At 38.7% G+C, this 72,089-nt stretch overlaps 1 protein-coding gene across 1 annotated transcript; it reads left to right on the top strand.

The window, feature by feature from the left end:
• Positions 1-30,047: 30,047 nt before the first annotated feature.
• LOC133880348 (phosphatidate cytidylyltransferase 4, chloroplastic) lies at positions 30,048-53,921 on the top strand. The gene is made up of 7 exons (XM_062319304.1): positions 30,048-30,422; positions 31,030-31,331; positions 36,420-36,610; positions 39,944-40,068; positions 48,125-48,258; positions 49,169-49,284; positions 53,241-53,921. Exons 1-7 carry the CDS (start codon positions 30,159-30,161, stop codon positions 53,330-53,332), a joined length of 1,224 nt encoding a protein of 407 aa, XP_062175288.1. The 5' UTR covers positions 30,048-30,158; the 3' UTR covers positions 53,333-53,921.
• Positions 53,922-72,089: the final 18,168 nt, after the last annotated feature.

The following is a 72,089-nucleotide window of genomic DNA, read 5'->3' as shown; positions in this document are numbered from 1 at the left end:
CTCTGAACCTGAGGGCTTCAAAAACACAGTTCTGGAAGTAGAAGCAATGTTGGAGGAATCAATAGCTACATACCTGAGACCAGTTTTGTCAGATGAGCACTTTTGACCTGTCAACATCTGAGCTATCTTGTTGTCTGAGAACTTCTCCAACTGTAACTGTGCATCCATCAGTTTATCTTCCAAGTCCGTGATCTTTTGAAGTAATGTGTCTCTTTCTGTCTTCATTGTGTTCAGCTTTATCACCTTCTTCTGATTGGACTCTCTCAGCTTCATGAGTTCCATGTACATGGCACAATATTCCTCTTTTAGTTCTTCTTGACCATGCTCAAAGTAGTAAAGATCGTGTAACACCCCGCTTTTACAAAATGCGTAAGTGAAAATTTTTCGAATTTCCACAAGACATTACTAACTTATCTGAGGTAATTATTGGCAACGGAATAAATGTAATATAAATTGGGAATAGGTTGACACCTCAGAGCTACTACTGAAATACCTCAAAATATATAATAAGCCAGTCAGCATAATTATACAAACAGTAATACCAGTCATGCCTCACAGGGCTAGATAATTATACAAGCCAAATATCTACATATAACTAGAGAATTATAAGTACTGTCTTAAGTTAGGCTAATGAACTACAACAGGGTAGTCCCAAAAGGTAGGCTATCCAGCTTTACAAAAACTGAACTAGGAACCATCTATGTGTCGGGATAGTCCTGATAATCCTCTTCTTCTTCATAGCCTGAACCATTACAAATACCATACAAAGAGAAGAAAACAACATAAACACTAAAGTGAGTCCGCTATTTCCAATAATAATATGAGTGCTGATTTATTTAATTAATGCAACACAATGCAATGGCCATATAATCACATGTATATACAAAATATAATCTATGATCGCGAATCATAAACATAAAGTGAACATAAACATAATCATAAGGCAATGACAGTTTTAAGTGTAGAGTTTTAGGTATTTCCCTTTTTCCACTACTCTGTTGGCCTTGGCACGGTTAGCGTGTTATTTGAAACCCTGGTTTCCTCACTTAACTTTTAATTATAATCTTTGGGAGCCTTGGCTCCTGGAAACCTTCGTTTCCCTGGTGACCTTGGTACACCAGTTTTTGTATTTATTATTCTTTTCAGGTACCTCCTCATTCACTGAGAACCTTGGAACTCATGTGAAGCCTCGCATACCCACCGTAGATCTTGATCCAACAGCTTGTTATTAGACAGGTTATTAAAAATAATAAAATATGCAAAATCACATGCGCAAACAAGTAAATAAAACAGTAAACATAATATTATAGGAAAAGTCAACCAGCTTCGTCCTCAGTAAGTATAGAGATACTTACTAGTTTCTGCCCCAAAGGTCTTTCTCTATAACTGCATAATTCCAATCATATAGTAATACTAAATTAGTGAAAAGATGCTACAATATGTTTACTATATTTACCTTAAAGTATCATTTTAACCGTTGTCCTAATACTTCCGTTTTTGGTTCTCTTAATCAAGATATTGAATGCCATCTTAGGTTATTAAATAATGAAACTAAGACATCCTCTTTTACTAGCCATTAACTCCAACTAGTATGTTGATATATAACTCCCATTCATACCCATATGTAGCCAAAATAATACTTTCTACACACACACACATTAGCCATATACCCATATACACTTACTTACTAATTTTATACTTTAATATTCTCATTCATGCAGGGAATTCCAGCATACAACACAGACACACATTCTCTTCACACATTCCTTTTCATTAATCAAAACTCCTATATTTCAGCAACTCATTCCCACACAAAAGTATTAAAGCAAAGCTACTATCTTGCTTGTTTAAAGCTTCATGAGTGTAATTCTTTTAAGAGGAAAAACTACCCATGATCCTAGGGAACACATACTGAATTTTTGAAAGTAGAAAGGAAGATTTACTTACCAAAATTTGCACCCAACAGGTTGGATAGAAGGAAGGGGTCTAACTCCAAAACAAAGTGCTTGAAATGAGTTGGAAGTTGCTGGTTTTTGAGCTAGAATCAGAGAGAGATTTCAGATGTTGATTTCTAGTGTTTTGTTGAGAAACAAGAGGAGATTTAAGGCTTCATTTCTGGCTATAAGTGCTGGCTTTCACAGAAGAATGAGAGACATTTTCCATGGGAGATTCAGCACCAAAACAGTGAAGGGAAGAGGAGCTTACGTGAGTGGTATGGGGAGAGCTTAGGCTGGTTTTTGATGTCCCATGCATGTTATATATAACAACTTCGAATGGCTGAGATCAATCCAGCACAAATTCTTCCAATGGTCGGATCTTTGACAGCAAGAGAGAGAAATATCCATGCAAGATCTTCTAATATCCAAGATTAGATTTTCTTCCATATCTAGTGTCATGATTAAATTGTACCACCATATCTAGTTCAATTTCAACCAAACTAAGCTAACTTAGGCTAACTAAATAAGTTTCAATCATTTGGAGCCGTCCATAAGCAATGGGTTCAAAATCAAAGGTAGAAAATCACTTCTCTGCTGTTTACCCGTAAGCTGCGTCGCAATGGATAAAATCGCTCGATCGAAACTTATTCGTTCGATCGACATCGACCTATAATCGCTCGATCGATTTCAACTTTACTGATCTATTTCTTTACATGCATAAATACATAATTTTTATTAGACTATATAGCAATTCTTAAGCCTTGTACTCATGCACATATCTTAATAACTTAAGTAGGGTGTCTTTCCCGGGTATTACAGATCGTCCTGGTTTTCAAGTAGAGCCACACGTGTTAAACACTTCTCAAGAGATTCTTCTTCTTTCTTAGACTCATTGCTGATAGTTGCAATGTAGCCCTTCCCCTTAGCCTGCTTAAGATTTGCACATTCTGTTCTCATGTGCCCAAAGCCGGAGCATTCACAACATCTCTGACCTCTTGGATCTTCTTCTGGCTCAGCTTCACTAGGAGTTTCCCTCAATCCTTCGATGAATTTATCAATCTTCATCAATTTATTGATCCTATTGGCGATCAGGGCTAATTCTTCTTCATTGTCCGAATCTTCCTCTGATGAGACTTTGCTTTTAATTGCCTTGAAGGTCATCCCCTTTGCTTTCTTGACTGGGGGTAGGGAATACTTATTAGTTTGAAGAGATCCCACCAACTCTTCAATCTTCATAGAGTCTAAATCCTTGCTTTCTTCAATGGAAGTCACTTTAATCCTGAAACGCTCTAGAAAAGACCTTAGAATCTTTTTGATGAGTTTTGCATCAGAGACCTTCTTCCTGAGACTCACCATCAAGTTTTTCAAGTCATTGATCCTGGTGTAAAACTCACCGAATGTCTCATTCTCTAACATCTTAATTTCTTCAAATCTAGAAAATCAACATCTGGAGCTTGGCAGATTTAACAAGTTTGGTGCCCTCATACATTGTTTCTAAGATTTACCATACTTCTTTAGTGGATTCACAATTTGAAATTCTTGCGAATTCAGATGGGGAAAGCGCTTGACATAGAGCTTGGAGGGCTTTATCATTGGAAAGTCGTGCACTATTTTGAGCAACAGATAATTCGGCAGTTATAGCCTATGTTTTAATCCAACCAGTTTCTATAATTTGCCAAACATCAATAGATTTTAAAAATAAGCACATACGAGCTTTCCAATACCCATAATTTGTGCCATTAAATGCAGGAATGCAATGAAGAGATTGAGACATTATATACAAAAAATTGAAGTCAAAAAGATTACACTCAAGAAATAAATCTTAAATAGAGTGTACCGAGTTCTGATACCAATTGTTAAAAATTATTGACTTCTAAACAACCTAAGTGTGTGTTTGTGTGCAACAAATATCTTAAATGCAGAATTTAAAGAAGACAAGATATTTGTTACGAAGTGGAAACTCTGTGAAGAGAAAAACCACTCCGAGGTAGCCAAACCTAGGAAATCCACTATCCAAAAACAAAGCTAGTTGCAAGACACTCGTACTCACACACCCTTATGCAGTAGTCATACCTCTACTCTGACACAAAGCCTATCGTGAACGCTTCCCAACCAGATCTTCCACCTAAAGGAGTTTTTGAGGGATTACTTTACCTTAGGGCCGACCCCTAAGATAGATTTCACACGAACAAGGAGTACACATGGGAAACGGCTTGAGAGCTAGTGGATCTTTGATTCTCCCTAAACACCCTCTCAAAGCACTATGGAATTCACTGTCGAATTCTATACAAAACACAAGCCTAGGGCCCTCTATTTATAGGCTTACAAGAAACCTAAAACTGCTGAGATTCGAGCTCTGGTTGGCAAGCGTCCGGACGGAAGTTAGCCACGTCTGGACGGTTTTTTATGATATCCTTTCAGAAACAGCGTAATTTTATCTTTATCAGGTTCACGTCCGGACGGCTTGACTGTGCGTCCGGACGGTCTTCGTTAAAATCCTTTCCACTTTCGAATGGAACTCTGGTGTTAGTTTTTGTGTTGGCTGCATTCTGTTGGACAAAATCACTTCTTTGTAAAGATGCTTTCTAACAGGGATTCCGCTATTCAGAAGTTCTTCCAGAAGATTCCGCACAATATGCAAGTCAGAAAATTCGGTTCCCTGCCAGCCGTCATCATCCGTCCGGACGACGAGAACTTTCTGTCCGAACGTCCATCAGTGTCTAGAAGCTTTGAACAGTTCAAGTTTGCATCCGTCCGGACGTAATGGCAAATCGTCCGGACGCTCTTCAGAGTTCGAGAAGATCCCAGTGTTCCAGTACATCCGTCCGGACGACGTGGCTATACCGTCCAGACCCCATTCAATGTTTGACAAGCATTAGGGTTTCTGACTCAAGACACAATTATGGGAAGACGAATGCAACCGTCCGAATGATATGTGATCCTGTCTGGACGCGCTTCTCCTTAAGTCAAGAATCACAATTCAAATTCAACCGTCTGGACGCCAGTCTGCCATCGTCCGGACCCCTGGCATCTGATATGAAAATTGTGGATTTAACTTCAACCTTCCAGACGCCTGCCTATCATGGTCCGGACGCGTGCACCACAGATATGGAAATTGCGTGTTGAAGATCAACCGTCCGGACGGCCATCCCCCTTGGTCCGGACGCGCGAAAGCCTTATATGGAAATTACTTGCAGCGGACATGCGACCTTCCGGACGATAGTGTCTCACCGTCTGGACGCGGCTCTCAAACAAGAAAGATTTTCAGCGAAAATCTCAAAAATTCTGGTCACACAGTTGTCCGTCCGGACGGTGTCTGTACATATTACTGCAATCGCCCATTTGAACCCTCAGCCTATAAATAGAGGCCCCTGGGCATTGAGAACTGCAAGAATTCGGTATTGAATTCCTCCAGAGCTCATAGAGTATTTTGTGAAGATTATTGGTGATGATTCGCCCTCTCTGAAGCCATTGCAAGTGTGCTGTTGCTGCACTAAAACTGAAGTCTATCTTAGGGGTTGGCCCTAAGGTAAAGGATTCCATTGAAGACCCTTCAGGTAGGAGACCTGGTTGGGAAGCGTTCCTGTTGGGTTACATGTTAGAGAGCAAGGTGCGACCACTGCATCAGGGGTATGTGAGTGTTTCTGCTTTGTATCTAGCTTTGTCTTCTGAATAGTGGATATCCTGGGTTTGGCTACCCCGGAGTTATTTTTCTCATCTTGAGTTTCCAGTTCGTTAACAAAAATTCTTGTGTTGTTTATTTTTTGCGTTGTTATTTTTGTTAACACTTTTAGCACACACTTGCCTTTTATTTTTAAAATTCAATTTCATTTTTCATCTGGAATATTCTGAAATATTGGACATTGTCCGGACGTGTTGCCAAATCGTTCGGACGGCTTACAGAGACTTCCCAAACAGTGTCGACTTCTGAAATCCAACTCCTTGTTGAATACTGATTGACCTAGCATCCGGACAGTGTTGCTTTGACGTTCGGATGTCTTCATCGTTATTTGTAAGACACTAAGGGGCATCTCGATGCCTTCAAAGGCTTGTCCGGACTGTTGCACAGGAACAGACTGTTTTGTCTTGGATTTTGCAAGGACTCTTCATGGACATCTTCTTAGAAGTTTGTGATCAGATACTTTCTTTGATTTGAACATTGTCTGAATACATGAAGATTCTGAATTGAAAACCGACCATCCTGTTAATTTGCAACCATTACATAAAGTGTTTTTGTTTATCCAAAATGTAGCCAATTAAAATACTAACACAAACATAAAGAATGCCACACCTCCCTCAAATATAGGCTCGGCCTCGCTCTCCATCACGGCCGTCAACTCCAAGGCAGCGGTCAAGGCTGCCTCGGGCAGGGCCGCAGTGGTGTAGTAATCATCGTCATCGTCGTCGTCCAAATCAGCCCACGACTTCACCGTCAGCATCGCCAGCGCACAAAATACCTCATTCTCCTTCTCCGAATCCTTCTCGGATGCCGAGCCTTTGCGGCTCTTCTTCTTCTTCTTCAAGCTACCTAGCACCACGAACATGTTCGTGTTGTTTATCACCGCTGAGATGGAGAAAGGAAGGAGGGAAAGATTGGGGGTAAAATCTTTTGGGGAAGAAAGAAAATGGCTAAAGCATTTCATTCATGCTGAATTTAATTTGAGTGAATTTGCATAAGGTTTGGACCAAACAGTTTGGAAATTTACCTTTCCAGACGGTTTGTCCCAAACCGTCAACAAATTTCATGATTGTTTTAAAAGAAAGCGTCATGATTTCTTTTTTTATTGACAGTTTTCAAAAAATCATCTATAAATTTTTTAATTCCTGACGCTTTTTAGAAAAGCCTCATTAAAAAATTTAATTCTAGATGGTTTTTAAAACCGTCTAGAAAAAAACCGTCAAGAATTGATTCTTTTTTGTAGTGACAATGAGCCAACCATTCTATTCTACCATATGTTTACAATAACGGCTACTTATGGATTGATAGTTTTACGAAAAATGGTAGCCGATAAAGTAAACCATGGGATTTGGTTCACAAATCTAATAGTCTACATCATACACATCAATACATACATATATCTGACGGTGGCAGTAGTCTTGCAACAGCAGGGGAATAAATCAGTTTTTTTATGTTGTCTTTTATGTTGGGTCTTTTATTACTTACGTGAACTTTAGCTTGATGTTTTATTTTAGTAATGGGCTTAAGCCCATAAGTTTGCACCCCAAGTTTAGGGTTGTTTTTGAGTATTTAAACATAAGTTTGTACTTCAGAAGTTTTCAGTTTTTGAATAACAATTTGGTTGTTTGAGTTGAAACGTATCACCCCAAGGGTGATCCGTTACCATATTCTGCCTTGTGATTGAAGTATTCTTAGTGGGTATCAGAGCATAAAGGATCCTATGTTTTTGTTGTTCTTTCTTGTTCAAGATGCAGACCTGGAGCGGCAAGACGTATGGAGAGCAATGATACACTCAATAGCAACGTGACGATGCTTCATTTGATCTGATTGAGAGGTTTGGCACTATGTCTCAGCACCTAGACTTTATGTGGGAGTAGATGTTTACCAAAACTGAAGGATCGACTGATCGTGGGAAGGCTGTGAAGGGTGAAGATGAAGCCAAGAAATCTACTGATGGTAATTCTGAGACCCACAGAGCTGAAACAGAGCAACCTATCAACCCTATACTACATAACTCAACTCGATACAATCCCTATACTCATGTATGGGATTATCATCCTCCACCCCGGTTTGAACATGTACCTTTCCCCGGTCATCACCCAGCTCATTACTATCGTGGCGATGACATTACCAAGTGAGTTCGCGTTGATGTGTCGAATTTCCATGGCAAAACCCCTATGCATTCCAAGATTGGCTAATTGCCTCGGAGGATTATTTCGACTAGTTCGGTCTCTCTCCAGATCGCAAGGTACATTTTGTGAAAATGAAACTTAAAGGGCAAGCACGTGTATGGTGACATAGCGTGGAGGAATATTTGCATCATCTTTGATTACCACCCATAACCGATTGGGAAGAGATGATGCTCAAACTACAGGAAAAGTATTTACCTTTGGATTATGAAGACTTGGTCTTTGTTGATTTGTTGGCACACAAATAAGGGAATACGACAATGGATGAATACACCCATCGTTTTCACGAGTTGACTATCCGTAGCCGCCTCACCGAAACCGAACGTCAAACTCTTACCCATTACAAAGCTGGCTTGGGGGAAGACATTAGCAGAGAGTTGATTACTATTTGGGTCACAAGCTTTGATGAAGTGTATCAATTGGCATTAAGGCTGGAACAACAAGCCAAGCTCACGAGTGCACTACGCTCGTCGTCCAGTTGGAATCATGGCTCCCCTCATGGGAACTTCCCTGCAACCAGTAGGCTACCTCAAGGAGACAGAACATCTTCTAAAGTTCCCATACCAACTGAGCGATTCCCTACTGATCAAGGTGAACGGTGTGGTCAATCCATGGGCGAAGGTAAGAATGATAGGTGAAGTGGGGAATGTTACAATTGTGGTGGTCATGGTCATTATACTTTTATGTGTCCCACATGTGAGCCACGCCCAAATTTATATTGCAAGGAGCATCCTCCGGAAGAAGAGACTGAGACACAGCTCTCTGGACCCAACCTTGCCCCTGAGATGGAAGTCACTAAAGAAGCCTTAGAATATTCTAATTTGCCCTTATGTGTTATAAGAAGAATCCTCACCGGCAAGCGAGTGGAGGAGGATGAAGGCGATGATTGGTTAAGGACATATATTTTTGATACTCAAGTTGGGCACAATTGCAAAGCTTTGAATATGGTCATCAACAATGGAAGCGGTATGAATGTCATCTCTCTTGAAGCTATCCATAAACTGAAGCTAGCTCCACGTTGAGAAGCATTGAAGCCTTACTATGGCAGTTGGGTGGACGACACCTCCATCCCTGTGAAGCAGCGATGTTTGGTGAATTTTTCGCTTGGAAATATCTACAAGGAAGCCATGTGGTGTGATATTATCCCCATGTGCGGGTGCCACATTCTTCTCTGCCGATCGTGGCTTTTTTATCACAAGGTGCAATACGATGGCTATGGGAATACATACTCCTTGTATCAAAGGAAAAAGATGGTGTTGAAGCCTATGAAAGTGCAAGAGTTTGAGCAACCAGTAGGGGGAAATCACACAGTCGAAGGCCGCGTGTTGACATTACGCAAGTTCACTACAGCTTGCATGGAACAGAGGTTGTTCATTGCCTTAGTAGCACGGCCAAGCACTCCAGCTCCTATCTGGCACTCACTCCCCATTGAAATTGGGGCCCTTTTGCAGGAATTCCATGATGTTATGCCCAATGAGTTGCCTCGCGCATTACCTCCGATGAGGAATATCCAGCATGTTATTGACTTATTTCCTAGCGCGTCACTGCCTAATCTCCCATCATATCGGATAAGCCCAACTGAACACCAGGAACTCCAACATCAAGTGCAGGAATTGCTTGATCGTGGCTTCCTACGCGAGAGCATGAGTCTGTGTGCCATGCCGGCGTTGTTAATCCCCAAGAAAGATGGGAGTTGGCGGATGTGTGTCGACAGCCGAGCCATCAACAAAATCACAGTGAAGTACCGTTTTCCCATCCCACGCCTTGATGACATGCTTGATGTGCTACATGGTGTTACCATCTTCTCCAAGATTGACCTTCGCAGCGGCTACCACCAGATACGTATCCCGCCTTGGAGACGAGTGGAAGACCGTGTTCAAGACACGCAATGGACTTTTTGAATGGCTTGTCATGCCATTCGGGCTCACCAACGCCCCTAGTACTTTCATGCAGGTTATGAATCAAGTGCTTAAGCCTTTCATTGATAAGTTTGTTGTCGTTTACTTTGACGACATCCTTATTTTCAGCAGGAGTTTAGCCAATCATGCTGATCACTTTCGCCAGGTACTTCAAACACTCCGTTTTGAGAGTTTCTTTGTTAATCTAAAAAAGTTTTCCTTTGCGCTAAACAACTTTATCTTTCTCGAATCCATTGTATCCTCTCAAGGAGTCATCACTGATCCCGAGAAGGTTCGGGCTATTATGGATTGGCCTACCCCTAATAATGTCCATAAGGTGCGCATTCCATGAACTTACTTCTTTCTATAGGAGATTCGTGCCTAGATTTAGCTTCGTGATGGTACCCATTATCAAATGAACCAAGAAGGGTTCTTTCCTCTCGACAAATGCTGCCTAGCAAGCTTTCAAGGCCATCAAGAGGCTACTTACGGAGGCACTTGTGCTTCGACTTCCCAATTTTGAGGCGCCCTTCAAGATCTCTTGTGATGCATCACATTCTGGCAGCGATGGCATTCTCAGTCAAGGGGGCATCCTATTGCCTATTTTAGTGAGAAGTTGAATGATGCACGCAATTGGTATTCCACCTATGATTTGGAGCTCTATGCCCTTGTGCAAACTATCAAACATTGGCGACATTATCTCATTCATCAAGAATTCTTATTGTTCACCAATCATGATTCTCAGCGACACCTAAATGATCAAAAGAAACACAATGCACGACATGCTCGTTGGGTAAACTATCTCCAACAGTTTACTTTTGTCCTTCGGCATAAGGCGGGAGTGGACAATACTGTGGCTTACACTCTTAGTCGTAAGTCCCTCATTCTCTCTCAATTGTCTACTGATATCACTTGTTTTGAGGCCATAAAAGAAGCATATTCCACCGATCCAGATTTTGGTACATGCTATAAGACCTTGTTGAATTCCCCTAGTCGAATTGATGGGCATTACTCTCTTTTTAATGGTTATCTCTTTAAGGGAACTCAATTTTGTCTTCCCCATACATGCTGGAGGTCTCACCGGGCACTTTGGTCGTGATAAAACTATTGCCCTTGTTGAAGATAGATTCTATTGGCTTCATCTCAAGTGTGATGTCTTCACTGTACTCAAGAGATGTCGTACATGCCAATTATCTAAGGGTACAAAAATGAATGCTGGCTTGTACAGCCCATTCCGGATCAACCATGGCGTGATATTAGTATGGATTTCGTTCTCTGGCTTCCTCAAACGGTGTGTGGTCATGATTCCATCTTTGTTGTGGTAGATCGTTTCTCGAAGATGGCACACTTTCTACTTTGTGCACAAACGTATGATGCTTCCAAAGTAGCAGCCCTTTTCTTTCTTAGAGTTGTCCGCCTCCATGGTTTGCCTAAAACTATTGTCTCTGATCGAGATGCCAAGTTTGTTAGTTATTTTTAGAAGACTTTATGAGCTAAAATGGGCACTGAGTTGCAATTTTCTAGTGCTTTCCACCCCCAAACGAATTACCAAACCGAAGCTGTCAACCGGAGTTTAGGTAACCTCTTACATTGCTTGGTGACAGACCATCAAACTGCTTGGGACTTGCTGCTCCCTCAAGCAGACTTTGCTTACAATAGCTTTGTCAATTGGAGTACTAGCCTCTCCCCTTTTGAAGTCTTGACAAGTACTAGTGTGGCAGCTGATGATTTTTCTCAACATATCCAGTTGTTGCACGCCGAAGTCCGACGTAAGCTTACACTGAGTGCATAATCCTACAAAGTTGCCGCTGACCTACAAAAACGGCATGTTGATTTTTGGGTTGATGACCTCGTCATTGTCCGTATTCATTCTGAACGGTTTCCTCAGGGAGCTATTCATAAGCTTCATCACCGTTCTGTTGGTCCTTTTAAGATCCTTCACTGATTGGGGCCTAACGCCTATCATATAGAGCTCCCTTCTAATCTTCATAGCAGCCCCATTTTTAATGTCAAGGACCTTACGGCATATACTCCACATTCTGCTGATGATAGTGTTCCTGTTCCACCGTTGAATATGCCCAAACGAGTCAAAACTCATGATGAGATTGAAGCTATCCTTGAGGATTAAATTGTGTCTACTCGCCGAGGGGGTTACCAGAAGTTTTTGGTTCAGTGGAAGAACCGACCTCTTTCAAATTGTTCTTGGTTGCAGACTGAATAAGTACAACGTCTCCACCCTGATCTCTATGAAGCTTACCTTGCTACCAACTCGTCGAAGTCGAGTTCTTTTCCGCTGGGAGGAAATTGACAGTGGCAGTAGTCTTGCAGCGGCAGGGGAATAAATCAATTTTTTTATGTTGTCTTTTATGTTGGGTCTTTTATTACTTACGTGAACTTTAGCATGATGTTTTATTTTAGTAATGGGCTTAAGCCCGCCAGTTTGCACCCTAGGTTTAGGGTTGTTTTTGAGTATTTAAACATAAGTTTGTACGTCAAAAGTTTTCAGTTTTTGAATAACAATTTGGTTGTTTGAGTTGAGACGTATCACCCCAAGGGTGATCCGTTACCATATTCTGCCTTGTGATTGAAGTATTCTTAGTGTTCTATTCTTGTGAAGCCTTACCCTGCGTCAATATCTTGTTACTCTTGAAAATTGAAATTGACTTCTAAATAAAAGACAAGTGTGTGCACCAAGTGTCAACAAAAATAAGCACAGCGGAAAGTAAAAGACACAGAGATTTTTGTTGACGAAGTGGAAACTCAATCAAGAGAAAAACCACTTCGGGGCAGCCAAACCCAGGAATTCCACTATTTAGAAGACAAAGCTAGATACAAGATAGTAACACTCACATATACCCGATGCAGTGGTCGTACCTTGCTCTCTGACGTGTAACCCAACACGAACGCTTCCCAACCAGGTCTCCTACCTGAAGGGGTCTTCAATGAAATCCTTTACCTTAGGGCTAACCCCTAAGATAGACTTCAGATGTAGCGCAGTAACAGCACATTTGCAATGGCTTTAGAGGAAAAATCACGTCTCTGAGCAGTTGTAGAATTCAATACCGAATTCTTGCAGTTCTCAATGCCCATGGGCCTCTATTTATAGGCTGGGGGCTCAAATGAGCGTCAGGCAAAATATAACTGGGCGTCGTCGGGACGGTGGACATGGGCCGTCCGGACGGACAACTGTGCGACAAGATTTTTCGAAAATTTCGCTGAGAAATCTTTCCTGTTTAAGAGCTGCGTCCGGACGGGATGGCACATCGTCCGGACGGTCGCACGTCCGCTGCAAGTAATTTCCTTATAAGGCTTCGCGTGTCCGGACCATGGGGGATGAGCATCCGGACGACTAAACTTCAACACGCAATTTCCATATCTGCTATGCGCGCGTTCGGACCGTGAGAGGTAGTCGTCCGGACAGTTGAAGTCGAATCGGCAATTTCCATAATAGTTGCACTCGCGTCCGGACCAAGGCTGATAGACGTCTAGACGGGGATATTTGAATTGGGATTCTTGCCTTAAGGAGACGCGCGTCCGGACGGTTGAACGATCTTTCCTTTATCGGAACTTGGAAAGAATCTGAGACTAGTCGAGTACCGAGAGGCATCCGAACGGGCTGCTGAGACGTCCGGACGGATGCAAGTTGGATAGAAACTTCTCAACTCAGTGGAGGGTCCAGACGGAAGTGCACGTCGTCCGGACGGATGATGCTTGGTCTGACTGGCGTCCGGACGGTATGGCACGTCGTCCGGATGGATGGAACAGTGGTCAGATGTGCGTCCGGACGGGATGGCTCGATCGTTTGGACGGCTGACAGGGAATCGAAATCTTCGCAGTGCAAAGTTTTCTGAGAGTGCTCTGAATAGTGAAATCCTTGTTTACAACATCTTTACATACACAAGTGATTTTTTCCAAACACAGAATGAGGCCAAAATACTAACAAACTCCCCATTTGGCCATTATGGGACAAAAATCACTTGACCGGTTTGGAAATACATTCCCGGTCCAAACACAAAAATTACTCCCCATTTTTGTCACAAAGGGACAAAGGGTAAAAGAGAGTAACAAAAACCAAGTGTAATACAAATTACTCCCCCTAACGGTCTCAGAAGGACCCGGGAAACAGAGTAATATAAGTCAAAAAGTTTAACATAAGTCAAAAGTTTTAAACAAAAAGACAACAAAACAAAACAGAGAATCAAAATCACACATCCCCAGGTAAGGGTACAGTCCTCTCTGCATCATCCTCATCATCACTGCTGCTAGGATGATGAAACTTCAGGCACTCCTGAAGGTCCAGCTAGTTTTACACGCAGGTTGATGGAGTGTATCTCCTGCTGCATGGAGGACATAGTCACCTGCATACTGCTCATCCCCCCTTGAATGGCAGCAAGGGCCTCTATAATCTGGGAATAGTTGACCTCCGGCTCAGATGGTGGGACAATCTGGGAGGATGAAGCCATCTCTGGAAATCCAACAGGCATGGTAACAGCTATGGGCACCTCATCATCTGAGTCATCTCTCTGCAGCTGTGCATTGGACTTCATCAGTGTCTACTTGCTGATGGGCTGCTGGATCTTCATCTTCGGTTCGCCAGTGACATTGACTCCCGACTGAAGGATAATCTGAGTGAGTAGGCAGCCAAACGGGAGACCGACATTTCCCTCATCACGGGCCTCCAACATAACACCCAGAATATGCTTGCACAGGCAGAAAGGCAAGCGAAGGTGAACAGTATAGACAAACTGGGCCTGTTTCAGGATCAGATCACTGCGTCGAGCAACAGGCCAGATGTTCTGCTGAATGATCTTGGCCAGTATGCGGTGGGAGGGGGACAAGGAACCAATCCTGAAGGAGGTAGAGCGCTCCTCTCCTTGGGGAATGGCATGGAAGAATTCCCTGAGATCATCCAGGGAAAGAGGAAGCACCACCTCATTGTATGGGCTGGCAGAAATCTTGAGCACTGGGACTCGAATGATGTGACTGATGACTTGAGGATCAACAGTGATGATATGGCCTGCAACGGTGGACTGAAGCACCAATCCACGATCATCGTTCTACACCACTTCTAGGTTGGAGTACAAGAGCTTTACCAGTCTGGTGTACACCACACAGGCACAGCTATGTAGATATCCCCAATTGTACATCTGGATAATGGCATGAATGCTGTCTAGCGGTGGCACCATGATGTCAGACCGGATGACGTTCTGCTCAGCAATGACTATGCGGTCCATAGTCTTGGCCTGGATTGCAGCCCTATCTTCCATAGTCCCCTGACGGACCCTGCGCGGTGGACTACCTGCAGACATGATCCTGCACAGAAAAACAACAAGATTTGCAGCAAAAATCCAAAATGACAGTCTTGTTAGGTTTTGAAAAATATTGGGCAGAATAACAGCAGTAAAAAGGACTTTTGCAAAAATATAGGCAGAGTGTACCACAATTTTAGTCCTAAAAACATCATCACAAATAATCCCAATATGATAGATATGCATCACAAAATTTCAACCTCATTCCAAAATTAAATCTCTAACAGTTTAAAATAAATAAACTGAAAAAGAAAAAGACTAGACAAATACATGGAATGGGGTGAGAATGCACAAAAAGACAAGTAGAGATGAAATTACTCCAAGACACCAAAAACAATCACTCACAAAATGCCAAAGAGGAGATTTAGTGGGGTATGGTGGAGAGAGCGGCGAGTCTGGGGTATATATAGCCTCTGTGGGGTCCCCGTCCAGACGGTGCATTAACGTCGTCCGGACGCGCGCTGCATTGGGAACAAGCAGACAGGTCGCGCGTGTCCGAACGGTTTTTCTAACCGTCTGCCCAGAGGTTGCCGCGCGCGTTTGGACGCAAGCAGGTCCCGTCTGGATGATTGGGCTCCATTCCCGTCCGGACTCCAAGAGAGTACTGTTCGGACCACTTATCCGTCCGGACCACTTATCTGTCCGGACGCCAATAGAGACCGTCTGGACGCTGCACACTGAAGCATCAGAAAACTAAGGAAAATTCACAGAAATCAAATTTTTCCTGGTCAGTTTCAGAACACGCATGTATAAACCACTGATAACACAATCAGAGAGCATCTTAATACTAAACAGAGATATAAAAGGGAGTTGAGAAATCAAATAGCACAAATAAGTTCCTAAACATGTAAAATTCAACCAGCCAACTCAACTCATGCAATGCGTGTGTGTGTGAAGACAGAAACCATCAAGGTAAGACTTTCGATGACATGACAAAGAGTAACCAAATTTCCTAGACAAGAGAGAAAATAAATGGAAGATAAGCCAAAAGTCAAACCTTATACCTTACTAGGGCCTAGCCATCCCCATCTGATACACTCCCCCTGAGATGCAGCATCTAAATGATTTACTTGTACCATGAAGGACAACGTAAATGTTTTACTTGCATGTCGAGGGCAATGCATAAAGCAAATGTAGCACATAAGCAATGAATATACACTTAAAAACACAAAAATCATACGATTAACTGCTTGTTTCTTACAGTGCTGCAAACTAAAAGGAATGCCAGAGTTTATAGGTGCTAGGTTCAACTAGCATGTGGTCAATTTGGTCATCTTATCAAAAATTTCTTCTCTTATCCAGAATTTCTAGAAACAAAAAGTCAGAGAAGGAAAGATGTACCTTATAGGGGAGCCATGGATAGTACACATTTTTCATCGCATAAGAAAAGAAGCTATCCAAATTTTTGCATATACAGGAAAACACTTGGCAAATTATAGTAAAAAACTCTCAATTATATCTAAGCAAAGTAAATTAATACCCAAAGAATTGAGATATCAGGAGAAAATACATGCAATTATCTGATAAGCCAAGAGAAAAAAAATATCCTGCAAATTCTCCCCAGATTTTTTTTTTTTTTATTAAAAAAAATTCAATATGAAAAAAAATCATATGCAAGGCAAGATCAAACCTGATGATGCCAATACAGAAAAACAGTCGCTTGACCTGCTTTTTTCGTCTTCCCCAATAAACACCTGCAAAGATCTCCAAAATATAGGGGGCAAAAACAAAGTACCACTAGTTCCTAGATTGCTAATAAAATGTAACAGCAAAATAAGCAATCAAACCTGATGCCATAGGATTAGGAACCAAATCCTAGGCATGAACACCCGAACCTGCTAGGTGCGTCTGTTCCCCCTCATGGGGTAACGGTCCTTCTTGATTCAAGCCTGCCTTCCTGTGGGTGGTTGCTGGTATGACATCATCATCCACTCCATCATATTCTGCATCCAGATAGGTGGCTCATTGTGGTGTTGATCTGCTTCCACTTTCTGTGGCCTTCTAAGGTGCTTGGCCGGTGCAAACTGTTGCTAAAGCCACTGATGCTGAGATGCCTGGACCCAAGGAGCATGAGACCAAGGTGCTTGATATTGATGAGCTTGATGCCTTGGTGCTTGTCTCCATGGTGCTTGATAATGTGCCTGATGCCATGGAGTCTGATGCTGGGCCGTAGGTCTAGTGCCATGATGAGCTTGTCTGGGCACTTCTTTCTTGGCTTTGGCCTTTTGTGCTTTAAGGAGGGAGGATTGAGGATGAACATGCCCACTTAAACCGTAGTGGTGGCATATAGGAGGTCTTTTGATGGAATGAGGCTCCTAAGTTCCTGGAACATCATCGTTGACCTTGTCCTTCCCTTTATCTTCGACAGTGGGAGGAGGCTCTGAGACTGTAGGTTCACAAACACAGTTTTTGAGGAAGAAGGAGCATCAGAAGAGGAAGCTACATACCCGGGACCATTTTTGTCAGTTGGGTTCTTCTGGATAGACAGCATACGAGTCAGCTTTTCATCAGTGACTCTCTCTAGCTGGAGCTGTGTCTCTAGTAGTTTTTCCTCGAGCTCTTGTATTATAAGCAGCAATGAACTCTTTTCAGTTTGCAGGCTATTCATATCATAGAGGTGCTACTTACGGCCTTCCCTCAGCTTCTCATACTTTAGGTAGAGTGTCTTGTAGGCTTCCTTGAGCTCTTCCCCATTATCACTATGCTCCGAGTAATACGAGTCTTCTTCTTCAACATGTGGGGCTACAAAGGCCTGAAATTTTTCAAACTCTGGAGCGTCTTCTTCTGACTCATCACAGAGAGTCACGTTGTATGCCTTCCCCTTGCCCTTCTTAAGATTCCCACAATCAGCCCGGATATGCCCAAAGCATGAGCATTCAAAACATCGGGGTCCTTTGGGGTCTTTCTTCTCTTCTTCCTCAGGTTCAACTTCTTTGGGAGGTTTCTTTATTCTTTCAGAAAACTTCTTCTTGAACCGATCATCTTTCATTAGTCTTCTGAAATTCTTGGTTAACATAGCCACAGCTTTTTCTTCATCCTCAGAGTCATCTTCAGATGAGGCTTCTACCTTCTTCTTGGAAGCCTTTAGGGAAATGGTCTTCAACTTCTTGACCGGGGGTAAAGACAGCTCATACGTTTGAAGAGATCCTACCAGCTCTTCAATCTTCATTTCCTCAAGATCCTTGCTTTCCTCAACGGTGGTCACCTTGATCCTGAAACGCTCAAGCAAAGATCTTAGAATTTTTCGGATGAGTTTTACATCCGAGATAGGTTTCCCAAGACTTACCATGGAGTTCCTCAGGTCACTAATCTTGGAGTAAAACTCTCCAAACGTCTCTTCTTCCAACATCTTAATTTCTTCAAATCTCGAAATCAACATTTGAAGTTTGGCAGATTTAACAAGTTTCGTGCCTTCATATGTTGTTTCCAAGATTTGCCGTGCTTCTTTGGTTGATTCACAATTTGAAATTTTTGTGAATTCAGATGGAGAAAGTGCCTGGCATAGAGCATGGAGGGCTTTATCATTTGAAAGGCGTGCGTTCTTCTGAGGGGCTAGTTCAGGTGTTGCATCCTCTGGTTTAGTCCAACCAGTTTCAACAATACCCCAACAGTCAATAGATTTCAAAAAGAAACACATACGTGCCTTCCAGTAGCCATAGTTCGTACCATCAAAGGCAGGAACAGAATTAAGAGTTTGAGACATAATATAGAAGTAAAAAAAAAAATAACTCTCAAGAATTAAATCTACACAGAGTGTACCAAGCTCTGATACCAATTGACAATTGAAATTGACTTCTAAAAACGACAAGTGTATGCGCAAAGTGTCAACAAAAATAAGCACTTCGGAAAGTAAAAGACACAGAGATTTTTGTTGACGAAGTGGAAACTTAATCAAGAGAAAAACCACTCCGGGGAGCCAAACCCAGGAATTCCACTATTCAGAAGACAAAGTTAGATACAAGATAGTAACACTCACATATACCCGATGCAGTGGTCGTACCTTGCTCTCTAACGTGTAACCCAACTCGAACGCTTCCCAACCAGGTCTCCTACCTGAATGGGTCTTCAATGGAATCATTTACCTTAGGGCCAACCCCTAAGATAGACTTTAGATGTAGCGCAGCAACAACACACTTGCAATGGCTTCAGAGGAAAAATCACGTTTCTGAGCAGCTGTAGAATTCAATACCGAATTCTTGCAGTTCTCAATGCCCATGGGCCTCTATTTATAGGCTGGGGGCTCAAATGAGCGTTAGGCAAAATATAGCTAGGCGTCGTCCTGACGGTGGACATGGGCCGTTCGGACGGGATGGCACATCATCCAGACGGTCACACGTCCGCTGCAAGTAATTCCCTTATAAGGCTTCGCGTGTCCAAACCATGGGGGATGAGCATCCGGACAGCTGAACTTCAACACGCAATTTTCATATCTGCTATGTGCGCGTCCGGACCATGAGAGGTAGTCGTCCGGACGGTTGAAGTCAAATCGGCAATTTCCATAATAGTTGCACGCGCGTCCGGACCAAGGCTGACAAACGTCCGGACGGGGATATTTGAATTGTGATTCTTGCCTTAAGGAGACACGCGTCCGGATGGGATACTACATCGTCCGGACGGTTGAACGATCTTTCCTTTATCGAAACTTGGAAAGAATTTGAGACTGGTAGAGTACCGAGAGGCGTCCGGACGGGCTGCTGAGACGTCCGGACGGATGCAAGCTAGATAGAAACTTCTCGACTCAGTGGAGGGTCCGGACGGAAGTGCACGTCTTCCGAACGGATGATGCTTGGTCTGATTGGCGTCCGGACGGTATGGCATGTCATCCAGACGGATGGAACAGTGGTCAGATGTGCGTCCGGACGGGATGGCTCGATCGTCCGAACGGCTGACAGGGAACCGAAATCTTCGCAATGCAAAGTTTTTCGAGAGTGCTCTAAATAATGAAATCCATGTTTACAGCATCTTTACATACACAAGTGATTTTGTCCAAACACAAAATGAGGCCAAAATACTAACAACTCTGATATTCTCATATACAAGCTTCTGAACCTTTGGGGAAATACATGCATACAAGGATATCTAAGGAATAATTGACACTATGTCTCGACCTTGTGTGCACACGAGTCGTTTGAACCTTTGGGGAATCCCAACATACGCACACTCCCAAACACGATATCATAAAAAAAATTTGACGTAATATCTCAGCTATATATGTATGCATTTCTTCCAAACCTTTAAGGAATACATGCATATGTACACTCCAAAACTTTACATCACATTAAATCAAAACTTCATTATAACATGGCCGCACATGCATATAAGACATTCCGAACCTTTGGGGAATTCTAATATACTTGCTCTCCAAATATACAACATTCCAACCAATTCAATCAATGTCATATCTCGATCGTACATGCATACATTGTTGTGCAAATTATAATACTCGCAAGTGCACGAATCGTATGCAATATAGCGTTTTGCAAGTGCGAGGTCGATCCCACAAGGAATTTTGTTGCAAAGATTAATCTCTATTCAAACTAATCCTATTTTAACCTAGTTCCAAATTTAGAGATTTTTAACAAAAGAAAACATAGACAAAATTAATGAAAATAAAGAGGTCTAGGGTTTTGGAATCCACACCCACCAAATCACAACAACATAGTCTCATGCTCATCACACATATTTCGAATTCTCTCATACAAATCTTAGGTATGCTCTACTTTGCTTTAAAAGTTGTTTAAATCATTCGATGAATCCATACTTGCACAAATCACAAAAGATATCTAGTTTTGACTAAATCATCAAATGTATCCATGGAATGAAACACAACGAATATCCAACATTTTGATAAATGAAAACCCAAGCCATCAATTTAATGAAACTATATCAAATCATCACTTGTATCCGGAAATCACAAGAGATATCCAACAATAATCTCAACAATTGAAGTAGAACAATGAGAAATCAAAACTCATAAACTCAAATAGCATAAACAAGCATGGAAACTCAGTTTCTCTTCAATGGTGAGGTTTCATCCTCAACCCTAGACAAAATTTCAGCTACACATAACTAAAGAAAGCATAAATAAACAACAATAATCCATTAAAATGAAAGAAACTTACAAAGGATTGAAGTTATAGGTCAAAATCAAACCAAAAACCCTAAACTACAGTGAGAACGGCGCCTAGGGCGCTCCCAAGCGGCCTCCTCTCTCAAAAATGAGAAAAGAATGGTATTTATAAAGTTAGCTAGGGTTTCTGAAATTCTAACTCCGCATAAATTCGATCGATCGATTATAAAATCGATCGATCGACATCGGGCAATTTTCGATCGATCGACTTCCCAGCAATTCTGAATTTTCAGCTTTTTATGTATTTTCACTTGAAAATTACCATTTTTTTCTTAATGTCCTGCAAAAACGCAAAAACACAAAAACTAACCAAAACATCAGAAAATAACAAAGCTAAAGGTTTAACTAATGTAAATTAAGGGGTCCAAATATACACTTTTTGGCACTCATCATACATGACGCTCTGAAACTTTGGGGAACTCATGTATTACAAGCACCCCAAGTACATGTCATCTCATGAAATCTACTCAATGTCATTATTCGGTCACGTATGCATACATGACATTCAAAACCTTTAGGGAATTCATGTATTACATACACTACAAATACATGCCATCTCATAGGCAATGCAAACTAGTCGAATATCAATATACATATGCTTTCTGTCCCATACTAGAAAATATATGCATACTAATTTGTCTAGCATGAAATCCTTTTTCAAATCATGCCACAAATCACCAAGTTATGTATGCTCTTGTTCTGATTTCTTGTTTCTTTGCTTGCAAGGCTACAACCCGAGGATTTGTTTTTTATGCTAGGAGCTACAACTTTTTGGACTTCCACATGCTCTGCCTGCAAGGCTCTAACCCTAGGACTTGTTCAGCGTTCATGATTTTGTTATGCTAGTGCTTCAACACTATTTGTGTTCATGCTATCATACATGCAACTCATCTCATCCCATGCTCCTTTCACAAACTTTTATCAAAACATGCATCACATAAAATACTTCACAATCCACATGTTCTTAACATAACATAAAAGCTCATGAATCTCATCAAAACATCATTTTAACATAATCAAAGTAATTCACATGCATATATCATATGAAAATACAATTGGCTCAAGATTATCAAATCATAACATTTCTTTGCATAAAACACCATAAAGTTCTTAGTGAGTAAAATACTCACTTTGGCTGCTTGGTTTACGGCTTAATAGTGAATCTTCAATGAAGGCCTTGTATCATACAGCTACAATATAAATTGCATGATACATTAATACTTTTTAACTCTTAAATAGCTCTTGAATTACTCAAGGGCTAAACCCATGGAAAACCCATAGAATTTCTAGGGTTCCATTGACAAATCCAACAACAAATAACACTAACCCATAAGATAATCTTATGGTTAGGCATTTAAAATCACAACTTAACACTTAAACTAAAAGTTAGGGTTTAGGGATTTACCTTGATTTCTCACCAAGTTAGAACCCGATGCTTGGAAATGGCTAGAATACCTCAAGAACACCAAATGCCTAAAGAACATTGAGATATTAAGTTCAATCATTTAAAGATCTACACAAAATCTAAGGGAACTAGAATTTTCAGATTTACCTCAAATCAAATGGTGAAAATGTAAATCCTGCTTCATAGATCACATTTCTGGAGTCGAATTCGAGTTTGGAGGCTTAGATCTTCAAGAAATAGGGGTTTTAGATGAAAACCCTAAGTGAAAATGAGAGAGAGACGTGTGAAGGGTGGAATTTTTGGAGAAAATGAGCCAAAATGCATTTTAAAACGCATCCTGTCCAGACACGTAAGTGCCTTGTCTGGACATGCATTTAGGTAGTCGCAAAATTGAAGGTTCTAGAAGCTGTTTCTGGACACAGAGTGTGGTCCGGACATAACCCACAGACAATCATTTTTGACTCTCTAATCAACCCGTCTTGACATAGGTTTTGGCCCGTCAGGACCTGACACCCAGAAAGTCAATTTTGAACATTTTCTAGGTCTTTTCTTTCCATTTTACTAACTCTTTTACTTAATTAGTTTAATCATGTTCTTAACGTCTAATTAACTTCTCAGACATTACAAAATCTTTCAGCTTTGGTTTGCTCATCAGGGATGAGGTGTGGAGCATACCTTGATAGTTTTAGAAACTTAGCTGAATACTACTTGATTGACATGTTCTCTTGCTTGAGGTCTTGGAATTCTCGATCACATTGTTGTCAATGTGCTTAAAGGAAGAATTGATAGTTGAATTCCGTCTTGAACCTATCCCAAGTGATTGGGACACCATGGCCTATTTCTTCCTCTAAAAGAACTTTAGTGGCCTTCCACCATTAGCTGGCTTTCCTATCCAACTTAAGTCATGCGTAGTTGACCTTTTGACTACTAGTGCATTAACAAGGTCCTGGAAGTTTGAAATGCAGTTTTCAGTTGCTAAAGGCCTTGCACTTCCATCAAACACGAGTGAATTGTGCCTGAAGAGGTTGGCCAATGAGCAACCAACAATTTCATGGCGTTCACCATGTCGAGGCATGGCAGCCATCATGGTCATCATGTAATTGGGTAGCATTAGGCCCAAACTGAGCCATATCAGGCATGTTGAAAGGTGGAGGCAGAGAAGGTGGAGGTGGTGGAGGTGGACTACCACCATCCCCATCATTCACCGATTCCTCGTCCTCATGTCGCAAAAGTGGTCTTTGTCTAGGCAGCATAGCTCTACGCAATCACATTAAAGTTAGCCTACCAATGTGAGTGTGGAAGAGGTGCCACATAAACAAGCAGAAGTCAAAACAATGCACTACAATGAACATGCAATGTGTACCACAAAATCCTATTAAAGTTTTCATGTCTTAAGTCTTTGTTTAAGCTTTTAGAATCCTAAGGCTTTGGTGTCTCACATAGACTCTAACACAATTCTAGACTTTACTTTCCTAACAACCCTCAAAGCTAACTGCTCTGATACCATAAGTTGTGATGACCCATTTTTTTTTTAGACAAAACAGAATCATCGCAGTGGCATGCTGATTAGTTGTCATTAAGCCAACGTCAACCTAATACATATCATAACATATGCATAATATATCAGAGATAAACACACTACAATATCATATCCATTTAACTGTCTATTTGTTTAAAGCTTAATCAAATAATATTTACATCAAAAGAATGGCTATACAAAATAAGTGTCACATGCAACACAAGCCATATATAACATGTCTCTAAAAAAGATGGACTATCCATAGTCCGACCCATATACAACTAATGCAATAAGCCTCAGTCATAGTATCCCAAATATAACGCCACTTGGTCCTCTTCGACGTCTATGGTACCTATAGCCAAAGCATCAGCATCTACACATTTGTGGTGGTAGCCACGTCCGTATAGATGGAAATATGAGTCCACAAACTCAACAGTATAAAACTTACTAAGTTTTCACAATGACCTAAATCTTTTCTTTTCTACCTTACATTTACTATAATAGCTACTAATAGTGAGAATCCTTCTTTGAAATGATTTGTAGATAATATGGTAAAACACAGGTGCTTTGTATCAATAGAAACTTTACTTCTTTATACACACATTATATATATATCAATTGACTCAGTTATACTCATACACAAGCATTCCAAACCATCGGGAAATACAAGCATATAGATATGTCTAAGCAAAAAAGAGTGGTATCATAACTCCTCTATGCAAAGATACCAGTATTTTCAAACCTTTGAAAAACACAAGTATCTAAGCACATCTAAGCATGAACCCTTATAAAACATCATGTACACTCTAGCCGTAATGATATACATATGTTTTGTTCCATTCAAACTCATAGGCATACTGATACGTCTAGTCATGAAATCATCATAAAACACAAACCATGTCAGGTTTGCTTTACATCATTTTTTCTTGTTTTCTATTGTTGATGCTAATGAGACTCTCACCTAACTGGTCTTACACTTGAACTAGTTGCTATGGGACCTCAACCCAAACAGTCTTGTTTTTTATGCCAATGGAACTCTCACCCAACTGATCTTACACTTGCTCTGCGAAAGTACCTTTAACCCTTAGTCTTATGTTTAATGTTAATGATTTTGTTCCATGCTCATGCTCATCATTTCACATACTTATCATGTTCATGCTATCATACACATATGCATCATATAACATCGTATACTTTTCAATCTCTTTTCAAATATGTCATGAAAAAATAAATCTCAACTCAATTGAAATCATCAAAAACATAATTCGTTCACATTTCCAATAACATTTTCTAAAACTCATAAATCATCATCAAATCACAACTCAATATAATTGAGGGTATTGAAAGCATCCACATGCATATATCATCCTAAATTATCATTAACTTGAGTTTTGGAATAACATAACATTTTATACATCATAAAACTTCACAAAACATAGTATCTTTTCTCATTGAGCTAAATACTCACATTGACTGCTTGGCTTAGAGCTTATGAAGCAATTTCCCGACATAAGCTTTGCAATGCACCACTACATTTTACATTGCAATGACACATTAAAACTAACTCTAAATCCCACTTAGGTTATTGATTTTGCTCAAGAGCTAAGACCCATGGGAAACCCATAGAATTATTAGGGCTCCATTTGACAGCCCATTAGTTAATATTACTAACCCATAAGCACCAAGTGAATAAGATGCCATATTAGTGATTGTTTATAGACTCATGAAGAGTGCCCACTTCCTCCCCATCAAAATCACAGATTCACTGGACAAGTTGGTAGAAATGTATATGCGGGAGATTGTGAAGCTACATGGAGTGCCTATTTCCATTGTGTCAAACTATGATCTGTGGTTCACTTCAAAGTTTTGTAAGAGATTGCGTGAAGCAATGGGGAAAAAGTTGAATTTTAGCACGGCATATCACCCGTAAACTGACTGCCAATCTAAGAGGATCATCCAAATCCTCAAGAATATGCTTAGTTTGTGCGTGTTGGACTTCAAGAGTAGCTAGATACGATATTTGCCATTAGTTTAGTTTGCTTATAACAACAGCTTTCAAGCAACTATTAACATGGATCAGTACGAAGCTTTGTATGGACTCAAATATAGATTGTCATTGTATTGGGATGAAGTTGGCGAAAGGCAACTATTAGGCCCATAAATGATGCAAGACATGAAAGAAAAGGTTGTACTCATCTGGAAGCGGATGCTCACAACTCAAAGGATAGAAAAGTTATACAGATAAACATTGTCACAAGCTCGAGTTTACTATTTGTGATCACGTGTATCTCAAGGTTTCACCAATGCAGGGAGTAGTCCGTTTTGGAAAGAAAGGTAAGCTTAGTCCAAGGTACGTTGGACCTTTCCAAGTGTCAAAGCGTACAAGGTCAAATTGCCTCTTAACTTGGCAAGCATTCATGATGTCTTCCATGTTCATGATCCCTCACGTGTCCTTAGCTATAAGCCTCTTGATATTCAAGCAAACTTGACATATGAAGAGCTTCCCGTGCAAGTATTGGATTGCAAGGAACAGCAATTGAGGACCAAATCCATACCCCTAATGAAGATCTTATGGCGAAACCATGACATTGAAGAAGCCTCAAGGGAGCTTGAGCAAGAGATGCGGGATCGATATCCCTGTTTGTTTAAGTAAATTCAAGTATGATAACTTTTTCATACCATTTTTAATGCATTCCCCTAGATATAAAGCACGTTTGTGAACTTGATTATTTGTTTAGAATTTAAATTTTGAGGATGAAATTCTTATAAGGAGGGAGAGATGTAATATTCAAGATATTAATTAGGTGTTTATAACACAAATTAGATTAATAAAGTGAGAAATTAGGCAAAATATGTAAAAGAGCACTTAAAAAGAGTCTAAGTTTGAAATTATGGGTTTACGTCTAGACAGGACAATTCTGTGTTCAGACTGGTCAGTCAGTAGAGTCCTGTTTGGTGCCATGTTTGGACGGGTTGCGGACGGGTTAGTCAGTAGGTTCAGATTTCAGCACGTGTCCGAACAAAGCAAATCTATGTTCGCACAATCTTGGCAAAAAGTCCATTTTTCAGCATGTGTCCGGACAGGCTGGGGTTTAAGTTGCTGGACGCGATTTCCAACTCATTTCTACCCCATTTCTCTTCTCCCAAACGTTTTCTCTCCATTCTCTCTCCTAGGGTTTGATTCTAAACCCTAGATTTCGGTATATTAGAACTTCCAAACTCAAATCTGACATCGAAAATGTGATCCTCAATGTAAGATCTACGTTTTCTCTGATCTTTTTGACGTAAATTTGAAAATCCTAACTTTGTTAGATTTTATGTAGATTTTGAGATGTTGAACTTAATCTCTCAATTTCCCTTAGGTATTGTGTGTTTTGAACTGTTCTAAGTCATCTCCAAGCATTGAGTTTCATTTTTGGTGAGAAATAAAGCTAAAACTCAAAACCTTAGTTTTTGTATAAGTGTTTTAAATTGATGAATTTTGTGTCTAACCCTAAGATGATCTTATAGGTTAGTAATATTAGCTATGGGTTGTCAAATGTAGCCCTTGTAATTCTATGGGTTGTCCATAGGTCTTAGCTCTTTAGCAAAATCAAGAACCTAAGTGGGATTTAGAGTTAGTTTTAATATGTCATTGCAATGTAATATGCAGTGATATATTGCAAAGATTATGTCGGAAAATTCTTTCATAAGCTCTAAGCCAAGCACCTAATGTGAGTATTCAATTCAATGAGAAATGATACTACATTTTGTGAAGTTTTATGATGTATAAAATGTTATGTTATTCAACAACCCGAGCCAATGATAATTTAGGATGATATATGCATGTTGATGCTTTCAATACCCTCAATTATTTTGAGTTATTATTTAATGATGAGTTATGAGTTTTGGAACATGTTATTGGAAATGTGAACGAATTATGTTTTTGATGATTTCAATTGAGTTGAATTATGTTTTCATGACATTTGCTGGACGTGGGTGCTGTTTGGACTACCATGTGGCATTTTCGTCCAGCCCTGGGGCAGTGTGCCCCGTGTGGCCGTGTGTGTTTTCTCATCCTTGTTGAAGTTCAAATATCAAGACAAGCATTCTGGACTTTGATTTGATTAAAACAGAGTTTGTCTGACCCATTTTTAATCTACCATCTATTAAGCTTATCCAATCAAATTAGAGTCCTAAACGCGCTTCAATTGACTAAAAAATTTTACCACGTGTTCTTCACACATAAAAGGTCTTGTGGTAATTTTTTTCATAAAAAGTATAATTCGACTTGATCTCTAATTTCTGAGTTACACCCTTATTACGTATAATGAGTAATAAAAGAGATAATATTCAATTTTATCCTTTTATTCATCTTTTAATATTCTTTATAACTCTCAATAATACCTTAACTCCCTATTACTTTACACATTTTTCCGGAAATAAAATCTAAAACCTCAAATATCAATGAACATTTAATTCTATAAATATTCATATAGTCTTTATATTCATTCTGGATTTAACATTGTATTATTATTTGGCTTAAATTCCAATTTAAGACTGTCATATTCCGGGATTTAAAATATGGGGCGCTACATCTCTCAATTTTTTCAATTTTTTTTTTATACACCAAAGAAACAATAAAAAATAAAATAAAATAAAATTGAGGCATAAAACACAAAAAGATACATAAACAAGGATGTATAAAGAAGAAACATAAAATAAAATGAAATGCATGCAAAAAGGAAAAAAAAAAATGCATATCCTAAGGTGTATGAAAAATGCATAAAGATCACTCTCAGGCATGCCACCAACTGCCTACTCTAGGTAGGTCTCTTATCACTCCCTCTCAAAGTGAGAGTGACCTCAACTTTCTTTGACATATTCCTTCTCCTCCTAATAATAGTCCTACCACCTTCTAGCCTGTCTAGCCTAAAGCCTACATTTCTAATCATGAAGACAAGATTCTCCAAGTGTCCTAAGTTGGGTAGTCTTTTTCTTAGGTGCCTTAGACCTAAGCAAATGGAACTGAGGTAGAATGTGATTCACTTTAACGCAAAGGTAGCAAGTAGGGACATACGTTGAAGAAGGTTGTCTCCGGGAGGGTTTGTACCCTTAACCTTAGACCTATTGCCCACAAAAACTCCATTTCCATTATCAACTACTTTAGGAGCAATATCATCAACACAATTAATTTTTCATTTGTTGACGGGTGTAGTTTTTGAAGTGGAAGGATCTTTGTCAAAACCAAGTCCACCCTTGTCACCACATATTTTTTGAGAATTCAAAATATGTTCAAGTTTAACTCTAGAAGAATTAGGAATATCATATTTAAAAGCAATAATTTCATCTTCTAGGGATTCAACTGTATCAAGCCTAAAGGAATCAATAATGTAATTAACAAACATCAAGCAATTTAGAATTCAAGGATTCCTTCTCCCACCCAATTTAAGATTTTTTTTTAATCCCCAATATATGAATCTAAATAAACGGAAAAGAATCAAAAAAAGGAAAAAGAAGTTGTTGCATACTCTGTATCCTACGTGGCACATAATTTTTTATTTTTTTATTTAGGGTTAAATACATATTTGCCCCCTGTGCTTTACGACTTTTATTTTTTGCCCCCTTAGTTTCACTTTTTTTCAATTTTGGTACCTGTGGTATATGAAAAGACGAAAATGGTACATCCGTCTGATTTCTCGTCCAAGACTAACGTCCACCCACGGCATTTTCTGTCATGTTGTCTGGATGTTGTTGGAAACGATGTGTAAAGAATTGGGTTCTGGGCTTCAAATTTTTAGGTACCCAATGACGTGGGTGGACGTTAGTTTTGGACGGAAAATCAGACGGAGGTACCATTTCCGTCTTTTCATATATCACATGTACCAAATTTGATAAAAAGTAAAATTGAGGGGGCAAAAAATAAAAGTTGTAAAGCACCTGGGGCAAATATTTATTTAATCCTTTATTTTTCTTTTCCCTTTTTTGCTCTCCTACTCACTATCACACACTCTCCCTCACCGGAAAACCAAGAACAAAATAGAAAAATATTTTGTCTCGCTCTCTCCGCCAATGTGAAAACCATAGGTTCAATACCAACACTACTCGTATCCATGGCGACGACGTCGTATTCGGGAATTGGACGGTACAAGCTCCTTCCCTTATCTCTGTCTTCTTCTCTACGTGCTTGTCCGTGCCCTCCCTCACCGTCAGAAGCCCCAATTCCGGCTCGGCCTGGCTTGAGAGTCTGCAACCTTAGTTTGGTACACAGACCTGTGCTTCGGCTACGCCCAAACGGCGTCTCGTCTCACCGGCGCGTCATAAACGCCGTGGCCCGAGCTGAGCCGGACCGGCTAGGCGAGGAAAGTGCCAAACAGGTATTTCAAAATTTTGAAATTGGAATGTTTTTTAATTTAATTTATTCTGTTTGTGAGTGTGTGTGAGTTAGTGGGTGTGTGAATTTTGGTGGATTTAAGTTAAAAGTGTGTAATGTTCTAAGAAAATTACTTATACAAAAAGTTGAGAAAAGAATGCATGATAAGAAATTTAGACAGATTTGTAGGTATTCAGAAGGAAGAAAAATATGGGATTTCATAGAATGTTGTTTTTTTGATGAATAATAATAATTTTATTAAAAAACGTAAATTCCTCTTACACGAAGAGTATACAAGAACCAATTCATGAAATCCCATATTTACGTTTATAGTAAATGTTCATGGTTTATAGTAAATTTTGGAATATAGTAAGTTCTGGTTTTGTGACATGGATGAAAAGATTGTGGTGTGGAATTTTGAAGAAAATTTGGAAGTATTGTTACCATGGGTTGATGTGGAAAAGTTTGGAAGATTGGTGGGTTGGTGAATAATGTTGGAAATGTGGCTTAATTGAGTTGGGTTTATTTATTTTTTACTTTTTGAAATAATTATGTGATTTGTGAGCATACATGGGTGATTGAGTGGAATTGCTGAAACGTGTATGTTGTAGGAAGTCGACAAAGGGAAAACATTACCGGCAAAAGAGGATTCAGCCTCGGAGCATCAACAGAAATCTAGTCAGCTAAAGAAAAGAATTGTCTTTGGACTTGGCATTGGAATAACTGTTGGCGGTGTGGTATTGGCTGGAGGATGGGTTTTCACGGTGGCCTTGGCCGCTGCTGTTTTTGTAGGTTCACGTGAGTATTTTGAGTTGGTTAGGAGTCGTGGAATAACTGCAGGAATGACACCTCCTCCTCGATATTTGTCGCGAGTTTGCTCTGTTATTTGTGCTGTCATGCCCATACTTACCTTGTAAGTTATGCTAATGTGTCTACATTTTTGTTTAACTTATTTGAGATTTGTCAATCCAAAATTCTCTGATGATATCTTTTTGTCACTTTTTTAATTTTTTGATTCTGTATTTTGCCTTTTCTGAATTTTTATGATGCAAATTTAATAATCATAAGTAGAAATAGTAGTATTAATAATCAAATGCCATTTTTTGTTCAAATTCCATCTGTAATTATTATTATTATTATTTTTTTTTTTTGTGTTTTAGTTTTAGTTTTTGTTATTTATTTATTTATTTATTTTTTTTTTTTATGCAAATGCTTGTAGCATGTTCATCTTAAGATTATTTCCTGAACTGCGTAGCGATTACTATCTTTTGAAATGGTTTTTCTCTTTGGTATATAAAGCTAGAGTTCATGCCTGAGATACTTTTGTGTCATATGCTGTTGTGTTATAGTGTTTGTAATTGTAAGCTACACATGCAAGCTTTAAAAGCAGGAACAACAAGACTTGGTTACGGAAAATGTGCTGACTGAAAATTTGATGGATTTTAGTCTAAAGCTAATGCGCCTGTTGTCCAATTTCAAGTGGAGAGTAAGATCGGGTGCAGGGGTTCACTTTCAGGCTCAGGTGCGGCAGCGGGTTCGGGCCTCCCTTTTGCTCAGCCCGTTAGTTCTCTGGTAGCTTTGCCGCTACCTCTTGTGATCGATGCTGATTGTCCTAGTGGATATCAGAAGGGGAGTCAAGGTGTTTTGAAGGGCGTAGCTTTAGAGACCATTGTTACTTATCAAAAAAAAAGCTTTAGAGACCATTGTCAACAGTTCCCTGTCAAGGGCGTAACCCTCTGTTTTCCAGCTATTGACACTACCTCTCATCGGAGCTTCAGTTTTAAGTTCAGACCGTGTTGACAATGACCCATGTGTTGGAGTCTTGGATTTTTGTTTGCAGGTTGATGGACCCTTGGATTTGGGTACACCTTCAAGCAAGCCATTGTATGCGGCAATTGTTCCTCTTTTCGACGTTGCAGATTTTGCAGGCGTTCCTAAGACCCTGGAGTGGTTGTTAGAAGTTAGAGATGGGACGAGAGTTTTGATTATGGGATTAAATCTTGGGGCCCTTTTTTTCATCATGGGAAAGAGATTGGGGGATGACAGTAGCGTGGAATAGGAGCAAGAGGTTGTGCGAGCATCCTTGTCGGTGTGAAGTGATGCTGGGACAAGCCTGAACAACTACTAGGGATGTGGTGCCTTCTTTTATGGAATTTGTTCTATATTATGAGGAAGATCCTAGGGACAATGAACCATTGAATGTCCATCTCCTTGTTGTAATTGAAGAGCTTGTTGTGCATGCTTCAGATTCTTTTGATTGGGTGGTTCAGAAAGTTAAGAGTTTCCGCAATTTTGTGGGGTTGTCCTGTGAAGGGTTTGAGGATGAGTTGATGGCTTTGTCCACTACTATTGAAGCGAGTTGAAACCAGGACGGTCCGGCTACTACCTTTAGTTTTGTTTCTAAGTCAGTGAATAGAAGGCACCATGAATTAAATAGCTTAGCTTGCTCTATCAATTATGATCTTTAGGGAAGTCATTCTAGCAGAGGCAAAGGCAAGGGGAGGGGGTTCTACTGTTTCTTTATGAAGCCTAAGATTTTGTCTTGAAATATATGTGAGAGGGTTAAATGAGAGGGATAAGAGGTTGGGAGTCAGGAATCCTTTTAGAGAATGGAAGGGTGACCTTCTTTGTTTGAAGGAAACTAAATTGGAGCTTGTCTCTATGGCTATTGTGCGCAGTTTATGAGGCTACCAACATATGGATTAGTCTTATTTGGGTTTGAGAAGGGCTTCTGGAGGGATCTTTTGTTAATGTGGGATACGAGGGTGGTGGAAAAAATTAATGTGTTTGGGGGGGGGGGGGGGGGGGGGGGGGGGTTCTTTTGCTTTCTTTTGCTTGCTCCTTAAGAAATGTCAACGACAATTTTGAGTGGGCCTTCACGGGTGTTTATGGTTCTAATGTCGACAGTGTCATAAGAGGGCTTTGGGATAAATTGGCTAGGTTGATTAGTTGGTGGAATTTACAGTGGTGTATTAGGGGTGATTTCAATATCACACGCTACTCGAGTGAGAGATTAAGGAACATCTGCTCTTCCCTAGCTATGTTGGAGTTCTCGCAATTCATTTTTTAACAGAATCTTATGGATATCCCTCTAGTAGGCGGAAAATTTGCGTGGTCTAATAACTGTGATCCTCTGTTGTGGTCAAGAATTGATAGGCTTCTTCTCTCTCTTGACTAGGAAGCCCAATTTTCACGTGTTTCTAAGAGGAGGCTCCCTGTATTTTTATCAGATCACTTTCCCTTATTACTTGATTGTGGTGATGTTGTTAGGAGTAGAAGGTATTTTAAGTTTGAGAATATGTGGTTAAATTAGAGGGATTTGTGGAAAAAGGTGAAACAATGGTGGATGTCTAGTTTTCAAGGCTCCCCTAGTTATAACCTGACATATAAATTGAAAACTTTGAAAATTGACTTGAGAAAAAGGAATGAGGTGTCTGGCACTGTTGAGAAGTAGAAAAAAGGTTCTTCGGGATGGACTTTGAGATCTTGATGTTATTGCAGAAGGAAGATCCTTAGCTGATCATAAAAAGTTAAGAAAGGCTGAAATTACTAGTGACCTAGAGAGGACTATTCTTTTGGAAGAAGTGAGTTGGAGAAAACAATTGAGGGCACTTTGGGTGAGAGAGGAAGACAAGAAAATAAAATCCTCCACCATGTCGTTAATTCAAACAAAAGGAACAACATTGTTGAATCATTTGTTGTTAATGGCTCGGTTTCTTCAGATACTGCAAGAGTTAAAGAGCATATTTTGCAGTTTTACACTTATCTTTATTCAGTGTAATTCAATTGGTGACCTAAATTGGATGGTTTTCCTTTTAATTCTATTGGTGTTGAGGAGGCTACTTGGATGGAAAGTTTTTGAGGAGAGTGAGGTCTGTGAGATAGTGAAAGCTCTGAATGGTGACAAGGCCCCGAGTCCTGATGGTTTTACTTTGGCCTTCATTTAGTCTTGTTGGGAGGTTCTTAAAGAAGATTTCATGAATGTTTTTCATGAGTTTCATGCTCAAGGTAAGTTTGAAAGAAGCCTCAATGCTACTTTTATTGCCCTTATTCCTAAGAACGCTAGGGTAGTGGATCTTAAGGATTTTCGTCCTATTAGTCTTGTGGGTGGCATTTATAAAATTATCTCTAAATTCCTAGCAAATAGGCTAAAGACGGTGTTGGAGAAAGTTATTTCCAGGTCTCAGAATGCTGTCATCAGGGTGAGAGAGATTTTAGACTCAGTCCTTATTGCGAATGAATGCTTGGATAGTAGAATCAGATTAGAGGATGTTTGAGGATTTACATCATTTCCGTCAAATTCAGAGCATTTACGTCATTTCCGTTGTCTCTTCTTATGCTTTGAAGTTGTCTCGGGGTAAAAAATAAACTTGGCTAAATTAGAGTTAGTCCTTGTTGGCATCGTGGAAGTGTTTGAGGCTTGACTCGTATCTTTGGTTGTAGGGTGTCCTTTATGCTCATGAAGTACCTAGGTCTTCCAGTGGGGCTTCGTTTAAGGCAAAATCAATCTTGTATGGTATTATTGAACAGATGGAATGTTATTTGGCTGCTTGGAAGTGGCTTTATTTGTCTAAGGGTGGTAGGATCACTTTGATTAAAAGCATTCCTTTAGATTTGCATACTTATTATTTGTCCCTTTTCCTCATCCCTGTTGGCGTTGCTAACTGTATTGAAAAACTTTAGTGAGACTTTTTTTATGGGGCGGAGACGGTGATGAGTTTAAATTGCATATAATCAGTTGGCCTAAGATTTGTACTCCAATTTCTTTAGGCGGTTTGGGAGCTCGAAGCATGCTTATGTTAAACTGAACTCTCGTGGGGAAGTGGTTATGGCGTTATGCCATAGAGAGGGAGGCCTTGTGGAAATTGGTGGTGGAAGTTAAAAAGAACAGCATCTAGAGAGGATGGTGTTCAAATGCGGTTTTTGGTCCTTTGAGGTTGGGGTGTGGAAAAACATTAGGAGGGGATGGGGGGATTTTTCTAGATTTGTTAGATTTGAGGTGGAAGATGGGTCTTCTAAATAAGGTTTTAGCATGATGTGTGGTGTGAGATAAAAACTTGAGGGCAACTTTCTTGGTGTTGTTTGGTATTGCTCATTGTAAGGACTCTTCGGTGGCAGATCATATGCAATTTTCTAATGACACTTTACAGTGGAATATCACTTTTATCAAATCATTGCATGATTGGAAGGTGGAGTTGGTCACTTCATTCTTTAACCTTTTGTACTCTCTAATGTTGAGATGAGGGGGTGAGAATAAAATTTGTTGGATCCCTTCCAAAAGGCGGACGTTCAAGGTAAGATTGTTTTATCGTGTGCTTAGCCCCCTTGTTGACTCTCCCCTCCTTTGGAGGAGCATCTGGAGAAATAAGGCTCCTTCGAGAGTGACGTTCTTTGCGCGGACAGCAGGTTAGAGATGATTTTAACTTTGGATAATCTGAGAAAGAGGACGTCATAGTGATGGATTGATGTTGCATGTGTAAGAAGAGCGGGGAATCCATTGATCATCTTCTGCTCTACTATGAAGTGGCTAGAGATTTGTGGGTATCGATTTTCTGTTTTTTGGGATGGATTGGGTCATGCCCCAACTTGCGGCGGAGCTGTTGGCTCGTTGGAGAGGTCAATTTAGTAGCCATTGCAATATAAAAGTGTGGAGTATGGTTCCTCTTGTGCTTAATGTGGTGTATTTAGAGAGAACACAATGCTCAAAACTTTAAAGATTGTGAGATAAAGGTGATAGAGCTAAAAGCTATTATGTTCAAATCTTTTTATGTTTGGATGGCTTCTCATAACGGTTCCGCTTTTCTAATTTTTTAGAATTTGTATTCTTCTTCTTCTTCTTCTCTCTAGTTGGGCCTCTCTTGAATACCCTCCATGTTTTTGGATTGCGCCCCTTTGCGATTTATATAATAAGGTTGGTTTACTTATAAAAGAAAGTGCGTTCTTCTGGTTTGGAATGGTGATGGATATATATTTCTGATGAGTGTTTCTCATATCTGGCCAGGTACTTCGGTCATATTGATGTTTCAGTGACATTCGCTGCCTTTGTTGTTGCTATGGCATTGCTTTTACAGAGAGAAAATCCTCGTTTTGCACAACTGAGTAGTGCCATGTTTGGGTTGTTTTATTGTGGCTATCTTCCTTGTTTCTGGGTGAAACTTCGATGCGGCTTAGCAGCTCCAGCCTTAAACACTAGTAAGAGGCTGAGAATTTATGCTTCTTTGGTAGTAAATTTAGTTTTTAAGGAGATTTTTTTAAAATTTGACACTTACCTTTTCTGCTGTATTAATCAGTAACTATGCATATTTGTGAAAGAGAGTAGTTTCATTCTACTTGTTCGTTTATATGGGTCCTTACTGTATGCTACTCTTCCAAAAGATTAAAAGATGAATAGGATAGTAGTAGAGAATGTGTTGCCTGTTACAAGACACAATTTTCCTTCCTTTCTCTTTTGTTCTCTCTCTTGTTCATGCTTCAAACACCTATCCTCTTTCTCTTTCTATACTATTCTTCTTTTTAGTTTCTGGGTCTGTTCACTAGTTTACTTCTTTTTATATACGGCTGCATAAAGAGAATTTAAGCACACCCTCTTCTCAGTCCCTCTGTCTACTTTGCTCTTTCTATTTTGTGGATCTTCTCTATTTGGCTACTTCTTAATAGACCAGGGAGAAAAGTAGAGAGGGAAGTAAGATCGGTGAATCAAAAAAATAAAGAAAAAGGGAAAAATATAAAAATGCTCCCTCAACTAACAACCGATTTTAAAATAGCCCTATGAATTTTCAAGTGTGCTAAAGTGACCCATCAAACTACCAAGGTGTGCCAAAAAGATCAATTTTTTTCCGATAATACCCTTATTCTCTTAAAAACTAACATAAAAAATTAATTTAAAAAACTAATTTTTAAACAAAAAAAAAAAAAAACCCAAGGGGGTGGATTAATACCATTTTTTTCCCCCCGAATAAATGCAAAATCAGTCCCTTTAATTGGCTTAAATTAAAAATCGCTCTTTATAGTATAAAAATAATTTAGAGGTAATCAGGGTAGGCTATGATTGCTCGCCAGAAGACAAAAGGCAAGAGGGAGCTCTTGAATTTGAAGAGCTCCATCAATTATGGCGATGCTAGCACTTCCTCCAAGCGTTGGAAAGGAAAAGCTCTCATGTTGTAGGGGGTTTTAGTTTGGGGGCTTTCGGGGCAGGTTTGGGTGCTTGGTAGGGGTTGTTATTGTATTTGGGGAGCTTATGTTTCTTGGGTGTTTGTTAGGGGCTTACCTTTTTTGTGGGTTCTTTTGGGTTTCTTGTGGTTTTGGGGTGCTTATTTTGCTTCTTGGGTGTTTGTTGGGGGATTATCTTTGTTTATTTGGGTTTTTGGGGCTTTCCTTTGTTTTTGTGGGCTAGTTGGGTTGTTCCTCTGTATACTTCCTGTGTACTTAGGGCGCTTTACGTTTTTTTTAATAAAATCTTCTTACTTATAAAAAAAAAATAAAAATAACAATTTATTCCTTGTATTCAAAACGCTTGACAGATTCTGTTAGTGTCAATATCAGTACCAATAAAATGATGTGTCACTCTTAGTAAAGGAAAGGAAAAAAAATGCAAAATAGGTTTCTGTTGTTTACCTGATTTATAATTAACTCTTTATGGTATCAAAATGAACTCAATGGTTCCTGTGGTATGAAAAAAATACAAATCACTTCTTTCAGTCAAATTCCATTAAAACACTTGACGGATTCTGTTAGTGTGCCACGTCAGCACCAATAAATGACAACACGTGTCATTATTAATAAAAAATAATATATATATATATATATATATAAACTAAAAAGTTAAAGAAATTAAAAACTTGAAAAATTAAGATTTTTTAATTTTCTTTTTTTTTTTTAAAAAAAAAAAAAAAGAAAAAGAAAAAAACCAAAGGGTGACTGAGGGTGAGCCGGCACAACCCCTAGGGTAGCTCGCTAGCCACACCAGGTGGGTGGTGACCTTCGAGCCACCCCAATGGTGGCTCTAGGATGGCCCGAAGGCCACCCCAAAGGAAGTCAGGGGTGGTGCGCACCACCCTAGAGCGCCACTAGACAATGGGAGTGCCCAAGCGCCACCCCCGGCTTCCTCTGGAGATCCACCACTGCGAGCCAACCCCCACTTCGTGTGACTTGCAAGCCACCCTAGAGGTGGCTAGGGGTGGCTCGCAGGCCACCCCCAGCCAAGGGTGGTTGCGAAGCCACCCCTTGGTTCTTTCTTCTTCTTCTTCTTCTTCTTTTTTAAAAAAAGAATTTAATTTTTAAAGTTTTTAATTTCTTTTAACTTTTTAGATTTTTTTTTTTTTGTTTAAAGAAATAGTTTTTTTATTAATTTTGTTATTTTATTTTTTAAGAGAATAAGGGTGTTATCGGAAAAATTGGCCTTTTTGGCACACCTTGGTATTTGATTGGTCACTTTAGCATACCTGGAAATTGATGGGGCTATTTTAAAATCGGCTGTTAGTTGAGGGGACTTTGTTATATTTTTACCAAAGAAAAGAGGAGACCCTGAGATGCCTTGCTGATCTTGTCGGATGAGGCCTTTCCCATTTTTTCAGATTTCTCCTTTACTTGTGAATCATTGAAGAAGCTTATTGTAGGATGCTCATGACGATTATATTAGTTTATACTTTTTCCTTTTAGTTTAGGGAAAAGAATCACATCTCTCGAAGATCCTAACTTGCTTGTAGATTAGGCATGTAAAACTACATTTTTTTTTTGGGCACCTTTTATCCTCTTCTCTGTTTGGTATCCGTTGGATCAACTCACCCTTATCCTCCTAAAATTGTTGCTTAATGGTTTCTTCTAAACCTATTTGTGGAGCATACGCGCTAACTATGTTAACGGCCTATTCACCTGAAATTTCTATTAACTAAATTCTATCTCCTACCCTCCGAACTTCGATGACTCCCTTTTTAAGACTTCTATGTACAATCATCTCTACCCCATTTCTATTCTTATTCTCCCAGTATAGCACAATCACTTGAAAACACTTTTTCGATTTCTCTAGATTTATTTACCCACTTAGTCTCTTAAAAGCAAACCATGTTTATCCTCCCCCGAAATGCCCTAGGTAATCCTCGTGCTCTTCTCACTGCAGCCGGGGTCCAATGCATGAGTCACTTTTAGGAGATGCACCAATTCATATTTGTAAATGATCCATCCATATAAAATTACAGTTTTATATGTTCAACACACCACAATGATCCTCATTTCTCAAGGCTTGAGACTTGCTTTAAGCCGAATTTTAGAGCATTAAGCACTAACACATGCAGAGTTGTGATGCACTAGTATCTGGGAAAAATCAGAAAAGAAAATCCATCCATTTTTCATTCTCATGCTTTTAAAATTTTGATGTGTATATTCAATTCCTTTTTTCCCTTGTTAAATGAAAGATCCACTATTGACCTTTTTCTTTACCTCCTTTGTGCACCTAATTCTCCCTGTATATGTGTGGCCTTGCTGGTTATTTTTTCAAGCTGTGTTTCCTGATAAGTTTGTCTTTGGCAGGAATAGGAGCAACGTGGCCCATTCTTCTTGGTGGTCAAGCTCATTGGACGGTTGGTCTTGTGGCAACCTTGGTTTCTATCAGCAGCATAATTGCTGCCGATACATATGCTTTTCTTGGTGGCAAGGTATTTTTATGACAAATATGATTATTGCATGTCTTTTTTTAAGTATGATTATTACATTTTGTGATTCTTATTGCTCTTATCCTCGAGGTTTGACTATGCTAGATTTTGAAGATTGTTGTCTAATGGACATGAAATTGCCATGTCACTGACTTTTATATGGGATGTGGTGGACTCCGCTAACAGAATGTCATAGAGTGCCTCCTGAATCAAACAGTTACTACTACGATTATAAGTTCCTTAGTGTTAAAGCACAAGGACTCTTGGATAAGAGTTCGAGTGTTGAAGGTCTCTTAGCTTCAACCGAAGATAAGAGTTTTAGATAACCTTGAGTTTGAATTGTAATTGGTTAGACTTAGATCAGAATAGGTTTAGATCAAACCTATCTCTAACCGTGTATATCTATTTAGATTAGAATAGTCCTAGTTCAAATCAATCTCTACCAATGTATATCTCATCCTAACCGTGTATATCATATAGCTAGAGTTAATCTCTATAGAGGTAGTAGCTGAATCAAACTCTTGTAACCGATTGCTATATATACAAGTGCAATCAACCTGATACAGCAAGGTTGAAAACATTATTCAAAGAGAAATCTTTTATGGTATTAGAGCAACAAAAAATCTAATCGTCTGCTCATCTTTCCTGTTTCCTTCTTTTTCTTCTCAATGGCCGAATCTACTATTACCACCGATTCCAGCTCCACCACCCAATCTTCTCCGTTCAATATCCCACATACGAACCACACTCCTATCAAACTGACCAAGGACAATTACATGGCCTAGCAGTTTCAACTCCTTGCATATCTTCGAGGACAAGATGTGTATGGATTCATTGATGGCACGGTTCTTCATCCTATTCAACTGATAGTGAATCCTGTCACTACCCTTGGAGCTCCCGTGATGATTGCCAACCCGGAATATCTCTCCTGGTATCAACTAGATCAGCTCATCATCAGCGTTCTGGTCTCCACCCTGTCTGACTCCTATGTCTCCCATGCCGTGGGTTGCAACACATCTCGTGCACTATGGGAATCATTGGAGAAAATGTTTGTTTCCCAAGCTCATGCCCAGATTATGCAAGTTCACTTCCAACTTGCTACCTTAAAGAAAGGTAATTCCTCCATAACCGACTATTTCCACAAGCTGAAAACTCTCAGCGACACACTTGTTGCATGTTGCCAACCTCTCAACGACTTTGAATTCGTCTCCTTCCTGTTAGCTGGACTTGGATCGGAGTTTGATCCCATCTCCCGAGATGATATCTATGGTCTGCTCGTCGCCCATGAGATGTGCCTCAAGCAGCAACTGGCCAACACAAATATCTCCAATGCCACTGCCCATGTCACTACCAGAAACTCTGGCAATTCTGGCTAGCGTGATCGCAGCTTCAATACTGTCTGTGGCCGTGGTTTCTCAAATGGACGTGGCTATCGCGCCTCCTTTCCTGGCGGATGTGGTCAATTTTCTGGTCGTTGTGGTCGTGGCCATGCAAGATCCTCTCAATCTCTCTGTCAGATATGCAACAAACTGGGCCACTATGCTACCACTTGCTATCAACAGTTTGATCAGACTTCTCAGAATGACGCTCAGTCCCTCTGTAGGCCTTCTACTCTTCTCCTAGCCTGCCAAAAGATGACAGCTGGTATCCTAATTCCGGAGCTACTCACCATCTCACTCATGACCTAAACAACCTCACGTTGTCCTCTGATGCTTACACGGGTTTTGACCAAATCCGGGTGGGAAATGGTAAAGGTTTGTCTATCCATAATATTGGCTCTGCTACTTTGTCTTCTCCACTTCGTTCTTTTCTTCTTAAACAATTGCTGCATGTCCCTTTTGTCTGCAAAAGTCTTTTGTTTGTCCGTCAATTTGCTCATGATAACAATGTATATTTTGAGTTTCACTCTTCCTTTTTTGTCATCAAGGACTGTCGAACCAGGTCAATCCTTCACCGAGGTCCACTTAAGAACGGCCTTTATCAGCTACTGCCTTCTCCCACTTCTTCTCCATCTCCATACTCTCTTGTTGGTAAAAGGACTTCCGCTGATCAATGGCACAAACGCTTGGGTCACCCTGCTCTACGCACTGTTAAGCACGTGATTTCCAAGTTTTCCCTTCCTGCCTTTTCCAATAAGCCAAATGCTTCTTGTGTCTCCTGCCAGCAAGCTAAAGCACATCAGTTTCCCTTCTCGGCATCTACTTCAGTTTTTAATCTTCCTTTAGAGTTAATTTTTTCAGATGTATGGAGTCCTTCCCCTATTGTTTCCTCGAATGGGAACAAGTACTATGTTTCCTTTGTTGATGCTTTCAACCGATTTACTTGGCTTTTTTCAATTCAATGCAAATCTAATATCTTTTCTGTTTTTCTCCAATTTCAATCTATGGTTGAACTTCTCTTTAACACTAAAATCAAACAAATTCAAACTGACTGGGGTGGGGAATTTCGTCCTTTAAACACATTCTTCCACAAACATGGCATTCTCTATCGCATTTCGTGTCCTCATACACATCAGCAACAAGGATGTGTTAAGCGTAAACATAGACACATCATTGATACATCCCTCGTCCTTCTTGCTGAAAGTCACGTTCCCAAAACCTTTTGGGATGAAGCTTGCCAAACTTCATGTTATCTCATCAATCGGCTCCTAACACCAGTCCTACAAAATCTTTCTCCTTTCCAAAAGCTTTTTAATCGTAGTCCCGATTACAATTTTTTAAGAATTTTCGGCTGTGTTTGTTTTCCTAATCTCCGTCCATATAATCAACACAAATTTGACTTTCGGTCCAAAGAATGTGTATTCCTAGGGTATAGCCGAAATCATAAAGGCTACAAATGTTTTCATATCCCAACAGCCCGCATGTACATCTCTCGTAATGTTGTGTTCCATGAACAATCCTTCCCTTTTTCTTCTCATTCATCACCATCTATTCCTAATTTGCAGGCTTCATCTACATTATTACCATCCTCCTTAACACTGCCTTCCTACCTTGTCAATTCTCCACCCTCAGCAGTAAGCCCTCCTTCTTCCCCTCCTTTATCTCCTACTGCATCCAATGTTTCATCCGGTTCCTTAGAATCCTCTGCTGTGTCTCATTCCCCTCCTCCTTGCCCTGCTCCCACCCGGTTACATCCAATGGTCACCCGTGCACAGAATCAGATTGTGCAACCAAGGATCTTCACAGATGGCAGAGTTAAATATCCTATCTCTTGGGCTCTACTTGCTGTACATGATGTAGCACTTGCAGAACCTACCTGCTATTCCAATGTTGTCAAAGTACCCGAGTGGAGGCAAGCTATGCAGACAGAGTTTAATGCTCTTCTTCAGAACCAGACTTGGACTCTAGTCCCTCCTCAGCAAGCTACAAATCTTGTAGGCTACAAGTGGGTGTTCAAAGTTAAAAGAAAGGCGGATGGGTCCATCGAAAGGCATAAAGCTCTCCTTGTAGCTAAAGGTTTTCATCAACAAGTTGGTCTAGACTATGGAGAGACTTTCAATCCAGTTGTTAAACCTACAACCATTCGGACAGTGTTATCTTTGGCTTATTCTCGCGGCTAGGATATGGGCCAAATTGACATCCAAAACGCATTTCTACATGGCTACCTAGATGAAGAAGTATATATATCTCAACCACCCGGTTTCTCTCATCCAAGCCTACCAAATCATGTTTGTAAGCTGGAAAAGCCCTCTATGGTTTGAAACAAGCACGAAGGGCCTGGTTTGCACGACTAAGTAACAGGCTTCATGAACTGGGTTTTACTAGTCTAAGGCAGATTCTTCTCTTTTTATTTTACGGACTTCATCATTAACTATGTTTGTTTTAGTCTATGTTGATGATATCATCTTCACTGCCTCTGTTCCAGCAGCTATTTCAGATCTTTTGCAGCAGCTTCGGATGTCATTTGCAGTCAAAGATCTTGGCAAACTGAACTATTTTCTCGATGTGGAAGTCACTCCTCTGAAAACTGGTCTCTTACTCTCCCAAAGACATTACATCCTTGACTTTCTCAAGCGTACAAATATGTTGGAAGCTAAGCTAATCTCATCTCCAATGTCGTCTTCCAGCTCTCTCTCAGCATTTGATGGTGATTCCATGGAAGACCCTTTACTCTATTGAAGCACCGTGGGATCCTTGCAATATGTATCACTCACGCGACCAGACTTGGCTTTTGTAGTAAACCAAGTGTGTCGGTTCATCCACAAGCCCTCCAAACTTCATTGGCAAGCTGTCAAAAGGATACTACAATGCCTAAAGCACACGGTCTCTCATGGCCTCTTACTCACTCAGTCGAATATATCCACACTTGAACCTTTCTCCAATGCGGATTGGGCAGGATGCCCCGATGATCGCAAGTCTACTGGAGGATATTGTGTATTTTTAGGGTTCAAATCTGATTTCCTGGAGTTCTAAGAAACATCCCATGGTGTCCAGATCGAGTACCGAAGCTGAGTATAAGTCGGTTGCCAATGCCACAGCTGAACTGCTATGGATTCAATATCTTTTCCGGGAACTTGGTGTTCAGCTCTCTTCTCCTCCAAAGTTATGGTGTGATAACATTGGAGCCACATACTTGGCAGCCAACCCGGTTTTCCATGCTAGAACGAAACATGTGGAAATAGATTTCCACTTCGTTCGTTATCAGGTTGCTGCCAAGACTCTACAAATTCTGTTCATCCCTAGCAAAGAGCAAATTGCTGATGTTCTCACCAAACCAATTGTTTCCAATTGGTTTCAATGGTTCTGCTCCAAGCTCAACGTGCACCCCAACTCGCTGACCTTGAGGGGGGATGTTAAAGCACAATGACTCTTATCCAAGAGTCCGAGTGTTGAAGGTCTCTTAGCTTTAACCGAAGATAAGAGTTTTAGATAACCTTGAGTTTGAATTGTAATTGGTTAGACTTAGATCATAATAGGTTTAGATCAAACCTATCTCTAACCGTGTATATCTATTTAGATTAGAATAGTCCTAGTTCAAATCAATTCTACCAATGTATATCTCATCCTAACCGTGTATATCATATAGCTAGAGTTAATCTCTATAGAGGTAGTAGCTGAATCAAACTCTTGTAACCGATTGCTATATATACAAGTGCAATCAACCTGATACAGCAAGGTTGAAAAACATTATTCAAAGAGAAATCTTTTACTTAGTGAAATGACCACTTAACAATCAGCCGTGTATATAACAATGTCAATGATGTGTTTTTTGTAACAAAAGTAATGTTAAGATTCCATGCAAACGTGCAGGGGATGTGCTATTTCCACAGCATTTTTAGCTTGCTCTGCTCCCTAAATTTATCGGTCATCCTTTTTGGACAATAATACCCCTCTTCTCCAGCAGAGAGCAAGAAACTTGATAGAATGGCCCATCTGTCTTCTCACACATTGATACCATAAATAAGGAAAGTAAACATCAAATCTTAAAACAGAGGGTTAATCCTCTCTCTCTCTCTCTCTCTCTCTCTCTCTCTCTCTCTCTCTCTCTCTCTCTCTCCCTTAAGGCCACATCTCCTCCTATGGACCTTAACCCAAAAGTCCAAAGGCACCCTTTGTCCATTGCAAACCCATGCATTTATCACTTTTCACCTCCTTCTCATGTGTTCCTTGGTGTGTTTAGGAAGAAAATCGCCGCTTGTACGATATGGGAAGAACTTCTTGGGGAAAGAAAAAAAGAAGGATAGTGGGGTGGAATGGATTTTAAAACAACTATGATGAAGAGTAAGGAGAATGGAAAATGTGATGTAATAAAAAATAATGAGAACTAATCATTTGAATCTCTGTATTGGAAGATTTAGGATGTCAAGCCATCAAGGCTTAAAGGTAAATTTGAGGTGGGATAATCTCAAGGAGAGGGTTGTTCTGAACAAAGTTATAAACAATTTCCACAAATCTAAAAGTAAGCTATAAATGATTACTTGCAACAATCATACGGTGTGGAACCCACATGCATAATTGATTTGTTTCTTAAATGAGTTTGGGATCTCTCTTTTGTTGATTAGGAATTGTAGAGGCCATAGGTTCTCCAATGCCTTGTACTTGTAGAGGAGTGGGTTCCTTAAAAAGTTGCTTATGAAGAGAGAAAAGTTTATGCTTGTCTTAGGAGAGAGAAATGCTTTAGAGAGATGCAGAACAATCAGTAGAAACTGAGAAGAAGATTGAAGGGAAGAGAGAAAAGTGGGAAAGAGGGAGAAGAAGCAAAGAAACAGGGAAGAAGAAGAAAACAGCCGTCAAAAAATTATTCATCAAAAGTGTGACAACAATACAAAAATATGTTTAAATAGGCTAGGGAACTAAACCCTAGTCACGCTTGGGCTGACAGCCCACTAAAGAAATAAAATAAAGCTCCAACTAAAATAACATAAAGCCCGAAGTCTGGTAAATATTAAAATGACAATAAAAATAAAATGCAGAATAATAAACATGACAATACATTCCAGCTCTCATTCACCCAGCCATAAAGTCAATGACTGAGCCGTCCTCCGATGTCATCATCCATAATCAGTGGCCTGTAATTGGTGTCTGCACCAAAGAGATAGAGAGATGAGTGAAGGATTTTTGTTGTTCAATTTATTTAGGTTTGCCTCTGTTGGATAACACCCTTACTAAAGAATTGTTTTCTTATTTTTTCTCTGGTGGTGTTCTAGGGCTTGTTTGCCAAGCACCAGAACAGAACAGAGTAATGCTGTTAGTGTTCACGTACTTTTTTTTTTTTTTTTTTTTTTTTTTTTTATCTTTTTTATATTTTCCACTACCAATCAACATCAAAACATTCTCACTTTTTTCACTTTTTATATCACATCAATAATTTTTTATTACTATTCAAATAAAAAAAATTCACTACAATACAAAACTTTTTCACTTTTTTATACAAATTCTTTTTATTTTATATCATATCATCACTTTTTATTAATTCCAAAACTAATAACTCACTACTCTGTTCTGTTCTGTTCTGTACATGTCTTTGCCAAACAAGCCCCTAATTTAGTAGTGATCAATAAAAATGACTCATGAACTAGGGTGTGGGAGAAGCTAAATTTGTTGGAAATATCACCTTCCAATGTATATGCCGAGGCTTAATCACTTATTCTGCCATTTAACCTTGTAGAATCTGGTTACTTTTCATTCTCAGGAGACCCCTTCATGAAGGTAGATGTTTTCTTCTTCTTCTTCTTCTTCTTCTTCTTTCTTTCTTTCTTTCTTTCTTTCTTTTTTTTTTTTTTTTTTTTTTTTCCCATAAAGAAAACAATGATAAGGCATAGTATGTTCTTGGAAGGGTATTGGTAACAAATCAGTTCGTAATTCACTTCAAAGTTTTGAAGAGAAAAATTATTATGACGGAAACTCAAGATTCACATGATGTAGGGTTGTGTGCCTTGGTGGGTTTTGTGGGTTGTATCTCGGGTCCTTGGGTTTATTTCCTTTTGTTTTTGTTTGGGTTCGTTTGTGGGTTCTTTTTGGGTGTCATTTTTCGGCTTCTAGGGTTTAGGTTTTGTGAATGTTGTTGGGTTTTTGCGGGTTAGCTTTGGATGCTCCTGTGTATTCTACCTGTGTACTTAGGGGTGCCTTACACTTTTTTTAACAAAATTTTGCTTGCTTATCAAAAAAAAGTTCTTAAAAATCATTGAGATTTCCTTGATTTACTAATACAGTTCATTCAAATTGGCAATTTTCTATTGCAGTAGTTTTTGTCTATTGATGTTGAAAACATTGAGTAGTTAATAGGTGACATATTATCTTTCCTTATGTATCAATGCCTCAATGGGCATGCGAAATATTAGTTTTCATTCCTGTGCCTAGGGGGAGAATTTTCTTCCTTTGTTTGTGTTGTGAAAAAGAGGCATGATTGTTTAGGTCACTTGGCTGCTTTACACAAGGACTTTGTTGGCTTTTTGCTGAGAACCGGTCAAATTCAATTTAATGTTTAGTTTTGGTTATTTTATTGTAACGTTCATTTATTATTATCATTGGGACAATGTGCAGAGGACTTCTTTACTACATTATTTTTGTTGGGCCCGTAACCATGGGAGAAGTTGAGATAGTTTGGTACTTAAATGCAGGCATTTGGTAGGACACCACTTACTAGTATCAGTCCAAAGAAGACGTGGGAGGGAACTATCGCAGGCTTGGGTGGTTGTGTAGCTACTTCTGTTGTATTATCGAAGATTTTTGGCTGGCCAACATCTTTGCTAAGGTAGTTAATTTTTCTCTATTGAAATCTATACGTCGTTGGAAAACCTATTTCCTTAATTTATGAAGAAACAGCTTCTCTCTCTCTCTCTCTCTCACACACACACACACACACACACATCAAGGGATAATATTTTGTCTTGACGCTAAAGACCACGAGCACTAGGACAGGTGGAAATGGTATATAAATTAGCTTGTTCTTAAACATTGACATTTATTAAGATACAAACATGACTTTAAGCTGTAATTGTGTTCATAATTTGATTTTACAAACATCTTATGTGACAATTGTATACATTTAAAATCACCAGGTGGGTCTGGTAACAAATTGTCACCCCTATGTGTTTACAGTGACGGAAATACCTGGTGCAATATGCATTGCCTGGAAAAGTCAAAAGTCAATTTAATTAGTTGTGCTTCAAGCTTCTTCCAAGATTGAAATTAGAAAATATTTGTGAAGCTGGCCATATCTTTTGTATGGATTTGGACATAAAGAATAAGATCGAACTGTTCTATCTGTATGTTATACCTTTGCTGGCAGCTGGATCTTCGATGGTACTACTCAAGAGATGTCCTAGGCTAGAAGTTTCATTTGTTAGATTATCTTTCTTTTCGGTTTTATTGTTTTGGGAGTGTTCTCTGGTGTTTGTTTGCACTTTATATACCTTCAACATACAGAGCACAAACAAATGGTGAGTATTTTTCCTTTTGGAGCCACTTATTTTGATTCACTTGTTTGGTAAAGCATGACTAGTCTTCTATCTTGGACAATGTTTCTCTCCTCCCCCGCCCCTGTTTTACTTTCTATTTTATTTTCATTAAGATGAACGTGCATGCTTTATTAATTTATATCATTGTATACATCTTTTTAAAATTTTTGATTTACATTTGACCTATCTTCCTGGTGTGATCAGTCCAATCGCTTTTGGGTTTCTGAATTTCTTCGGATCCATTTTTGGTGATCTTACTGAATCGATGATCAAACGTGATGCGGGTGTCAAGGACTCCGGGTCTCTAATACCTGGACATGGTAATTATCTTGAGCTTATGGCCTTAACCTGTGAGAAGACTTTGAATATGTCTTTTGATACTCTGATGATGAGCAAATTAAATCAGTTATTTCCCTTGAAATAATTTCAACAATAATTTTTGTGTGATTTTCCAACAAAAGTTGGGTAGCTGTTTTATTATCTTATTCATATGCTGTATGCAACTGGTTCCACTGTGTATTATAGTCCTCATGATTATGTTTTCATACTGTTTGAATTAAACCTTTTTTCCCTGCTTTAATATTGTACAAGTGTTTTCCTGCAATTCTCATAGTGCTTGATTCTAGGGTGTCATACTCTTAATCTTTCATGTGCAAATTATCACAAGGGATTGCTCAAGAATAATGCTCAGGGTCAAAAAGAGTTTCAAATTTAAACAGAATTACTTGTTCATATACCATGAGAACTGTAAAAGCTATTACAATTCCTTATGATTGGTCCCCAAGATACCAAGGCATATAAGCTTAAACCTTGATTACTCATTCATATGCCATGAATATCCTAAAAGTTATTATGATGTCTAGTGATTGGTCCCCTAGTTACCAAGGCATAACGTTAAATCTTGATTGAGCCCTATGGTTTAGGCTTTTTCAAATCGCTTTTGAGTTTCCAATTTTATATTTTAGTTCCTTGCTTTTTTTCGCCTTTAAATAGATCCTTCTATCTGATTCTATGTAGATTTTGTCTATTTTTTTTAGGAACACTTATGAATTATGATTATACCCATGGCCATAAAAAAATATAAAATATATATATAAAAAGAGAGAAAAGGGGGTTGCCGTGAGCCACCCCTCTAGGTAGAGGTCATGGATGAGGCATCCACCACCTATTCCCTAGAAGAGGTTGCAACCAACCTCCCAACATAGGGGGTGGCTCACGCCACGACACCCTGTAAAATATGGGATGGCCATGAGCCACGCCCTCTAGGGTGGAGGTTGCAACTTGGGGGGGTTTGCAAATGCCGCAATCTCCACCTTTGAGAGCCATCTCTTTTTCTTTTCTTTTTTTCTTAAAAAAAAAAAGTTTGGCAAGGGTATAATTGTAATATTTTGAGGGTGGGTACATGAAGTGGTCCTGCCTTGGAGGGGTTCCTCGTCATAAAATATATATATATATATATATATTCTAAGGATTTCATTTTTAAAAAAAATAAAATAAAATAAAATTGGCGGCATCTGTACGGAATTGGTCAAGAAGATCTATTTGGTAAGAAGTACAAACACAACTAAAAAGATAAAATTGATAGCTCAAGGAAAGATTTGAAAAAGGCTTAAACCACAAGGACTAATATAGTAATTTCCTACAAAAAAAAAAAGTATCTAGATATAATATGTGCATATTTGCACATATTGGATATGAAACATATTAGTGATAAGAGGACCTGAAAGAGAATGGATTTCATGGCTGAGGGTTTCAAGCTTTGAATAAGTGAATAGCGGTGTTGAACTATTAGAGCACTTCCAGTAGCATTCCCAAACCCTCTTCTCCTCCCTAAATGTAGGGAAAGCCCCCAAAGACTCACCTACAGCTGATTCTCTAAGTGTTCCAGATCTTGGGTAGCCTTGTAGCTTCCCTTATCGCTATTTAATTAAAAAAAAAAAAAACGCTTTCTCTTTCCTCTCTCTTTTTCTAAACACTTTCTCTTCCCCAAGCACGGCACCACCAGATTGCACGGCTTTGATATCTGCCGGCTCTTCAGCTCCATCGTGGCCAGCAATACCTGACAGCACCTACGCCCGCTAGTGTAGAACTTGAAAATGGTTTGCCCCTCCAGCAGCAACGGTGAGTTCAAGCAGACTGAAATTCTGCTCGAAGATCGAGTCCTTGTTGGCAAACTTGGCAGAACTTGAAAATGGTTTGCCCCTCCAGCAGCAACGGCGAGTTCAAGCAGACTGAAATTCTGCTCGAAGATCGAGTCCTTGTTGGCAAACTTGGCAGAACTTGAAAATGGTTTGCCCCTCCAGCAGCAACGGCGAGTTCGAGCAGACTGAAATTCTGCTCGAAGATCGAGTCCTTGTTGGCAAACTTGGCAGCTCATCGGAGCACAAGGTTCTCATTCTTGTGTTTCTTGGTGAAGTAGTTGAAAGAACATGATCAAAAAGGTCCTACACACGATCTCCATAGTGTAGGACTTCGGACCCTGCTTTTGTTTTGGGATCGGTGAGGATGTAACGACCCACTGCCAACGACATAATATTGTTCGTTTTCTGGGGAAGTTCCCAGGAGGTCACCCATCCTGGTACTACTCTTGTCATAGACATCATAGCTTTAAAATACTTTTCTAGGGAAGTTCCCACGAGATAGTAATAAGCATGCTTAACTGCGGAATTCGGATAGGTTCATAGACATCATAGCTTTAAAATGCGTTTTGTCAAGAAGGTTGCGAATATACATAGAAGTATATCATCATTCCCATACCCAGACAATGTGGGACGTCACAAAGGATGAGTGGTTTGGCTGGGATCAGAGTGGGTGAGAGGAAGGGATCAGAGAGAACCAAGGTAGAGAATATCATAATCAATTTCGGTATCAGGGTCGGCGTCTTCCGTGTTGAAGCCTTTAAAGTGAGAATCGGCAAGGACAAGGGAAAGATAAGGGGAAAAAATAAAAATATAAAAGAATAATAATAATTAAAAAAAAAAAAAAAAGGAAATAAATAATATTTAAATGGTATAGGAAAAGATAAATGAAGTTATTGTGGAATGTATTTGAATAAGAAAGCAAAAAGTAGTTTGGTTCTCTAAATTAAGAAAAAATCTAAGGGAAACTAAGAGTGCTCTTACGGCTTTGTGGACAATGAAGTTGTGAAACATTCTTCAGTATCTTTGAGTAATATCTTTCCATTGAGGACCGTGATGTTATCTGTGATGTCTTTGGAAGCAAAGTTTTGATCTCCTATTTTATTTTGGCTTCTACATCTTCTCTGTTTACTCTAGTCAGATTACTAGTTGGATCTGAATATACTGCACATGCGAGATACTACATTTATGGCACAATAAGTGTTTATTACTTGTAGTAGTTATCACCCTAAATATATTTTCAGACATGGCAGATTGGTGCACAATTCTATACTAATCACTTGTTGAAATCAAGCACTAAAAAAGTCCGAGTATGCATTATAGTCAATAATGTATTCAGCAGGGGAATATCAGCAATTAAAGTTTCCTCAGCAGTACATTGGGAATGAATTCAGCAATCCTTAAGGATAAAATTTCAAAAGTAAAGGCTTGATTGCCCTTTCAAATCTAGGGTATGAATACAAGCTGCCACTTCTTTATAGGAATAGTCTGAAACTTAGATAAAAGAAACTATAGAGTAAACTGGGGATTGCAAATTGAATGAGAAAAAATGGTTATTGTAAGTAAATGAGGAATGTGGAGCAGGAATTGATAAACAAGGTATAGGCGTTTGACTGTGATTTTACATGAACCTATTTGTAAAACAGATCATGGTCTATAGCTACTTATAACAGTGAGCATAGTCATTTTTCCCCTCCACCTGGAAAGAAATTAGAGATGATCTTTGTGAGTTATGCCTCCATCAGGTTAGAAATTATTGCTACCTATCTTTAGTAGTATGTCCCTTATAAATTCTGAATGAAAGAATTTAGGAATAATTGTTTGTCTTTCTTGAAATTAATCTGTCAAGTTAATTTCTTTGTTCGGTATTTATTGCCTACATTATGCATCTCCATCGAAAGATACTCTCCAGTTCTGTGACCCATTTTTTGGACCATCTAGTTCTGATTTTGACGTCAGTTAGGTAGTTAATGGAAAGTTCTCCCTTGCACTTGAGGGTGAACACCTGTATTTTGAAACCTTCTGCCATGTGTAATCCTTAAGAGCTTAGCAAAGGTATTTTTATCTGTATTATTTCTGAACTCCAGCATCTATTCGACTGCTCTCTGATTTGTTCATTGTTTGAGATGGTCATGCAGGTGGAGTACTAGACAGAGTGGACAGTTACATATTCACGGGTGCGCTTGCATACTCATTTGTCAAAATCATTCTGCCACTATATGGAGTCTGATACAAATCCGGATCAATGCTAAGTGAAACTACAAGGAACAATCTTAAGAGCTAGGACAAACACAAGCATTTATTCTGAACTTGCACAAGCATGTATGTTTCAAGTGATTAGAGAAGAGGGTTGAGATTAGATTTGCAAATGCACCAGGGTTTCACGATCCTCACCCTAAATGCAAGTTCAAAGCACACTTTATACACTTCTTTTCAAGTACATAAGGTCACTTCATGCTAACGAGAGGCTGTGGACCAGATTGTCAACATATTCATGCCGATCTCTACAATAGTGCCACTGTTGGCTGTGAATATGCTAGCTTTTCTTTTAAGGTCCATTCCTGCGTGTGGGTTTTGATTTTTGAGATGTCTTTTTTGCAACAAAAATGAATGGTTAGAGAACTGATGAAGTTCCTTCTTTCTTTTTTGTGTTGAAATTAGAATGCCTAGTTTAATCATATATTTTTCTTGGGCGTCCGATATTGTTGCTCTTGCTGTAATTCTATGGAGAGCAGGATGATTAGAATTTTAAGATTGTTGTTGCTTTGGTGTAAAATTTTTCATTATGCCCATCAATCTATCTTACTACTTTCAGCGCTGGTATTTGTTTGAAATAACATGATAGGATCCTTCCATTACAAGCTGTGAATTTCTTTTTTGATGCTTCCTTTGTCCGGGATTATCTCTTAATGGTGAGATTAGCATTGAGGACTAGGTAAAACTCAATAAAGAACTATAGAAAACAAAAATAATTAGATACTGAATTTTACTAATGCTCCGTTTGTTTCGACGTAAAATATTTTCTGTCGTAAAATGCTTTTGACGAAATCATTGAAAATAATTAGCATCGTTATTCTGGAATGTTAATTCCACATCAAGCCCAAATCTCTGCAAAAGCAATACCTAGAGGGGGATTTGGATCACATTAATTATTCGGCTTTTGTCTCAACCAGAAAAATATAAACTGGATTTTCTGGATTAATTTTGGTATGGGTTGGGCCTCGACATGATGGGATTGGACCCGATGGGCCATGGTTGGGTCTACCTTCTCAATCATAATATCAATAAGTAATTAAAGTAGAGAATAAGATAAATTCAGACATGTCATCTTTGGTTGACTTTGACTCATTAATTGGAAATTGCCAATTTTTTGTATAAGGTGAAATGGGGGAGGACCCAATTGTTATAAGCAATTTTTGGTAGCTATAATAATGTTTAGAGACGTGTTATATATCCTCTTATAATTCTTCTCCCGTTCTCTTACTTTTCAAAATCATTATTGCCCGGACATCTGCAACACGTAGATGAATGTTACAATTATTTTGTTCTTCCTTACTTGTTTTTGAGTCTTCGACCATGACCATCTTATAATCTTAATACATAACAACATTAGTGTTAACTTTAAACCCTAAATATGGACCTTTGTATTATAGACAAATAAGCCAATGAGCACAATGTAGCCTTTAGAGCTAATTTATATTGGTGGACGTAGGTGTCTAACACCGAACCACTCGTAATTCCTTGTATTCTTTTCTCTCTGATCTTGCTTCCGTCTTTATTATTCTATTTTAAATTTTATCGATTAGTGATCTTCTCATAATATAATGTCCGGTGGTTATGATATCAGTTTTTCCTTTTCTTTTGTAGATTTCCCATCTCCACTAATTAAGTTCAATGTATATATCACTAGTTGTTGACCCGTGAAATATTAAACTAAACATTAATTTTAAATCAAAGTGATTTTGGTTCAAATATATATGTCAACCTTAGATAATCCAGAGAGACAAAGACAGGTCCACTGAGACAAAGGCCCTCAAAATCCCACCAACCGCATGCACCACGTTTAACGTAGTTATCAGGGCTAAACACAAATTAAGATTGCTAGTCAACTTTTTGGTGTCGGGTGAAGAAGCATAATAAAACAATTGAAGAAAGTCAATCTCTTATCTTATAACCGAAAGAGCTAAAATAATTGAACAAAAGCTGTCCCCAATTATTTCTCTAGGCAACAACCACTCATCAAAAGACATGGCCCAAATTAAGCTGCAAATATATATATATATATATATAACCTTTTTGGATTTGTGGGTTTGTTTGTTTGAACTTCTATTCTTGACCCTTGCATATGTGTGTGTCTATTTCTATCCCTAATCCAATTATGACCATTTATATGGCAAACCAAGAACGTGCTGCCCTATGGATCATTTTGTATAAACAACAATCATCATTTGTTTTTGCCTTTTTGGCTTGTTAGCTAGTGACATTTTTTTCATCTCTTTTTGTTTTTTATTTTGAGAAGATAGATAACATTAATGTTTGCTAGAGTTTCGGATGATCATCTTAACACGAAGAATTAGGGGTGTTCAAGTGAAAGGTTAAAAACTACTTCGCATCTGTCATTTGCTCGTTTGCATAGGTTATAAGCAGATTTTTAGCGCATCCATGTGGACAAATAACGGAATATAGGTAGGCGGAAGCGGATATTATCTATATCCGCATACCAATGTATAATATATATAATAGTTTTGTTTTATTAAAATAAAATAATGCCAGTTTAGGGAAAGGGGTTAGGGCAACATTGATTTATTTTTTTTAAAAATAGATACATTTTTTTAAAAAAAAAAAAAGAAAAAAAAGAAAAAAGAAGGCCATATAAATAAAGTTCATAGTTGGGTTTTTTTTTTTTTTTTTTTTTAAAGGCAATAAAAAAAAAACAACCAAAAAATAGCCCAAAAATGCAAAGTGGATGTCATGAGCACTTAGTACAAAAAAACCATTCGCACTTGTACGATTATAGGCAAATTCCGCAAAGTGCATATGCGGAATGAGAGTATTATCTGCCCATATAATGCGATTTACACCCCTACTAAAAACAATTTTCGGCACCCATTTCAAATGAGCATTATGCTACTAGAGATACTCTTTTTTATCTCTTCTAAAGTTGATGTGATTTTTAAAATCACCATTAGATTAAAATTCAATATTGATCTATATCAAATTTAATGGTAATTTTAAAAAGACATATCAACTTTGAAGGATACAAAGATGACCCATATCATTATTCATTTCAAATTACTTGAGCATTGAATGCAGTATCGATATCACTTATTAACGAATCAGCAACTCTTTTATTATTTATTTAAAATTGGATCTAATTAGATTTTGTGAGGAGAACTAAGATCAAATGGAATTTTCCAAATTGCACAGTTCATTGGCGAATACAGAACTATGATAATAAGAGTAAAATTAAATATATTAATATGCATAATACTACATGCTTCCATCAATCATGGAAGTAAAAAACAAAAATTGTGTAAATTTATTATAAGGTCATTGACTAAAGAAGAAACATTTAGAAAATACCAAATTAACACGAGCTATATATCTATTTGAAATGAAATGAAAGTATGAGAAAGAAAGAAATTTTGAAGAGGAAAAAAAAAAAAAAGTGTGAATGAGACATGAGAAGTGAATGTTGGGTTGACCTTGAGATTTTAGATGTACATACAATGAAAAAGATGGAGATAATAGAAGATGTGATGAAAAGAAATTGGACCCTTGATTGGAGGCTAGCCAACTCATACATCCATGCTAAGTCTTTGCATGTGGAGCCGAAAGTCCATCAAATATAAGAGAGAGAGAGAGAGAGAGAGAGAGAGAGAGAGAGAGAGAGAGAGAGAGAGAGAGAGTCGTGAGCATGAAGAGGGAGAGGAAAACCAATGGGAGTGGTTTTGTATGTTCATAGAGGGGGGCCTACCATAAGAGGCTTTTCTCAATCATATGAGTGCTTACTTTTTGGTTTTTGGGACAAAAGAAAATGTGTGGGATGCAAGGAATGCGTTGTTTCCAAGCTGACTAAAATGAGAAAGAGAAAGACATAAAGAGAGAGATTGAAAAGAAAAAAGAAAATAAAAACATTGAAGGAAACTTAAAGAAAGAGTTGGGGAGATATGGTGGGCAAGCATCTACAAAAGTTAAGAAAGAAGCAAAGAGAGAGAGAGAGAAGTAAAAAAGATTGTCTGATCATAAAACCCTAGCTTTTCTTGCACACGCACACCCACCTATCTCATCCCCACACCGATTTCCACCTCACACTACCTTTTGGCTTTTCTTTTTATTACTTTCTTTTCCCATTTGCCTTGGATGCTCACTGGGTTTTTGGCTTTAGTCCAGTGTGGTTTGTTTTCAAACTTTTACATATATATTATCTTTTATTAATTTATTATTTTGTACCCTATTTTATGTGTATCTTCTTCAAGAGTTAATAGGGTACCTACAACCATGGTTTACTTTGTATTTTCCATTAATTTGCAGTGCAAGCATGAAATTGAAGATCCGATATATATATATACATATATATATATATATACATATATATATATATATATATATATATATATATATATATATATATATATATATAGAAAAGCAGTTCCTTAATTAGAACGATTTTAGGATCTTTAAAAAAGCATATAATAAAACTCCAAGACAAAGGAAAGATCAAACTTGGAGATTCGCTCTAGTGACGTGTTTGTAGTTGTTACGGATATATGAAATACATTCCAATGTACATGCATGAACTGTAGGAGATCATTTATGGAACGATTATCAAAAGGAAAAAGATTTGAAGAATGACTTCTGATTAAGAAAATTCAGACGTTCTAATTTCCTAAATAAAAATTTCTTACTTCCAATATTCTGTAAGCATGAAACGGGGTCCCATTTGTTTTCTATGCTTTCTGTTGCCTTTAGAAGATATATATTAGAAGTTTGATGATAGGCAATTGTGGCTTTTAATGGAGGACTGAAAGTGGTTGTTTATGATCAACTAGGCTTTTATTTAGTGACCCACCAAAACATTTGTGAACTTTGAAGAGGGCAAAAAGCTGCCAAATGGCTGAGTCTTTAGCATATGTTTGTTCTTCAATTCATTATAACTGAATCCCTCACTCCTAGGAGAGGCTTCTGCAAGACAAAAGTGCTTACCTCAATGCCTTAATGGAAAGTTGTTTATCATTATACTTTCCAAGGAAGGTTGATTTTTATGGAGCTTGAGAAAAGTGTGCAACTTTTATGGGCTTCCATATCTATAAGATGCTTGGATAGTGCTCCTCTCTCTCTCTCTCGGAATCTGCTTTCAAGTACTGAGGTGACTAAAGGCAACAATGGCAGGTCCATACTGGAGGGATTGAAATTGGTTTCGAGAGAATGATAAAGAAAAGTCTCTTTTCTTTTCATTTGCTTATGTTCTTTCCTTGTCTTCTCCCAAGTGGACCACGTAGACTAAAACAAAAAACCTACATACCATACTAATAAGGATGTTTTAGTATTTATAACTGTCATACAACCTAATGATGTGTCAGTACTAATACAACATCCCACTTATATAGCGGTCTACTAAATAGTATTACTTTTTTCCGTTAAAGCCATATGATATATGTTCCATTTTGAGTCCCAAAGGACGATCCAAAGTCCCTCTAATTAACTTTATTTGCCCTGGATAAAGATGGAAAAATATTATTGACCAGTAGTCTTTTCCATTGTTTTGATCTTTGTAAGGAAGTGTTCTGTGCTCATTGAAAGCTACTCAGGCTAGCTAAACTTTGATGTGGGGATGCAACAAAGCTTGTGGAAGGCAAGGTTCCACCTCTTCAAAGTACTTCATACATGCCTTAACTGAAAATGACTCTACATTGCCTTTCCAAAGCCTATTTGTCGATAGAAAAGTTCCCTTTGTTCCTAGACCATATTCCATGCGTCTTCAATCATACTATCATAGTCTATCTCTTTGAAGCATTTCCGAAACTTATCCCTCATTGCATAGAAAAGGAAGCAACATTGGTTTTGTTATTCAATTTGGCATTGCCTCTGATCAGATTAAGTGGACAATCTAAAAGTTGACTGAGATAGCATTTGGCTTTGCCTCTCAAATTATGAGGGCGATCTATCAGTTGACTAAGGTAGCATTTGCTGTAAAACTTTAGTACTGAAACTACTTCGGGGTTTGGCCCCAATGCCATTGGTGAGAAGGGCAAAAAATATAAATACTAAAAAGTTAGCAAAATGCAGCTCATTTAAAAGCTTACCACTTAAAAAATAATAATAATAAATATTTTTTTTTTAAAAAAAAAAAAAAGGTGGTAATTTTATATTAATTTTACCAATGTTTTTACAGAAAAAAGTGCCAAAAAATTTGAAAGTTTAAGCAAATAATTATACTTTTTTACTGCAAAACTTTGAAGTTAATTTTTTTGGTTATAAGAATTTGGAGGAAGGGATTTGAATTTAACATCAAGTTTTATTAGAGGATGGGTCATTTTTTATTATTTTGTTGTATTTTCTGCATTGTATTTTTTGATCGGTTGTTGGAATTGAAAGCCTACCCCGTTTAATTTCTGTTTTTTATTCCCTGTAACTCTTTCCCAAATTTGCTTAGAAAAAAAAAAAAAGAAAAAAGAAAAAAAAGAAAGAGAGAGAATTGTTACTGGAGGTAGAATATCTATTTTATTATGTGCAATGAGAATAACTCTGTAGAAGGTATTATTAAAATCTTGTTCCCCAAAGATTTGATAACAGCAAGAATTTCGCTTTCCATCATTTTTCATTTATATTCTGAACTTACAGTTCTATAAGTAGTGAAAAGGATATATATATATATATATATATATATAGCTCAAATCCCTATATTAGAAATCCTCAAATCAAATGAAAACAATCTCATTTTTTGTTTTTCTCCTATGATCTTCTTAGTGCCGATACAACTTCTTAACTACCTCCTTGCTAGGAAAAAAGCTCAGCTAATTATTTACTTGTTTAGACATGTGCCAAATAATGAAAGAGTATATGAGTAGTACTCTCCCTTCATAAACAAGTACAATTCACTCAATAAATCTATAGGTGGATGTAAATCTTCATAGCCAATCTCTTATGACCGTTGATTATAGTTCTTATGGCCCAAAAGTGTAACCCATATACAACAAGGAGTATAACGAGCATTAGGTGTGGACCTGATCATAACAGGGATTTCATATGATGGCAGTATACTAGATGGAAAGTAGAATAAAGAGGTTTTAGAGAACCTCGCTGATGCAGGGCGGTGTTCAATCGGACTTACTTTAATAATGGATCGATCGGCAATGTTGCTTGTTTGCAGTCTCGTTCGAAGTCAAGTTCGAACGAGAGGTAGTTTGATGAAGGTTCGAAGACTCATTCGAAGTCAAGTTCAAACAAGAGCTAGTCAGAACGAATATCAAGTTGGCAGAACTACTCGTTTGAAGTCAAGTTCAAACGAGAGTTGGGCAGAAGAAATTCGATCAAGGCAAAATCACTCATATGATGTCTCGTCTGAAGTCTCGTATGAACGAGATGAACTAGAAGAGTTTGAGAAGCGTTCATCTGTTGTCTCGTCCAAAGTCTTGTATGAAAAAGATGATCCAGGAGACTTACAAAAGTGCTCATCCAAAGTCTCATATGAACAAGCTTATCTAGAAGGCTTGCAGTAGCACTTGTTCGCTATTTGTTCGAACAAGATACGAACGGGATGTTCCAAGGTGTTAGTATTTTGGTCTCATTCTGTGTTTGGACAAAATCACTTATGTGTAAAGATGCTTCAAACAGGGACTCCACTATTTAGAGTCAACAAGTCAGAAGAATTCAAGTTCCCTGTCAGCCGTCCGGACGATCGAGCCATTCCGTCCGGACGCCCATCTGTCCACTATTCCGTCCGGACGACGTGTCTACCGTCCAAACCTCCAAGACAGATCAACATCATCTGTCCAGACAAAGTGTTCATCTCGTCCGGACCCCATACTGTATCGAGAAGTTTCTGTGCCAGCTTGCATCCGTCCGGACGTTTCAGCAACACATCCGGAAGCCTCCCAGTACTCGATCAGTTTCTAATTTCTTTCCAAGTTCCAAGAAAGGGAAGATCAATCAACCGTCCGAATGATGTGGTATCCCGTCCGGACGCACATCTCTTTAAGGCAAGAATCGCAATTCAGATATGACCGTCCGGACATCTGACAGCTTTGGTCCGGACGCGCGTTCATCAAAGAAGGAAATTGCCGATTCGACTTCAACCGTCCGGACGACTGTCTATTATGGTCCGGGCGTGCGCATTGCAGATATGGAAATTGCGTGTTGAAGAATAGCCGTCCGGACGCTCATCCCCCATGGTCCGGACGCTCTAAAGCCTTATAAGGAAATTACTTGCAGCGGACGTGCGACCGTCCGGACGATGTGCCATCCCGTCTGGACGAGGCTCTTAAACAGGAAAGATTTCCCCATGAAATTTTCAGAAAATCTTGTCGCACAATTGTCCGTCCAGACGGCCCATGTCCACCGTCCGGACGGCGCCCAGGTATATTTTTTTTGACGCTCATTGAAGCCTCCAGCCTATAAATAGAGGCCACTGGGAACTGAGAACTGCAAGAATTCGGTATTGAATTCCATTAGAGCTTAGAGAAGTCATCAATCCCTCTGAAGCCGTTTTAAAAGTGTGTTTTGCTATAAATCGAAGTCTATCTTAGAGGTCGGCTCTAAGGTAAGGAGTTCCATTGAAGACCCCTTCAGGTAGGAGAACCTAGTTGGGAAGCGTTCATGTTGGGTTACACGTCAGAGATCAAGGTACGACTACTACATCGGTACATGTGAGTGTTACTGTCTTGTATCTAGCTATGTCTTCTGAATAGTGGAATTCCTGGGTTTGGCTGCCCCGGAGTGATTTTTCTCTTAACTGAGTTTCCACTTCTTCAACAAAAATTTGTGTGTCATTTACTTTCCGCTGTGCTATAATTTTTGTTGACACCTATGCACACACTTTATTTTTAGAAGTCAATTTCGTTTTTTCAATTGGTATCAAAGCAGGCATACTCCGTTGTAAGGATTTATTTTCCGAGTGTGATCCTCATCTCTTTGTGACTTCTATTTTTTTATTACACCTTTTATCATGGATTTCTCTCAGTTATCTGAAGAAAATCATGATATTGAACTCTCTAAAGTTTTTGCAAAATTTGATAAACTTATCTCTCCAAAAAAGCTCAAAAAGGTGAAGCAAGAAAAAGAGTCATTGATTGTTCAGTTATCTGAATCAAATGTTTTAATTGACTCTTTGAGATCTGAGAATACCATGCTATTTAACATCATTGATATACTTGAGAATAAATTAAAAGAATCTGAGGATCTCTTGAAAAATTTCTCAAGTGATAATTTTGAAAGCATGATTTGTATTCATTCAGATATTTCTAACAAGCCTACTTCAATTGTTGATGATATGAGTACTTCTACTTCACATGCTTTTGATTCTGAAATAGATTCTATTGATATTAAGCCTGTGATAGTAGATACAGCTTGTTTAGAAAATTCTTGCTTAACTAATCATGTAATGCCAAAATCCAAAGATACAGGTACACAAGCTCATGGTAAGTTTGTCTCTACTTATCATAATTGTGGGCAGATTGGTCATATTAGGCCAAATTGTTATTTGTTGAAATCCCACAGGCCTTGGATTAAGCAGGATGCTCTGAGGAAAAGTGAAGTTGAAGATTCTTCCTCAGCAAAATATGTCCCTCCGCATAGGAGACATATAAAAAGTAATGGCAATGTCATTTGTAAGAATGCTAACCATAATTCTGCAGAGAATGTCAAGAAGCATTCAAACAAAAGAAACTTGCCCACCTGTCATCACTGTGGCATCATCGGTCACATCCGATCCATATGTCCACATCTCCAGGCTCAGAAGTCGAAGGTTCAAAAGGAGCTTCCAGCAAGAGCAACATCAGGCACTCTACCTTCGATGGCTCTTCAGGCTCCACGGCATCAGCAGAAGTTTGTTCCTGCCAATCAAAGTGGCAAACTAAAGAAGAACAAATCAAGGCGCTACAAGAGAAAGCCGCAAGAGCCCAATGGCAACCATGGCTATGAAGGGTTGCTGAGCCTGATGCAGGGTATGCTAAGGAGTATGGCTAACATGGACAAGACCTGCAAGCCACCGCCTCGAGTCAAGCAGGTATGGGTCAGGAAGGATGAGACCATTCACCCCATGAGGGAGAATGAACGCACCTTGCAGGAGAAGGTGTTCATGCCTAGGATTTGGTTTTTAATCCTAAGGCATCAGGTTTGATTGCTTGCACTTTTACTTGTTATATTTGTGTGCTTACTATGCAATCTAGGAACCAGTTTGTTGTGCCCCCTATTCTCTTGAGAGAGCATTGCAAGTACTTGTTGGGGAAGACAGAAAAAGCAGGTCGAGCGACTGTTTTTCTGTATTGGCATCATCAGGTTTGATCTTGCCTTGCATATAATGTCATTTCCATATTGCATTATTTAAAAAAAAAAATAAAAAAAAAAAAAAAATTGGGGAGAATTTGTAGGATTTTTTTTTTTTTTTTTTTTTTTCTCTTGGCATATCAGATATTGCATGTATTTTCACCTGATATCTCAATTCTTTGAGTATTAATTTACTTTGCTTAGATATAATTGAGAGTCTCTGACTATAATATGCCAAGTGTTTTCCTGCAAATGCAAAAGTAGGATAGCTTCTTTTCTCATGCGATGAAAAATGTGCACTATCCACGACTCCCCTAAAGGTACATCTTTCATTCTCTGACTTTTTGTTTCTAGAAATTCTGGATAAGAGAAGAGGTTTTTGATAAGATGGTCAAATTGACCACATGCTAGTTGAACCTAGAACCTAAAAACTATGGCATTCCCTCTAGATTGCAGCACCATAAGAATCAAGCAGTAAATCATATGAATTATGCACTTTAAATTGTATATTCACTGCTTATGTGCTGAATTTGCTATATGGCTTGCCCTCTACGTGCAAGTAAAACATTTACTTTGTCCTTCATGGTACAAGTAAATCAATTAGGTGCTGCAACTCAGAGGGAGTGTATCAGATGAGGGTGGCTAGGCCCTAGTAAGTTATAAGGTTTGACTTTTGGCTAATCTGTCACAGATTTTCTCTCTTGTCTAGAAAATCTAGTTGCTCTTTGTCATATCTGTGATTGTCATACCTTTTGGGTTAAGTCTTCACACACACACGCATTGCATGAGTTGAGTTATCTATTTGAATTTTCTATGTCCAGGAAAATATTTGTGCATTAAAATCTCAACTCTCTTTTATATCTCTGCTTAGTTTTGAGATGCTCTCTGATTATGTTATCAGTGGATTATACATGCGTATTCTGAAATTGACTTGAGAAAAATTAAATTCTATAAATTTTTCTTCAGTCTTCTGTTTTTCAGTGTGAAGCGTCCTGACGGACCTATTCTTACGTCCGGACAAGCGCAGTCTTGCCATATGCTAACCTAGCAGTTGCCATCCGGATGGTTAAGTGACACATCCGGATAAGATCTCTACAGGTTTAAGACTTGCGTCTCTTTCTCTACCATACACACATCTTTGCATTTTTTTGATTTATCATGACATCTTGTGTGTTTTTTTTCTCGTGGATTTCTCCCGAGATTTTGGCATTTTTTGCACATCTCTTTTCATCCCATGATCTTCATTGTGTTTTTCGTTATTCTTTTAAGTCTTTGTGATTTTAGAATATTGGAATATTTGTTGGGATCTTTTCTTGAGATAGTGTGCATGAAAATCCTTCTCTGTCTGTGTGTTGGGCTGATCATGATATATTTATGCCTTATGAGTAGCTGCATTGCTTATATTTCTCTTCGGCATCCATTTGACAGCCGTGTTAAATACCACATTATTTTGGAACTAACAGGATCTAATGGTATTTCTGGAGATATTTCTGGTTGGTTTTGATTCAGGGATATGATATCCAGCGACTCCCAACACAAAGTTTGACAGATGGATCCTTTGGAAAACTGATTGTTGTTGAAGTTGGATGTTCAAATTCTAAAGGTCTCAGGATTAAGATGAGTTTTTTCCTTAGCTCATGCAGAGCCTTCCGTAGCATTCCCTCAGATCTGCATCAGTCAGAGGTTCAGTGGTGAATCTCCCCAGTTATCTTGCGGACCAGTTGCTTAGAGGATGTCAATCTGCGGATAACCAGGTTCAGGCTTTGCAAAATCAAGAGATTGAAGATCTTTCAGTACATGGTTCCCGGCTTCCTGAGCTAGAAGCCGAAGTAGTACAAATCCAGCCTTTTATACGGATTTCTCTCTGTTACTTGATTTCAGTGGATCAACAGGATTTGATACTTGGAGGATTTATGTTCCTCTCTTTTGGGCCACTTGCAAACTTTTTCTCTAGTTTCCTATTGATTAGGATTTTAGAACGTTTTTTTTGTATATGGATATTATTACTCTATTTACCCTTGTACTTCTGAGACATTGAGGGGGAGTAATTGTTCTGTAGTTTTTCTCATTACTCTGTTTTACCCTTTGTCCCTTTGTGACAAAAAGGGGGAGTAATATTTGGACCGGCATTGTATTTTTAACCGGTCAAGTGATTTTTGTCCCAGAATGGCCAAATGGGGAGTTTGTTAGTATTTTGGCCTCATTCTGTGTTTGGACAAAATCACTTATGTGTAAAGATGCTTCAAACAGGGATTCCACTATTCAGAGTCTGCAAGTCCACTATTCCGTCCGGACGACGTGTCTACCGTCCGGATGCCCATCTATCCACTATTCCGTCCGGACGACGTGTCTACCGTTCGGACCTCCAAGACAGATCAACATCATCTATCCGGACGAAGTGTTCATCCCGTCCGGACCCTATACTGTATCGAGAAGTTTCTATGCCAGCTTGCATCCGTCCAGACGTTTCAGCAGCACGTCCGGACGCCTCCCAGTACTCGATCAGTTTCTGATTTCTTTCCAAGTTCCAAGAAAGGGAAGATCAATCAACAGTCCGGACGATGTGGTATACCATCCGGACGCGCGTCTTCTTAAGGCAAGAATCGCAATTCAAATATGACCGTCCGGACGTTTGACAGCTATGGTCCGGACGCGCGTGCATCAAAGAAGGAAATTGCCGATTCGACTTCAACCGTCCGGACGACTGTCTATTATGGTTCGGACGCGCGCATTGCAGATATGGAAATTGCGTATTGAAGAATAGCCGTCTGGACGCTTATCCCCCATGGTCCAGGCGCTCTAAAGCCTTATAAGGAAATTACTTGCAGCGGACGTGCGACCGTCCGGACGATGTGCCATCCTGTTCGGACGAGGCTCTTAAATAGGAAAGATTTCCCCGCGAAATTTTTGAAAAATCTTGTCGCATAGTTGTCCGTCCGAACGGCCCATGTCCACCGTCCGGACGGCGCCCAGGTATATTTTCCCTGACGCTCATTTGAGCCCCCAGCCTATAAATAGAGGCCCCTGGGCACTGAGAATTGCAAGAATTCAGTATTGAATTCCATTAGAGCTCAGAGAAGTCATCAATCCCTCTGAAGCCGTTTTAAAAGTGTGTTGTGCTATAAACCGAAGTCTATCTTAGAGGTCGGCTCTAAGGTAAGGAGTTTCATTGAAGACCCCTTCAGGTAGGAGAACCTGGTTGGGAAGCGTTCGTGTTGGGTTACACATCAGAGATCAAGGTACGACCACTGCATCGGTACATGTGAGTGTTACTATCTTGTATCTAGCTATGTCTTCTGAATAGTGGAATTCCTGGGTTTGGCTGCCCCTGAGTGGTTTTTCTCCTGAGTTTTCACTTCGTCAACAAAAACTGTGTGTCATTTACTTTCCACTATGCTTTAATTTTTGTTGACACCTATGCACACACTTTATTTTTAGAAGTCAATTTCGTTTTTTCACAAGGGGATCACAATCGTACTCGTTTGATACCTCATCTGAAGGCTCATACGAACGAGTGATGAAGTAACATGTTTTCTTGAGTTTTTGCATGCTCGTTCGAACGAGTAAATGAGCTCATTCGAACAAGCTGTGGCAGATCTATTAACGACTTATTTTCACTTTCTACTAGGTTTAGGAGTTTGTTGCCTATAAATACTTGTTACAAATACCCCCAAACTTGCATTTTGCAAGTCCCTTAGCAAAACAAAACAAAACATAACATAAAATGAAAGCTTGAAACATAAATCCTCTTTCGTTGGAGAAACGATTGCATTTAGTGTATGCAACAAGCCTTTCAAACCCCTAGGACTCCCTAGTGGACGAGTGAAGTCTCGTGAGGGTTTGCCAGGAATGATACCCACAAACATCTTAAAGCACTATGTTGTTAAAAAACAAGAATTCCACACAAACACATAGTTTATACATCATGAGTAAGTTTAACACACTGAACAACACACTCACATCATTAGGACATCAAAAATCATTCAACTCATAGCTAGAAAATTGAGACAACTCAGGTTCAAATGTGTGCAAAGTGAGATTAACATAGACTCATGAGGTTTCAATTTTTCTCAAAGTTTGCGTACCCCAAAATTCATAGGAATCTTGTTAGATGAAACAACCAAGGCTTAAATCAATTCTTTTTTTTTTTTTTGCAGGCTGTGCAATGTCTGACTCCCTTAAGCTTTCTATTTGACCCATGTAACGAGTGTTGGGCCAGTGACTCCTAAACCAGATGGTTTTAGGGCACTAGATGTAGAAACATCCCTAAGGGCTTAATTACTCAAGTCAAAAAGGCTACGAAGTCAAACTAGCCATATGATCAACCAAATTGAATTTCTCATCTTTTAATGCGAACACTCAATGCTTAATGAGGCAAGAGGCCCGATTACTCAATGAGAAGTCAAACTGATGATATTATTGTTATCTTTCTTCTTCTTCTTTTTTTCTTTTTTTTTTTTTCTTTTTGGATTTAAGCCAAGGTTTCATCAACAAATCATCCGACAAATGTCAAGACACACATTCCTCAATTCAAATCTCATACCTCACAGAACCAATGCTAATGTGCTTGTGAAAAATAATTCAAACAAGTGAAGTCTCTCTAATCCAACAGATGAGTCAAAAGATTCAGATTTTTAACGACATGCAGTGTTCAACATGTTAAACAAACCAATGACATATAAACCACAGTTATGATGTAATCATGCTCAAACAACAACATAACACAATTTTTATTTTTTTTTAACTATTTCTAGAATAAAAAGACAAATAAGCAATATTTTAGCAATTTTTTTTTAGATAAAAAAGACAAATAAACAAACAAACAAATAGATAGACAAAGTGTTTTTCCATACCCCCAAACTTGAATTACACATTGTCCTCAATGTGTAGTATAGAAATACATTACCAGAAGTAAGGAAACATCAAGGTGTGAAAAAGGCCAGGGCGTCCCCCAAACTTAAACACTAAAACACCTGTCAACAAAACTAACAACAATATTTTCTAATAGAAACAAACATCAAAAGGTTAAATGCTGTCAGAAACAAAAATAAAATAACAAGAAATTTAATGAAAAAGTAAAAAGAACTCAGAAATTTAATGCAGAAAATAAAATAACAACAGAAATTACCATACCTACCCTAATCATGTGGATGTCCAACCAATCCCTTCCACCATTTCTTCTTTAAAATTTGATAGCACTCTGGGAGGATATTTTCCCATCGTAGGTAGCCAACTTGCTTGCTTGAAAATATTTTCTTGGGACGATGATTCCTAGATTTATGCGCTTGTCTGCATAAATCCTTGAGAAACTTGGCATATGATGGCTCTTTGAGACATTGAAGAATTAAAGCTTTGGATTCATGATGTGTCTCAAAAGGGACAATGATGAATGAATGAGCTTCAGTACTAACTTCCTTGTCATTGGATGGACTTGTATCTGCTGGGGGCTCAATTTTTTCTTTATGTTCAACTTTCTCCTCTTGTTCAATTTGGTCTCTGTGTTCAATTTGCTCCTCTTTCTCTTCTTGCTCCTCTATGTCATCCACTATTTGCTCCTCTTTTCCTTCTTCCCCTATGTGCTCAATTTGCTCATCTTTTCCTTCCTCCTCATTGTTATCCACAATTTCCTTACTCTCGAGTATGGTGGTGTCAGGGATATGCTCATGACAAGAATGGCTAGCATCATCCTCATCAATCATGTAGTGCCCTTCAGCCATCAACTGACTTTGAAGCTTTTCTTCCTCTATTCTGTTGAATTCAGCAACCAGATAATCAATATGTCCTTTTATCTAGGCAAGATTCTGTATATTCTCGTTATCGCTTATAAAGGCGGTCTTAAGCTCTTGCATAGCCTGGTTATTGCTCATGGTGACACTCTTAAGCTCTTGCATCATCTAGTTGTTGCTCATGGTTACCTTCTTAAGCTCTTGTATATTTCGGTTGCTTGTCTAAATGAATGCTTGGAGTGTTTCTTCTAATGATAATCTTTGAGGAAGGCGATCATATGATGAAGGGTTGTTGGAAGATTTGTGATCAAACTGTGGATATGCAAGATTGTGCAGTTCATGGTATTAGGGAGTACAATTTCTCATGGCTTGAGCTTGCCATGAGAAATTATGATGGTTCCTCCAGTCCGAATTGTAAACATTGGAATTTGACTCAAATCCCGGACTGGAGAAATTTGTGTTCATTTGATCATATGAAAAATTGGAGCCTCGTCCCCAGGATGGACAATTACTAAAACTGTGATAAGGATTGGAACAATATGAACATGGTTTATGTGGGTAACAATTGTGAGTGATAGGAGCAGGTGTCCTACCACTAGGCGAAGCATGTTGTGTAGAAAAATTGTTATAATTATTATAAGAAAAATACATGCTTCGTTCGCACTTTTTAACATGCAAATATCCCACATAAAACATCAACCAATTTTTTTTATTTTTTTATTTTTTTTAAGAAATAGGAATAACAAAAAAAAAATTGCAAATAAATAAATAAATCCTAATTATAACTAGTAGAAAGATAAAATCAATTTAGAAATAAACAGTTTTCAAAAATTCAAACAATTCCCCGACAACGACGCCAAAAACTTGATGTGAATTTTAATTGTACTCGCAAGTGCACGAATCGTTTGCAATAAAGGGTTTTGCAAGTGCGAGGTCGATCCCACAGGGAATTGTGTTCTTGAAAACAAATTTATGACTAAATTAATTAAATCTTAACCTAGTTCTAAAAATTAATAGATTTTGATAAATAAAGAAAACATAAACTAAATAAAGTAAAATAAAACAAAAGAAAATGTACTAAGGTTTTGGAATCCACACCCACCAAATCGTAGCAACATATTATCATGTTCATCAATACACATCCGAAGTTCTTACCATACAAATCTTATGTATGCTTTACTATACTTCAAAAAATCATTAAATCATTCAATGAATCCGTTCTTTGCACAAATCACAAAAGATATCCGGTTTAAACCAAATCATCAAATGTATTCGTAGAACGAAACACAATGAATATCCAACATTTTGATAAATAAAAACCCAAGCAATTAATTATGTGAAATTATCTCAAATCATCAAATGTATCCTTGAATCACAAAAGATATCCAAGAATCATCCCACAAATTGAAAAGAAGTAAAACATTAAAAAAATTAAATCAAATAAAATCGGATAGTATAAACTTACATGAAAATATTGTTGCTCTTCAATGGTGAGGCTTCATCCTCAACCTTAGTTGAAAAATTAGCTACACATGACTATTGAAAATAAATTCTAAACTAAAGAAAAACTAAACTAAAAAGAAAAGAATATATTTGGTCTCTAGCTTCTCTCTCTTTTTCTTGAGCCTTAGATGTCTATTTATAGGGAGAAAACAAATCCTAGAAGCCCTAGAATTCCTAGAAAAATCGGAGGTTAGTCTCCTAGTTTGAGTATGAGACTCAAAACTCAATCCAAGAAGGAAAATGACTCCAAATCTATCCAGATTTGCGGCCTTTTATTGTGGGGCACTTTTGGCATAGCAGACGTCCGAATTAGGAAAATCCTATTTCATAATGATTTGTAGAAAATTGAGTTATCTTTCCAACACCACTTGATTCACCTTAATCGGATACTTAAGCTAAAAGTTATGGCTAAAATACTGTGACATAGGCATAATCTGAAATTTAGTCCAATCCGATTTTGACTCCAATTAAAGAAATTCCGATTTATTCCTCTCCTTGATTTGGTTGAACAAAACCACATCTTCTAGGTCTTCTTAAAGTGTGCTTTCTTTCACCATAAAGCTATTGTTTTTTATCTCAATGACCTGCAAAATACTAAAATAGCAAAACTAACCAAAAACATTAGAAAATAACAAAACTAAAGGTTTAGTAAATGCAAATTAAGGGGTCTACATATGCAATATTTGGCACTCATCAATAGATAACCTAAAACTTAGCTTTGTTATATTTTATCAGTTTCATAATAAGGATTACTCTGAGTTTGAGTTTTCTTCTATTTTGCCTCAATTCCTTGGTTGAATCCTTGGTTTTGGGAAGAGTTGTCAATCTGTTGTTGTTTGTATTTGTGAACCCACCATGCCACTCTGCATTAGTTGGTATTAAACCCCGGCAACTTTCTTGCCATTGCGCAAAGAAGACACAATGAAGGAAACATATATGCAGGCCTTGGTGTTGTGTATAAGTGCAAAGAGATAGCACATGAGGAATAACTAGCGATTCATTTGCGGTGCATGGAGGAGCAACTTGATGCGCAATAGAAATTGTAGAGCAAATCATAGCCTTATCCAATCATCTTCCTGCCATGAATGTTGCTAACTGTTAGGTTTTATAAATTGGCTCCTTTGGTGTCCAATTTTTTTTTTTTTTTATTTTATTTTTTATGTTTTGGGGATAAAGGGTAGTTCGTATAAACTTAGGTCCACAATTGGAGAAGATGAAGAAACTACAGAGTTGGGCATCTGGACAGGAAGAAGAAGAAGAGTCCGGATGGCA

The sequence above is a fragment of the Alnus glutinosa genome, chromosome 10 (assembly GCF_958979055.1).
Source record: "Alnus glutinosa chromosome 10, dhAlnGlut1.1, whole genome shotgun sequence".
In the NCBI taxonomy this organism is placed as follows: Eukaryota; Viridiplantae; Streptophyta; class Magnoliopsida; order Fagales; family Betulaceae; genus Alnus; species Alnus glutinosa.
Note: the sequence above shows the minus strand (reverse complement) of the source record. Positions and strands in the feature narration are given on the sequence as shown.

What these genes read in the sequence shown, in the direction of transcription:
- LOC133880348 (XM_062319304.1), top strand. Translation starts at nt 30,159, where the DNA reads ATGGCGACGACGTCGTATTCGGGAATTGGACGGTACAAGCTCCTTCCC. An exon ending in GTCATGCCCATACTTACCTT is followed by an intron (nt 31,332 to 36,419) that starts GTAAGTTATGCT and finishes ATATCTGGCCAG; the next exon opens with GTACTTCGGTCATATTGATG. An exon ending in TGGCCAACATCTTTGCTAAG is followed by an intron (nt 48,259 to 49,168) that starts GTAGTTAATTTT and finishes TGGTGTGATCAG; the next exon opens with TCCAATCGCTTTTGGGTTTC.